The 70915-nt window shown below is 37.3% G+C and overlaps 1 protein-coding gene across 2 annotated transcripts; it reads left to right on the forward strand.

The window, feature by feature from the left end:
• The first annotated feature begins 7530 nt into the window (after positions 1–7530).
• On the forward strand, positions 7531–35662 carry LOC131431762 (alpha-tocopherol transfer protein-like). 2 transcript variants are annotated; one of them, XM_058597638.1, is made up of 5 exons: positions 7531–7785; positions 25043–25220; positions 34340–34614; positions 34681–35041; positions 35112–35662. In XM_058597638.1, exons 3-5 carry the CDS (start codon positions 34340–34342, stop codon positions 35349–35351), a joined length of 876 nt encoding a protein of 291 aa, XP_058453621.1. In that variant the 5' UTR covers positions 7531–7785; positions 25043–25220; the 3' UTR covers positions 35352–35662. The 2 variants fall into 2 exon arrangements, with proteins under 2 accessions (XP_058453621.1, XP_058453620.1); XM_058597637.1 differs by lacking the exon at positions 25043–25220.
• The last annotated feature ends 35253 nt before the right edge of the window (positions 35663–70915 follow it).

The following is a 70915-nucleotide window of genomic DNA, read 5'->3' on the forward strand; positions in this document are numbered from 1 at the left end:
CTTTTGAGCGAAGGCAATTTGGATGTCAGACGAAAGTAATGCAAGGCAATCATTCGTCCCTTTATTTCTACGGAAGCCAAACTGAGTATCTGACAACAAACCGTTCGTCTCGACCCAAGTGTCGAGACGTCGTAGAATAATTTTTTCGAACAATTTTCTGATGCAGGACAACATCGCAATGGGTCTATATGAGTTGTGATTGGAAGCTGGAAGCTATTTTGCTCAAGAAACTTGTTGAACAATTCCAACAAACGTCTTTTTGCGAGGTTGGGCAGATTCTTCACCAAGTTGAATTTAATTCTGTCCAACCCTGGAGCGTTATTGTTACAAGACAAGAGTGCTATAGAAAATTCCATCATTGAAAATGGGTTATTAATAAAACCATTATTTGGAGGAGATTCCCGTATAATGCTCTGCATAGGAACAGAATCTGGGCAAACTTTCCTAGCAAAGTCAAATATCCATCGGTTCGAGTATTCATCACTCTCATTGCCCACGTTACGATTCCTCATTCGTCTGGCCGTGTTCCAAAGAGTGCTCATTGAGGTATCTCTTGACAAACCTTCGACAAAATGTCTCCAATAGCTACATTTTTTGGCTCGAAGTATGCTCTTGTACTTGGTTTCTAAAACCATAAGTTTTTCAAAATTCTGAGGAGTTCCTCCTCCCCGTTTTAGAAACGTCTTGCAAGCATTTTGTTTTGCGAGTTTAGCCTCTGAGCACTCTTTGTCCCACCAGGGGTTGGGAGGCCTTCTGTTAGTCGTTGGCCCGGGAAAGCGTTTAGTTTGGGATTGTTCTACTGCCTCCAGAATCGAACAAATGAGGAAGTCATATTCTTCAAGTGGAGGGAGCTCTTCCATTGAATTCAAAATACTAGAGATACTACTTTGGTATTTAATCCAGTCGATATTTTTTGTCAAATCATATGGAATACTAGCGGAAGTAGCAATGCAATTGCTACTGCTAATTGAGATGATGATTGGTAAATGATCGCTACCGTGTAAATCAGGCAGTATTTTCCAGGTGCAATCTAGTCGAATTGATGTTGAGCAAAGAGATAGATCTAATGCACTTGGGCGTGCCGGAGGTCTTGGGATCCGTATCATGCTACCCATATTTAATACCGTCATGCTAAAATTGTCACAAATGTTTTGTATTAAAGATGATCTGCTATCATTGTAAACGGAACCCCACATAATACCGTGCGAATTTAAATCCCCCAGAATCAATCGTGGTGCAGGAAGGGCTTCAACCATTTCATTAAGCTGTTGCTGTCCAACTTGTGCTTTTGGAGGAATATAAACCGAAGCTATGCAAATATCTTTGCCTTTAATGTTTATTTGGCAAGCAACAACTTCTATACTAGAAGTTGAAGGGATGTTTAATCTATAAAAGGAATAGCATTTCTTAATTCCCAAAAGCACTCCACCATACGGAGAGTCTCTATCGAGACGTATAATGTTAAAATCATTAAAATTTAAAGCTATGTTTGAACTAAGCCATGTTTCGCATAAAGCAAATACATCACATTTTTGACTATGCAATAATATTTTAAATGAATCAAGTTTTGGCATGATGCTTCGACAATTCCACTGCAGGACAGTGATTGTATCATTTGCGACGGGTGATAAATTATTCATCAAAAGATACAAAACCTGAGACAATTGGCCATTGAGCTGATAACTGCTTCAAAAAGGTTCTGGCTATTGGAAGGAATGCCATTATGAGGGTCTTTAAGGGTTCAGATATATTGAATGCTGAGAAAATCCATTCAACAATTTCCGAAAACTTCAGTAATCCTGTTGGTGGCTGTGAAATGGAGCCCACTGGATTATTATCTTTTTCTGTACTAGATCCTGGATTGGTTTGTGAATTTGACAAACCAGGAGGCACAGTCTTTGGTTTTGACTTTTTTTGTTTAACACGGGGATCTTTTTTTGAAGATGAAATTTTAGGTGTCTTTTTTGGTAATTTGGAGGAAGACTTCTTTCTCTTAACTGACCCTTGGGTAGTGATAAACGAATTACCTTCACTATTTTCGTCAGAGTCAGAGTCCTCTGGTTCCTCTAGATTTGAAAACCCGTTTTCGGTTTCCAAAGGGGGGACATCAATGACCGTTTTAAGCATTTCTGCATATGTGCGCTTAGACCGTGCTTTTAAAGAAAGCTTAATTTTGTCTTTGTGCACTTTAAATGCAGTGCATACTGAAATATCATCATGAGGACTATTCCCACAATAAATACATTTTTCAATTTCCTTGTTGCAATCATTATCTTTATGAGGCCCTTCACACTTAATACATTTTGGTTTATTACTACAGTAAGTAGCTGTGTGGCCGAATTTTTTGCAGTTCGTACAATTCATTACATTTGGAACAAAAAGCCGAACAGGGAGGCGAATTTTATCGACATAGACATGGGACGGCAACGCAGACCCGGCAAATGTCACTCGAAACGAGTCTGATGGGCGATAAACTTTTTTTTCCTCTTCATGAACTACTGAGTACAGTTGTTTGCACTCCAGTATTTTCACACCCTCAAGCATAGAGTTCTTGAAACGACCAACACCATGCTTGAGTAAATCATCTACCGAAAGACTCGCTTCGGTAACAACACCGTCAATTTCGACATCTTTGGAGGGTATGTAAACTTTATACTCTTTATTGAAATGTTCCGAAGAGACAATATCATTCGCGTGTTTCAAATTATTTACCACAACACGAATTTTATCATTATTTACTTTTATGATCTCTTTGATTGAAGAGTATCGTGATGTCAAACCTTTATTAATTTGAAAAATGTTTAATGGCTTTGATATACGTCTAAAAAAGACTATCCAAGGCCCAGAAGAGCTCTCCTGATATTTTTTCGTTCGTGGGGGTATCGGATTCATGCTAGGATTTACGTCCATGGATTCATCCATTACATTAAAATTTTTAACTAAACTTTAAAATAAAATTTGAAACCAACACTACACAGTACTCAATCAAAAGGAAAAGAAAAAACTTCTACCTTGAAATTGTTGTCTATCTCCGTTGCACTGCCGTGTAGATCCTCGTTGCTCTAGATGTTCTTGTTGGAGGCTGATTGTTGGATGTGATGCTACTGCTACCTGACATCCAGCACCACTCGAATTCCGATTTGCTTTCGTCTTCGCCAGCTGTAACCAGCGCAGGTCACCGGTGTATACCTGCGTGTTGTATGGCAGTGGAAAGACCGAGTTGTCTTGTCTCCTTCTTCCTAATGCTCCGCACCGATATGCTTCTGCACCGAAGTGCCTTCGCACCGGTGTGCCTTTGCACTCTCCTGCTTCTATGTGCCTTTGCACTCTTCCTCTTCGATGTGCCTTTGCACTCTCCTGCTCAGCACTTGTGGCTGTATATTGCGGCCTGGGTAGAGTTTGGGAAACGCCCTTTGTTGTTTCCTTCACCAGCTTGGCCCAGCACTAGGGCTCTCTTATGCAGCACGACTATACGTTTTAACGGCTTCTGCCAACAGGTCTCTACCTGTAGTTCAACCGTTGTCGTATTTAACGCGTGTAAACCAACCAGCGTTATTAAACTGTACGCTTCTATACACAACCTTCTCGGTTGAACGGCATTACAGACATTTTGCGTACTCGGTTCGTCGAGTACGCAAAATGTCTGTATTTTTTGTACTTACTTTTCTCGGAAATGACTGAACCGATTTTCATAAACTCAGATTAAAATGAAAGGTCTTGTAACCCCATACAATGTTACTGAACTTTATTCGAATCCTACTTCCGGTTCCAGAATTACAGTAAAAAATGAAAATTAGTGTACACTCAGGTCTTTTTTTATGCGAATTTACGTACCGCATAAAAAAACCGCATAAAAAAACCGCATAACTCTGAAAATTCACATAAAAAAACCGCCTAACTCTGAAACTTCGCATAAAAAAAACCGCATAACTCTGAAACTTCGCATAAAAAAAACCGCATAACTCTGAAAATTCGCATAAAAAAAGTCGCGTAAAAAAAACCGCATAAAAAAAGACCGCATAAAAAAAGACCTCAGTGTACTAACTTAGAACTTGGTATAACTGCCCCATACAAAGTTCCTGAATTTCATCCGGATTCGACTTCCGATTCCGACATTACAGGGTGATTATTGAAAAAATGTCCATTTCAAATTACTTCCTCATTTTTCTCAGAGATGGCGTGATCGATTTTAACGATCTTAAACTCAAATGAATGGTCTAATAGTCCCAAACATACCCTTCAAATTTCATCAGAATCTGACTTCCGGTTCCGGAATTATAGGGTAAAATGTGTTAAAATGTTGATACCGTCACTTAAAGCGGCGGAACAGAAAACGTAAATCTATTTCTAATCAGGTCTCGAAACTACTCCAATTGGTAGCTATTATCAGTAGATAACCAAATAAATCGACTTCGGCTTTCCTAGTTCCAGTTTTCCGATTCCGGTACCACCGGAAATAGTGGCCATATATTCCCTAAATTGATCTCACTCACTTTCTCAGCGATGGCTTGACCGATTTGCACAAAAAAAATGAAAGGTCTTATAGTTCCACATTGAATTATTGAATTTCATCCGGATCCGACTTCCGGTTCCGAAATTACCTAGTGAAGATTGTTAAAACATTTATACCGCCACTAAAAGCGGCGTAGTAAAATATTTAAAAAAAATTTAAGCTCGTCTAAAAACTATTTCAATCGGTAGTCATTGTCAGTAGACGGTCAAACAAACTAATTTCGACCTTCCTGGTTCCCGGTTTTCGAATACCGACCGAAAATTGAAACCATAGACTCCAAAATGGATCCCAGCCCCTTTTCTCGATCCGACTTATATGATTATACCGGTTCCCGGATTCCGGTATCGGAAGTACATGCCACTTCGTTTTCTTAGATATGGCCAAACCGACCTGAGTACTGATTTACTCTGTATACTAATTTATCGACAGTTTATATATGAGAAAGACATCATTACAACACTAGGTAGATTAAAATAGGTTTTGCCTTTCTCTATAGAAAGGTATTCGAATTGCTGGAAAAACCGACTTTCGAACGGAACCTCGGAGACCCATAGTGTTATATACCATTCGACTCAGTTCGACGAGATCGGAAAATGTCTGTGTGTGTATGTGTGTGTGTGTGTGTGTGTGTGTGTGTGTGTGTGTGTGTGTGTGTGTATGTGTGTGTGCACTTTTAGAAGATATTTGAACGCGCTCAATTTTCTCAGAGATGGCTGAACCGATTTTAACAAACTTGGGCTCGTTTGAAAGCTACTATCGGGCCATTGATCAAGTTCGAAGATCAAATGGCTGTGACTTTTGGTTTCGGAGATATGATTGTATAAGTGACGTAACCGACAAAAGGCGTTGAATTTGAACGCGTTCAATTTTCTCAGAGATGGCTGAACCGATTTTAACAAACTTGGGCTCGTTTGAAAGGTACTATCGGGCCATTGATCAAGTTCGAAGATCAAATGGCTGTGACTTTTGGTTCCGGAGATATGATTGTATAAGTGACGTAACCGACAAAAAGCGTTGTATTTGAACGCGCTCAATTTTCTCAGAGATAACTGAACCGATTTTAACAAACTTGGGCTCGTTTGAAAGATACTATCGGGCTATTGATCAAGTTCGAAGATCAAATGGCTGAGACTTTTGGTTCCGGAGATATGATTGTATAAGTGACGTAACCGACAAAACACATTGATTTTTACTGCTCATATATATAAGGGTTCCGAAATTTTGGGATCACCTCTATTTTCGTTAAGCTCTAGTGCTCAAAAGTTTAAGCACCTCGAAAAAAGCCTTCATGCAAAATTTGAGCTAAATCGGACATGCGTAAGGGGTGCTGCCCGGTGGTAAAGGTTTAACAATTTTCGATTTTGAAAAAGCACCATAGGGGAGCGTACATGAAATTTCCAAAATCGAAAATTTTTTTGATGCCGAAACTCTTAAAACTGCATGAAACATCGAAATTTAGTGTCATCTCAAAAAAAACTTTTTTGAAAAAATCAACTTTATGGGATTTTCATATTTTTTCTAAGTCCCAAAAAGTCATGCAATTCTAAGCCTTTTGGCATCAAAATTTTTTTTTCGATTTCGAAAATTTCATGTACTCCCCCCTATGGTGATTTTGCAAGATATATGAAAATTCCTCTAAGTGGACTGAGAAGACTTTTTTTAGATCAGCATCACTGATTACAAATAGGCAACGCAAATGTCCAGCACTAGTTTGGAAAAATGATGCTGACTGTGTGACATAAACACTGAAGCATGCTTTTGTGAACTACTCGAATCAATCTGAATCAATTGGTGACAAAATTAGTATCCAAAATTATTTAATAAAAGTATGGAACATATTTTCATGAGACTGTTATGAAAGAAGAGAAAGGCATTAACACACCACTAGGTGGATTAAGAAGGGTTTTTTTCTTCTTAAAACGCATGATGTTACAATGTATCTTATTATAACGATAGCTAGATAATCTCTACAACTGCGCAAACAAACGTCACGAAATTCTTCGTCTTCTACGCAACACATGAATACCTCAGTAAAATACATTATGGAAATGGCAAAAAGATGTCGTAATATGTGCCTAACGTTCGGTAGTTGTACCGGTTTTCTATCACGACATGCGGCAACGACACGGCAAGCAATTGGAGCGTTTCTTGTGCTACGAAGGTCGGAAAACCAAAAGGTTGGTGCACTCGAGTAAATATCTGCCAATTCCAACAGCATTGCCGTTGTGGGCAAACGGAAACATGTTCGTTCGAGACACAATTTGAAGATGGAAGTCGCATTTTGTTTCATGTTACCGACGGTTGTTTAGCATATATCGAGATGATTTTGTTCGTTTTAACCATCGCTAAACAGACGCGCAATAAGCTTACCAATGCTCACATCGCCACTGATGCCGATTGATACCTTTCTCAAACCGTAACCGTAACCGTAACCATGTTCATCTCAGCATCGTGAATTATATTTCGCCCGTTTCATTGGATTAGCCGAAACGAGAACAAGTTGTTTATGGTAAAATCAATAATTGGATAAACGATACGAATTCTAATTAGTTGCTTTTCATCAGACTTTGAATTGACAATTACTACCAATCACTTGTATTTTATTTCTCTGTGTGTGTGAAATTTCTAATTACACTTAAGTTAATAGATACTAATATTAATGACTGACATATTTAAATTTAAATATTCAGTGTGAATTGAAATAGGTCCGGAATGAGGTCTAACACCTTCGAAACATGTGTGTGCATAATGCAGTGTACGAATGCGCTTGCAGTCGGAAAAACAGATCCACTACCCTTCGCTACAATCATCAGGTCATTCATTTGGCTAGCACAAACCAAAGCAAAACAAGGAAAACCAAAAGTGATTGGAATGAACTCGGATAGGCGTCTCTAAACGATCATGCAGACGACATACACGGCTAACCAACACTACTAAATACCTAATGTTGATAGCGTCGAACATGATACCGGTGAAGCACAATAGATCTAGCCGAGAAGTCTACCCGTAACACGGTTTACCATTAGTTAGTCTGAATGTGGCTTGCACGAAGCACGGTTCGCGTTTGAAGGCGTCGGTGTCGTTGCGTTGCGTTGCGCCGTTGACTAACCCGTTTACTACTAGATCGATTGCCGAAACCTTCGCCGTACATCAGAAATTGAGTTAGATAATCTCGGTGTTAGTGTGAATCAGAGTGAAACCACATTTCACAGACGGAAAACATAAAGTTTCGCATATCAGCTGCCAAAAAGTGGGAAATCCCGGGAAAAAAGGTAAACGCGATAAAGCAAACCTGAATATTTCTGTCATGTGGTATATTATCTAAGTGGGGATGAATGAATGGGTTCTACAGAGTGTTTAAATGCGCCGTTCTAATGGTTACAAACAAACCGGAAAAGTGAAAGTATTCCGTTGTGTAACATAATTTTGGGAGCACTCAGTGGCAGAAACACTTCGACGAAACGTGTTTGGATAAGGACGAGGAAAAACAAACAAAAGTGTGTCTATCGCGAGGAATGTCGTTACGTTCAAAACATCTCTGGTTTATCGACAAATATGACGCTGAAAAGTCGAAAACAATACTCTTTGCAATGCCACAAGAAAACAAAGGGAAGATTGTTTAGTTTCTCAAACTTGTTAAATGATCATAATAAAAAATTACAAAAACAGCCAAAATATTACGAAACGAAGAATGTCGTGATTGTAGAATTCCACATAATGATTGTCTTCCAGTCGTGATACACAAACTACTTACATGAGCCAAATGTAAAGAAAATTCCATCGTCTTACAAACATGAGCCTATAACAGGTTCAACAGCGAGGCATACATCAAACTTCTTGTTATTGGTAGACATCACGCTCTGTTCTGATGTAGGCTTTCATGCCATGACACAACGCAACTTCCAGATCAAGGTCTATGAGACCAACGCACTGTATAGGGTAATTAGCCCGAATCATTGACCAGCATCATTCAGCACTTCTTGGCCATTGGTATGTGCGCATGAAAACTGGGCAAACCGGACACGAAAGGATCGTAGGAGTGTTTTAAATTCACACAGCAATCGATGCCGCGAATCCTACACGTTAAATGAGTAAACAGTAATTTGTTTTAGTTCGATTACTTAAAATTTGACGAATGTTATTTACACAATAAATCATATTTACAGATGTCGGTAAAATTTGACTGACTTTCAAACAGCTGTACATTCAGTAATCAGTTCAGCAAAAAAATTTATTTGCTGGACGATCGGTAAATTGCACTAAACATGTCATAATTATACTGACTGGTAAATATATAATCGTAGTGAACGTAGTTAACTGTAATGTATTTATGTTTTTCGGTAAATTTTATTAAGAACCCGAAAAAATAAGAAATCACACAAATTAAATAAAAAATAAATCCTTCAATATTTTTTATCAACGAATGAATTTAATTCTGATTGATAAATTAATTACTTACTTACTGCCTAATTTTGATTATCCTATATATAGTAATCACCATTCATATCATCGTTATGTATCGTTGACGATCCGGATTCAGAAAAATGTGTTATCACCAGAAGAAGAACTGAAATATAAACTGTAAGCTGCATTGAAAGAATATATAATAAAAAACATGCCAACTATTAGGAAATATAACGAATTGAGCGTTCTCGTACAGTTTGTTTTATCGAAGTTTTGACTCCCGAAAATAAAACTGTTTGACAAATATCATTCGAACCGATGGAATCAGTAATATTAACTGAAATTCTTCATTATTATCAATTGATTCGATGAAAACTGGTAAAACTTTTACTGAATTGGGAAAAAGTTATGACACTTAGAAGTTTACAGATCATGTCAGTAGTATGAAAACGAATATTTTTATACGATTCGCCGAAATCCGTAACTTCATTGACTGTAAATTGGATAAATTTTACAGATCGTTCAAAGGAAATAATATTTTACAATTCGTTACCGTCAAAACAAATACTGAACACCCAAGAGGAAATTTTGTGTGTAAATGGCTTTGAGCAAATTTTTTTTAATGATTTCTTAACGTTCTAGATTTCAGAACTTTTTGGAGAAATTCAGGGAAAAATATTAAAAAGATGAAGCCTCGTTCTAGCAAAGCGAAGACTTGGTTTTCCATTCCTTCTATGGATTTCCGATCATCATATACTAACAAACAGAACTATATCTAACCATTTTCAATTTTTGATACTTGTTAGAAAATGTTGTTGTTTCAACGATTAACTGTATCATTATATCAGTATTCGTTGCGATACTGTCGTTCTGTTATAAACTTGTTACTGCTTGCAGAACGGGATTTAACCATTCTGTTTCTCGCCGTACCGAACAAGTCCGTGGCTGGCGCTACAGTGCTATTAAAGCTTGTTCGTGACAAAATCTGGACAGATTAATTTTGAAATAAAACAAATTTGCTGTTAGTTCAATTCAAAATGCATTTTTCATTCATTTAATTGTGCATTATTAGTCATTTTGAAATTAATTACAGATACTTAGTAAGGCTGCATTAAAAGAACTACGAACTTTTGAGTTTACTCCCGCCGTGAGAGTCTGTGCAGGCTTGTCTGAAACCGATTTAGCTGTTTTTATCCAAGATTTTCGAATTTTTGCCTTTCTCATATAGAAAGGTTATGCAATCACTATGAATACCGACTTTTGAACCGAGGCCCGGAGGGCCGAGTGTCATAAACCATTCGACTCAGTTCGTCGAGTACGCAAAATGTCTGTGTGTGTATGTGTCTATGTGTGTGTGTATGTGTGTATGTGTGTATGTAACGTTTTTTTGCACTAACTTTTCTCGGAGATGGCTGAACCGATTTTCACAAACTTTGATTCAAATGAAAGGTCTTGTGGTCCCATACAAAATTCCTGAATATTATTTGGATCCGACTTCCGCTTCCGGAATTATGGGGTAAAATGTGCAAAAAAAATGAAAATATGTTTTCTAGCTTTTCCCATAGATGGCGCGACCGATTTTCATAAACTTAGGTTCAAATGAAAGGTCCTGTGGTCCCATACGTAATTCCTGAATTTCATCTGGATCCGACTTCTGAATCCGGAAATATAAGTTAAAGTGTGTTAAAAATTGTATACCATCACAGAAAAGGGCGAAAATCCGTAAAAAGTTTTCTAAATCGACCTCAAATTTTCTCCAATCAATAGTTTTTATCAGTAGCTGGTCAAACAAACCGATTTCGGTTATTATTTTTAGGGATCGAGGAAACTTATTTTTAAGAATATCACAGTATTATATATGATGGTATGATTGATACGAGAAAGGCATCATTACACCACTAGGTGGATTAAAACAGGTTTTTTTATAGTTGTTAGTTGTAGCTTGTTGGAAGAATTCGTAGTGTCAGTAGAATCGTAGCACCAGTCATGCACTGGTTCTGTACACTCAGAATCGGCTGCGAAGTCTGTTGAAACAGAAGGTCAAAATCTACTACAGGAATGTAATACCAAGGCTTTGCTTTGTAGCTTGTTGTTTATGTTGCGGGAGTTCTCTCTCCTTCACGGTATATTTCCTTGTTTACCGTTCCGGTAATGGCGAAGCTTTGGCTTGCTCGACCACAGCTGCACATTGCCTGCCAAACCAAATATTTTTTAGAAAATTTGACCTTTTTCTTCGTCCTGAAATGCTCCTTCACGCCGTTCCGTTGCATGACAGTATAAACAGACGTTCCGGGAAGCTGCTCAAAGTCTTCCAGCACATAAGTTTCATCGTCCATTATCACGCAAGAAAACATCGTCAAGTATTCGCGCGGTACAACTTGTGAGCACGAGTCTCATTCTATTTATCTTTACGTTTCGGTATAGTTTTCACAGTGAACGACTTCATACATTGCCACAGTATGCATCGAAAGATCTGGTCTGTTCTGCGATATTTGCTTCACCATTGCGTCCTTCTGGTGTTTCCTGAGATCCGTTTTTGTTTCGCTCCCATCGTTTCTGACTGTTGTCAAACGTGTGTCAGAAGATTTAAAAAACGTTATGGACACTGCGTGCAGAAGAACCAAACATTTTTTGCAAGTTTCCTTACTGACAGATCCGAAGTTTCATTGCGAACGCACAAAATTACTTTTCTCACTTGCTCTTCTTTCGACGTCATCTTCGATCTAAAAGCTCGTAGTATCATTCATCAACAAAAATTGATATTTCAAGGGTTGATGAAGTATTCCTAGAGACATTCGTATTTAGGAGTATCCAGATTTGGTCGTCGAGATTAGAAATTAAATGAAACTCTGCTTATTTTTGTGGAAAACCGCATGTCGCATGTAGCTCCTTACCCCATTGGGTGAGAAACGATATAATATCCTTTGATTTTAGATCCCCATGCACAGATTCAACCATGTTTGGAGAACCAAAAACCTGGATACGTAGTTGCGTCAATGCGGGACATTTACCTATCAGATGATATGAAGTACCGTGATCGCCTTCAAAAATCACACGAATAATATTCAGCGAAGCTCGGAATACTGCAATGATGTTTCGGAAAATATAGTGGACATTTTGACATTTTTAGAATCAAATCTGATAAAAATGCTTTTGTCTGAGCACAAGTTTACAAGTTTCGCCAGTAAATGGCATGTTTGGATACAGCCCAAGAATGTGTTCTATCCAGCAAAGTGGTAAAGTGGCAACACCATTCGTACACGGAACCGCAAAACAACCTAATTTTAAATACATTTCACCCAATTTGGGGGTTCCGTTCAATAACCTATTTTTTGGTAAAGTGGCTATAGGTAGTTTCCGTAAGGCACGTGGAAAAAAATACTTAAAGATTAGTTATATCTACTCAATGGTAAGTTATATTTACTCTACAGTTGAGTCGTATTGACTTAATTTCAAGTTGGTGCGGTTTACTTAATTTTGCCTTATTGAATGAAACTCTCGCTGGTGTGGTGAGTGGTTTTGCTCTTTTTTATTTTAACAACAATGAAAGGAGCGAACGGAAGAAAAGATTCAAAAGAACTCAAAATTAAGTAAAAAGAACTCAAATAACAGGTAGTTTTTATTTTCCGTGTAGCACTAGCTCTAGTCAACTCATCAGCCCATTCATTTTCAGTAATACCAGAAAGGCCCATAAGAAGTAAACAGCAATTGAAATGGTGAGATCTTCGAGTGAAGTTAGACATGCAACCACTATCATTCGAACTGAGTACCTTTGAAGCTGCCTGACTATCGGAACAAAAATAAATTTGTTTACCGTAGATTCCGATGACGATTATGGTTCCATACATCCTGGAAAAAGAGTTTAAAAAACCCTTCTTAATCCACCTAGTGGTGTGATAATGCCTTTCTCTTCTTTGATAACAGTCTCATGAAAATATGTTTCATACTTTTATTAAATAATTTTGGATACTAATTTTGACACCAATTGATTCAGATTGATTCGAGTAGTTCACAAAAGCATGCTTCAGTGTTTATGTCACTCAGTCAGCATCATTTTTTTAAACTAGTGCTTGACATTTGCGAGGCTATTGGTATGAGAACAGTGATGCTAATCTAAAAAAGCCTTCTTAGTCCACTTAGTGGAATTTTCATATATCTTGAAAAATCACCATAGGGGGGAGTACATGAAATTTTCGAAATCGAAAAAAAAATTTTGATGCCAAAAGACTTAGAATTGCATGAAACGTCGAGATTTAGTGTCATCTCGAAAAAAAATTTTTTTTGAAAAAATTGACTTTTTGGGACTTGAAAATTTTTCTAAGTCCCAGAAAGTTGATATTTTCAAAAAAAATTTTTTTTTAGATGACACTAAATTTCGATGTTTTATGCAGTTTTAAGAGTTTCGGCATCAAAAAAAATTTTCGATTTTGGAAATTTCATGTACTCCCCCCTATGGTGCTTTTTCAAGATCGAAAATTGTCAAACCTTTACCACCGGGCAGCACCCCTTAAGCATGTCCGATTTAGGTTAAATTTTTCATTAAGGCTTCTTTCGAGGTGCTTAAACTTGTGAGCACTAGAACTTAACGAAAATAGAGGTGATCCCAAAATTTTGGCACCCTTATATATAAGAGCAGTAAAAATCAACGTTTTTTGTCGGTTACGTCACTTATACCATCATATATCTGGAACCAAAAGTCACAACCATTTGATCTTCGAACTTGATCAATTGCCCGACAGTATCTTTCAAACGAGCCCAAATTTCTTAAAATCGGATCAGCCATCTCTGAGAAAATTGAGCGCGTTCAAATACAACGCTTTTTGTCGGTTACGTCACTTATACAATCATATCTCCGGAACCAAAAGCCACAGCCATTTGATCTTCGAACTTGATCAACGGCCCGGCAGTAGCTCTCAAACGAGCCCAAGTTTGTTAAAATCGGTTCAGCCATCTCTGAGAAAATTGAGCGCGTTCAAATATAACGCTTTTTGTCGGTTACGTCACTTATACAATCATATCTCCGGAACTAAAAGTCACAGCCATTTGATCTTCGAACTTGATCAATGACCCGACAGTAGCTTTCAAACGAGCCCAAGTTTGTTAAAATCGGTTCAGCCATCTCTGAGAAAATTGAGCGCGTTAAAATAGCACGATTTTTGTCGGTTACGTCACTTATACAATCATATCTCTGGAACCGAAAGTCTCAGCCATTTGATCTTCGAACTTGATCAATGCCCCGACAGTAGCTTTCAAACGAGCCCAAATTTCTTAAAATCGGATCAGCCATCTCTGAGAAAATTGAGCGCGTTTAAATACAACGCTTTTTGTCGGTTACGACACTTATACAATCATATCTCCGGAACCAAAAGGCACAGCTATTTGATATTCGAACTTGATCAATGGCCCGATAGTAGCTTTCAAACGAGCCCAAGTTTGTTAAAATCGGATCAGCCATCTCTGAGAAAATTGAGCGCGTTCAAATACAACGCTTTTTGTCGGATACGTCACTTATACAATCATATCTCCGGAACCAAAAGTCACAGCCATTTGATCTTCGAACTTGATCAATGGCCTGATAGTAGCTTTCAAACGAGCCCAAGTTTGTTAAAATCGGATCAGCCATCTCTGAGAAAATTGAGCGCGTTCAAATACAACGCTTTTTGTCGGATACGTCACTTATACAATCATATCTCCGGAACCAAAAGTCACAGCCATTTGATCTTTGAACTTGATCAATGGCCCGATAGTAGCTTTCAAACGAGCCCAAGTTTGTTAAAATCGGTTCAGCCATCTCTGAGAAAATAGAGCGCGTTCAAATACAACGCTTTTTGTCGGTTACGTCACTTATACAATCATATCTCCGGAACTAAAAGTCACAGCCATTTGATCTTCGAACTTGATCAATGGCCCGACAGTAGCTTTCAAACGAGCCTAAGTTTGTTAAAATCGGTTCAGCCATCTCTGAGAAAATTGAGCGCGTTCAAATATCTTCGAAAAGTGCGCACACACACACACATACACACACACAGACATTTTCCGATCTCGCCGAGCTGAGTCGAATGGTATATAACACTATGGGTCTCCGAGGCTCCGTTCGAAAGTCGGTTTTTCCAGCAATTCTAATACCTTTCTATAGAGAAAGGCAAAAATAGTTAAGGGAGAGTGTTCGGTTACCGGCACCCTTTTATTTTTAGCTCATAACTTCTAACTTAGTGCACATTATGCGGACATCTGTACATCAATGGAAAGCTAAAGTCCCTGGCTAACAACTGATTAAGAGACTAAGTTGATTCATTTGATTGAAAAAAAAAATTGCTATCAATTTAGTAAAGCGATAAATTTTGGCCATTTTAAAAAAGGTGTTCGGTTACCGGCACCCCAAGAAAATTCGCTAAAAATGGAAAAATATAAGTAAAGAGTGCAGCTATTCAAAGAAAAAAACAGAATTTATTCTTCTTGGAAGCGTTTTTGACAAAAGTCTTCATTGTCTGATTGTGACTTCACCTTGGCTCTCTTGGTCGAATATTAGGATGGTGGCACCTTTGGTATTAATTTGGCCGGTCTTCCACGCTTTTTTTTGACGGAGCATCTGCTGCTAGATGTTTGTCTCGACAGCAGCCTGCATATCAGTGACAATTTTTCACGATTTGTCGAAAAAAATGGGGTGCAGGTAACCGAAATTTGTAGACATTTTGAAAATGACAAAAAAAAATCTTTGGTTGCGAAAACTTTGATAGCATGCGGTATTAAACCACGAAATAGATCTATTTCACCTCATAAATATTCAATCCACCCACCTTTCCGATTGATGCTCTTCAATTCATGATACTCCAAAAAAAGTAAAAAAAAAATTTTGAGTTGATATTCACGTAATTAAAAGTTATTTTGAACGCAGCAAAAAGTACAAGTGACTGTTTGCTTCGCAATTCAGCATAGAAAGATCGTGCTGCTATTACACACACATGACATTTGTCAGATTGACGCTATCTGCTTTCTGTCAAAAGTTACGGTGGGATGCCGGCAACCGAACACCTTCCCCTACGTACATCACCTTCATCAGACAAATACATCTGAAGTTCTGAAGAAACTGACATGAAAGTCCTTCGAATTCGAAAGTAACTTAATCTACTAGCTTTGTTGAGTGATGAAACGACGAAGTCTACAAAACTATTCCAATTCGTAGTTGAACGGTGGCTTCGCAATTTTGGAAATACCACAATTTGTGGTCAACAGGATTATATCAATTTCCCGTATAAATAAGGCATCTTTACTTCTAGATAGATTATAAGTAATTTATATTCATCAAAACTCGAATTTATGTTGATCAAAAACCATATATAATCGCCGTAAACATTTTGGTTTTTTGTTGCCGTGTTCATTACGAATTGTAAGAAAATTAAATATCTGAAAACTTAGACTTGCCTAAACTGTCAGTCTGTATTTTTTCTAAATTCCTGCGTAATTCTTATCCAAACGAAAACTCTTAGAAAAATGAAACTTACACTTGACGTAAATTCAATCATGCCGTAATTGACTGAGAGATCATGGAATATTACATCTATGAACATGTAAAATAAATTGCGCGTCTTTTTCCATGTCAATTTCAGCTAAATTAGCTGTGAAGTTGAGGGCATGACTCGTTTTTACATGCTTTGAATTGTAAATTTAGGTGAATGGAGACAATCGTTTTATGTGCGTCTATGGAGACATAACTTTTCATGATTTTTTTGAAGTGTGTATCACTTGAATTTGACACGAACGCTAAAAATTGAAATAAATGTTCGAAGGTTTAACCAATACGACAGAGTGCGTTCAAATTTTAATTGTCATGAACATGATACCAAACCTCAAAGAGAGAAAACACAACGCCACCAATTTTTGCGCCATTTTTTTCGGCACTCTAAAAAAACACAAAAAAATTAGGCATCAACTGCTTTCTACGTTTCCTGCATCGTAGGTTCAAACCCTTTAGTTCCATATCCGAAAGTCGGATTCTAATAAATTATTGGGACTAAGTTTGTGAAAATTGGATCAGCCATCTCCGAGATATGTACATTTTGCGGTCACGAAGAACTAATTCGAATGGAATATGGCTTCAAAGATCAATTTCCCCAGTAAACTACAGCCTTTCTACAATAGAGAGAGACAAAAATAGATTGCAATACACAGAAAGAAATAATGAAATTTACACGAGATGTAAATCAATAGTAACATGGAATAAACATGGGTTGAATCGAAGTTTTGATTGAAAACCTTCTTCGATGCAAAACTAAATTGAATTGCATTGAATTTTCAATGAATATAACTGTATCTTTCAATTAACGCTTATTTTGCGATTAAATTATATTGAAACGTACAGAATTGTAAAGTAATTTTATGTTTTATTATCTGCTCCAAATATGTGCATGAAAATAGATGTAAATTCACAAAATATTTTTTTCTGTGTAGTTCTCAACGATGAACCAATAGCGACCCTTACACGAGTCATTAAAAATGTCATTACTATAAAATAATATCATTTTAATGAACGTGTAATGGTGTACTAATGACGAGATTTCTAACAAATTTGAAATACATCATTACTTAGTTACATTAAAAATGACATTTTTAATGCTCGTGTAAGGGCCGCTATCACCCTGTAAGCTCTTCTGTCAAGCATATTGCAACCAGTCATTCAAACAAAACACTGTCTATTTGTAGAATTACTACAAGTGAGCGATGGAATGTGGTTTGAATACCTAATAGATTCGGTGCGGTAGGTAAAACCACGATGTAGTAAAATTCATATGCAATTATGTGGCATTACTACGATGCTCCGATACCACAGCGCAGTGTTGCGAGGTATTAGATTTTGTTCCGTGTCAAAATATTCGAGCACTGTGCTTTGAAACAAACAAGTTTTTCTCGTTTATAAGCATGCTTCTACCTGAATAGCTCAAGTAAGCATAGATATGATCAAATATGGCGTCGGTACATTGAAAGCCATACCACGACGAGACAAGTCTAATTAACATGACATGCCGACTTCTTAATAGCGATATCTCTTCATTTAAAAGACTGATTAGGATAAACAAAATCATGGTTGCACACAACGAAACAATATTTAATTATTAGAGAATTTTTGTTCCTAAACAACACAGCAGATAATGCTTGAAATTGCTTCTTGAAGACTCGGATATTTTTCAGGATACTGGAAATTTGAACACTCGCCCTTTAAAACAATTGAATCGATTAATTTGAAACTTTAAAGAATTGTTTCTACTTATTACAGCTGGTTTGGTAATGAAGGATTATGTATAAAAAACGTTATAGAAAGTGATAGAGTGAAAATTACTATTTTTGTTAGATACATTGGCCTAAAGGGTAAGATGCAAATTGTTTTCGAATTTTCGCGTCGATTTCATTATTCAGAGTCGACATCGTAACACTACAGTTGATATTTAAAAAATATTTGTTTCAACAATAGTTTTGACTCATCTAGACACAAATTGCAACACAACAATGCATATCTTGATTGTTTTCTATCATAAAATTGCCATTTTTGACAGTTTTCAGTTTTTGTTATTTTTCACTGCTTGTTTCGGTTGATTTCGATGCGTTTCTCGTTTTGTTCGAAACCATTTAAGAAGAAATTTACTCTTTTTTGCATCGTCGCTTTAAATGACGGTGTGCAATTTTAAAAACACTTTACCCTATAAAAGCACTATGAAATCCAATAGCAACCTATGGGACTATGAGATTTTTTATTTTATGACCTTATTTGACACAGACTCACCCACAAACATCGCTAAGCTCGATGAACTGTATCGAATGATACATAACAGTTATCCTTTCGGGCCATTTTTCACCATTATGAGAAAGGCAACGAGTTTACTTTTTTAGAAAAGCATCGTTATCATGATTTTGTAATAACACTAACAAGTAGGTACAAATTTAATATAAGACTTACAATTTTACATATTTTTCGCCTGAAAAATATAGATTTAAATGTGACCACCCTGCACGCTATACGAAATTCAACAAAGCACGCTGCGAACGAAGCAAAGCCGCACGTACCGACACGTACCAGTTTCGCATCGTCATTTTGAATGACGATTTGAATGTTTTGACACTCATCGCTCTATAATTTCGGAACCGGATGTCGGATCTGGATGAAATTGCACAGTATATTTTGAAAGAATGAGAACTTTAATTTGAATCATGATTCATGAAAATCGGTTTAATCGTTGCTGAAACAGTGAAGTGAGTTCCGTTTTTAGAGCTTTTCTTCACTATTCTCGGTGTTTCGGAAGCGGAAACCGGGGACTAGTAATCCCAAAGTAGTTTTATATATTCACTAACTAATATGATCTACAAACTAGATGAATTTAACAATAAGTTTTATAAAAATGTGCACATCGTTTCGCCATTGCTTGTGGAAAAATACTCATGATCAAATTTTCACTAATCGCACTGTAATACCGAAAGTCGGATCTGGATCAACTTTGCGGGGACTTTTTTAAAGAATTTCAAGTCCTTTTATTTACTTCTTAGGTTGTGAAAATCGCTCCAGAAATTTCCGAGAAAATTGAGTGGGCATTTATTCATCAATTTGCACATATTTTTTTGTAATTTCCTTAGAACCGGAAGTTAGATCCAAATGAAATTAAGGAAAATTGTATGAGGCCATAAGACCTTTTATTTGAATCTAAGTTTGTGGAAATCGGTTCAGCCATCTCTAAGAAAATTGAGTGACATTATTTTCACATACACACATACATACATAAACACACATATACACACAGACATTCTGTGATCTCGACGAACTAAGTCGAATGGTATATGACATTCGGCTCTCCGGGCCTTGGCTGTAAAGTCGGTTTTCACAGTAATTGCATAACCTTTCTATATGAGAAAGGCAAAAATAACAGAATATTGCTTGTGTATGTTTCTAAGTAACATCATTGCTTTGAAGTTGACGAAAGACTACGGCTTTGTTTTCTATGTAGGGGTGCCAAATTAAAATTCCGCTAAATTAAACTGTACAAAATGTCATTTTTTAGCATTTACAGTTCGACCAACCATATCTTGGATATCATTATACCATTATTATAATGAATAATGTCTAATTTTCCCTGTTTTTAAAGCTATGACTTCCCCTAACAGAGATGATAATTTTGTATAAATAAATTCACTCTGGAATTCGCATAGCTCATAGCTACTAATTAAATACCAAAGTGATAGTTTTCATTACTACGGCAACTTATTTGTGACTAGTTTGCAACAAGAAATTTGAGTGATCATCTAACCAATAGTTGTTCTAACGGTGAAATGTTATGCTGAAATAACTAATCTTTTCAAAACATGAAAACAACTTGTTTTCAAGCAAACTTCACACTTAGAAAAAAATCGTGTAAACTTACATCTCTTTAGATGGCACATAAAAGAAGCGTCACAATTCTCTTATATTTATATCTCAAAGCAAGTGAAAATGAGTAATATCATTAACTGAACAGCTAGTTTAGCTGAAGTTGACATCGAAACAGACTCAATATTAATAATTCTCTATCATCATCCAAGAAATTACGACATGTATGAGTTTACGTCAAATGTAGGTTTCATTTTTTCTAACAGTACAGTTCAACTTTAGTCAACAACTTTTTTCGGTTTTTAACGATAACAAACTAACTAAAGATTATAAGACGAGAAAGAATATGAAATTATAGAGCCATAGTACTCAAGGAAGAGCAAGGATGTGAAGAATAAAGTGCGGAAAAGTGAGACGTGACAAGGGTCATTTAAGTAAGCTGAAGGCTTCTCGTATCTAAACTTTTACCTTCTACCAGAGGAGTCGAACTTACGTAGTCAACAACGACATTGTAAAATCTGAATAATCCCAAAATGCTTTTCTATAAATAATAAAAAAGCAGAATATTATTTGAAATAACAACCTACGATACGATGTGCATAAATTGTAAGTTATAATCTTGTGATATATATGTTACTGCTATATCAATTCACAGTAACGATTTGCACATACGGCTACATGTTCATAATGGTTTCGCAACGTCAAATAAACTTATTTTCAACTAGTAGCTAAAAGCGTTGCAGTAATTAAATATATAGGGGAGATCGAGGCTAGACCGAACACAGGGTTAAACCGGGCAACTTAAATATCTTATAAAGCAGCAATTGTTTCGATCGAAGGATTGACTTTGTAATCGCGTTTTCATGTGACAGATAGGCGTAAGTTACTTGGATGACGCTGAGCCAACTCAGTTTGGCGCCAATCATGTTTGTGTCAAAACGTGTACGTTTTTTATTGGATTTTGTTTTTTTTTATTGTTTAATTTCTGTGTGTTGCTTTTAAATGTTTATTTTATGCTCTGGTTATTGTTTTTAATGTTTATTTTGTGCTGTATCCAGTGATTATTCAGTGCTTTCGATTACGTGGAAAATAAAATTATTATTGTGCCTCGAAAATGAGTTGTCTGTGCAGGGCTAAATCGGAAAAAAAATGTGGGGCTCTACCGGGCACACAATTTTCGACTTGAAATTCTTTACGGATTCCTGAAACTTACCTAAATATTGATATTTATATTTCCATTCTATTTCTTATCGCTTATTAACTAGACTTACTATAAATGTAGCAAAACAATTTTCAATAAAGACCCTAACGCCAGTTTCAACATAAATTATGTGGTACTGCAGAGCGTCAAGTTTCGAGACAATACCTAGATTCCTACCGAGCAGGGTTATGTCTCACGCAAGGTTGAAACCAGCAGACAAATCATTCTAACATGGTTTCATTACTTTTGAGCCCATAAAGTCATCTTAAGATTTGACGCCCTAATGTTTTCGTTCTTCATATTTGTGTAAAACTTTATAACCCGGTTTAGCCCCGCGGTTCCTAATTATTGTATTTTGGGTTGGTCACTTCATTGTAATTTGGTACAAAATTTAATGCATGTTTTTACAAGTTACAAAATGGGAATGGTAGCTGAAAGTTGAAACTACACAACGGTATAGATAAATTGGGTGAAAACCAAAGTCTAATGGGTGTTTTTTTCAATTTCCACAAAGTGTCCGATTTCACCCCAGAGGATGTCTAGTTTAGCCTTGCAGTTTCTGAAGTTTTGGAGTTTTGGGTTGGTCACTTCATCACGACTTTTTTATGGATATTAATACACATTTTTCCAAACAACAAATTGGGAATCGCAGCTGAAGGTTGAAGCCTAGCCCCGTTCTTCCGTATGACCAAAAGATATACCCTGAAAATAGAATAACTATATGTTAACAAATAATATTATGAAGAAACATTGCTGTCACCTTTTTTCAACCAGTGTAACATACAAAAAACACATGAAACTGTTTTGATTTCGCACTTATCAACGGGGGTTTGAGCAAACCTGATATAAAAACCAGGTTCGAAACTGACTCGATTTTCTGTAAGGGTAACTGGATAAGGTTTGGCATCAAGCGAAAACGACATAAGTGAACAAAAACGGGTAACATATTGCGCACACATGCTTAACTAATGCCATTTTCGTTTATTGATCAGAGTAACTAAGAAAAAAGTAAGAAAGTAATAAATCGGTTGCTACTATAGGAACAAGATATTCAAACACTGTAACCTGTTCTTGTTTGGCGAAGACAACTTTTATCTAAAAGTATACAACGCCTTACACATCTACAACTTATTTACATTTAAAAGCGATTCTTTCAGTTATGCACTTTCCTTTGTAGCTGGTCTATATCATAGTATTAATTATGCCATTCCAGTCACATATTGGTTGGCAGATTGTCAAAAATGTCATACATGAATGCATTTGACACGAGCTTTGAAGTTTGGAATTCAATTAGAAAAAAAAGCTAACAATATGAGCGCATTGTGATAACGCACGTGTCACTCTAATGCAAATATTTTTTATTTACAAATAAGATTGCATTACTCAAAGAAAAAAACTAGCATACATGTGTCGATCTCGAAGAAATAACTCGAGTAACATGTGTAACTCAATAAAATTGCCATAATCTTCATTTCAATTCTGTTTTAAATGATTCAGACTATCAGTCTTGTATATTTGCTACCGCAAACGAACTGAGGCCCCATTCCTTCAGTTCGTCGTTAAGAAGCTACGTCTCACCACTTGACCGAGTTCAATTCTTTCTTAGGCCCTTAATCCACAAATTAACCTGGGCCTCCTTCGACGTAGTTACACCACAGGGAAACGTCATTATTTATGGTATAATAATAACCTATCAATTATGAAAGTAAAATATTTTGCCTTGGCGAAAATCTGAGATTCAAAATTTCCCATGTTTTGAATTCGTCGGACAAAACGAACTGCATATTGAACCGGATATAATTTCAAAGATCTTCTGCACAATCTTCCAGAACCTAACCGGTTTGGGAATCAGAATCTATCGTGAAATGTATTCGAAACAGGTAAATCGCCGAATTAACATTTGCATCGATAGGAGCATCGGTTCTGTATAATCAGCTAAAACTGTCTCACACGGTATACATGTGAGACACACGTAGATCCAGATTTGTTTCCATTATAATTTCCGAATATTTTTTTTAATTATATCTCAAAAGCTTGAAGTGTGAGTGACGTTCCAACAGAATTAACTAATAACTAAGATCCTGTAAGTTAGGTAATGATGAAACGCTGTTTTTCATTCGCACAATTTGTAACAAATCCTAGGACCTTGTTCGAAAAATTAATGCTCCACTCTATTAAAAACTATTCGAATTCTAAATCATTTGCTGCTGTTTTCATAAATCTAATTTCCAATTGTAATAGATTCCACTGGAAATAATATTTTCACTTGATTACTTTCCAAGAAAAAATCTCTTTCAAAATGAATGATAATAACAAAACAATAATGTTCATTACCATAAAATTATAGATTTATAGTAATTGAAGTCAATCACTAAATGATGAGTTGAGAATTATTGAACTGAGCATTCGCATCTCAGAGCACTCGGTAGGTTGAAGTAAGGGGGTTTACACAAATCAATTCCAGTCAGCTAGTTGTCACTTAATAGTGCCTGCTGATAGTGATTAACGAGTTTTTAGTAGGTAAAATGCTTTAAAGAAACACTGATAATTCAACAGATTTAAAAATATACTCAATTTATTCTTACCCAACCTCAAACAACGAGTACGTTTTCTGAGAGTTTGATTCCATCTAAACAACATTCGCCTAGGTAAAGCAAAAATCGACACGAAATCTAGGTATTAATGATGAACAGTCGTAAGTAATGGTAAATAAATTAGACATGCTAATTTCATCGGTACCTAAAGGTTGCGAATGTAAAGTAATCATTGACCCAACGGTGACGCGTAGCACGGTAGCAGGCGTAAATATTGTAAATCACATTGATTGTTGATAACACTAGCACAACACCATTTTGGTCACGACATTTTTTCTGAATTGCCTCTTTTTTAGGGAAATCAATATGAGTATGAGTTTACCGTTACAAATTTGGATTTGTCGTGAGTGAGAGACTGAAATTAGAACATCTATACATTGGGGTTTGTTTTTACACAGCGAATACGCACCGCGTGTGAAGCCGCGCAAAAACAACCGCTTAACTTCGGAAATCCGCGTAAAAACGACTGCGTAACTTCTAAAATCTGCGCAAAAAAAGCCGCAAAACTGAAGAATTTATTTTTTGATGTCAAATATCTTAGGTATGCATGAAACGTCCATATCTGGTGTAATATAAAAAATTTTTTTAGAAAAATCGATTTTTTGGGTTAAGAAAAATTTTAGATTTCCGATATCAAATTTTTTTTGATGCCAAATGTCATAGAAATGCATGAAACGTTGATTTCCGAAATTGAATTTTTATCTTAGAAATGCATGAAACGAACGACCAGATCTGTTGGAATCTCAAAAAAAAATTCCCAAAAATTATATCGCTTACTCCTTCAAAACCGTCGTCTATGGCAGAAAAATTCGATATGCCGGAGATTTTTGCAGACAAAATAAGGCACTTCTAGCTATTAATCAACATTTTAAAGATATATAATTGAATATACATGGCTATGAACATTCAAATCAATCCGTAGAAATATTTCCAATCAATGGGTGATATAATATTACTGATTCAAACTAATTTTTACAAATCAGTTGTCGTATGTTCGAGCCTCGACCTGGAAGGATTCGTAGTGTCAGTAGAATCGTAGCACCAGCTATGGACTGGTTCTGTACACTCTGAATCGGCTGCGAAGTCTGTTGAAACAGAAGGTCAAATTCCACTACAGGAATGTAATACCAAGGCTTTGATTGAAACTAAACTGACTGAGCGGTAAGTGTTCAAAAGCTGACCACATGTCTACTTATATTTACTCTTGAATTTCTAATTTGCACCCCTAAGAAAATAAAGATGTGTTCCACATAAAACAACGCAAAATTGAAGAAATTTTATTTTTGATGCCAAATGTTTTAGAGATGCTTGAAACGCTGTAGTGACGCGGTTTTTTTGCATCTTGTGTAAACCAAAAAATTCTTTTTTTTTATAGAAAACTAAGTGTCAGAAGGTTGACTTATATTTTTCGGTATAACACCAGATCTCGACGTTTCATGCGTTTCTAAGACAAAACAAAAAAACCGAAAAACTTTGAAAATTCGCGTAAAAATCGCGTATCTCCGGAAATCCGCGTGAAAAAAGACCTCAGCGTATTTTTGTTGGAAAACTCTTAACGCAGGTTAATTTAGGAAAATCTATCGGTTAGTTTGAGAATTTAAGAACTTCCACTGGTTCTTTTTTGCAGAGAGTATAAACTCTCATTTTAAGAGCTTGAAAACTATTATTGAAGAAGAGGTAATGAAAACGGATGCATGCTTTTATTAGTAACACATGGGCTGAAAAGTCCCGGGCTCAACAAAGAGAACACGATTTTTTTGGTTCAAAATTAACTTTATTCATCAACATAATCTCCATCAAGAGCAACGCAATCATTCCAGCGCCGCTCTAATATTTCAACATAACTTTTGTAGAACGATTTAACTTTTGCCTCAAAATAAGCTTCAGTTTCAGCGATAACCTCTTCATCCGTGCGAAATTTTTTACCGTTGAACATGTTTTTCAGGTCTGTGAACAGTCAGTATTCGCTGGGAGTCAAATCTGGCGAACACGGTGGGTGTGGAAGCAATTCGAAGTACAGGGTGATTTTTTAAGAGCTTGAGAACTTTTTTAAACAATAAAACGCAAAAAATTTGCAAAATCTCATCGGTTCTTTATTTTAAACGTTAGATTGGTACATGACATTTACTTTTTGAAGATAATTTCATTTAAATGTTGACCGCGGCTGCGTCTTAGGATGTCCATTCGGAAAGTCCAATTTTGGGCAACTTTTTCGAGCATTTCGGCCGGAATAGCCCGAATTTCTTCGGAAATGTTGTCTTCCAAAGCTGGAATAGTTACTGGCTTATTTCTGTAGACTTTAGACTTGACGTAGCCCCACAAAAAATAGTCTAAAGGCGTCAAATCGCATGATCTTGGTGGCCAACTTACCGGTCCATTTCTTGAGATGAATTGTTCTCCGAAGTTTTCCAACTTTTCTAGGGCCCATTCACTGAAAATTCGACGTTGTGGCAGATCGTTCGGCTTCAGTTCTTGCAGGAGCTGTATTTTATACGGTTTTACACCAAGATCTTTGCGTAAAATCTTCCATGTGGTCGAATAACACAAACCCAATTGCTGCGAACGGCGACGAATAGACATTTCACGGTCTTCAGCAACACTCTCAGAAACAGACGCAATATTCTCTTCTGTACGCACTGTACGCATTCGTGTGGTTGGTTTAATGTCCAATAAAGTAAACTGAGTGCGAAACTTGGTCACAATCGCATTAATTGTTTGCTCACTTGGTCGATTATGTAGACCATAAATCGGGCGTAAAGCGCGAAACACATTTCGAACCGAACACTGATTTTGGTAATAAAATTCAATGATTTGCAAGCGTTGCTCGTTAGTAAGTCTATTCATGATGAAATGTCAGAGCATACTGAGCAAATAATAATGCATGAAAATCATAACCTCAAAAAATCTGAGCAAATACTAATGCATGAAAATCCTAACCTCAAAAAAATCACCTTTTACAATTCATGTAGCTTTGTCATTGTTTTGATTGACTTGTGATACGGTGCCATATGCACTCGTTTCTTTGCAATTTCAGCCTTCAAACACTGCGATAACGCTATATAATATTCTCTGTTAATGGTATTTCCTTTCTCAAGACAGTCGATTAATATTACACCACGCACATTCCAAAATACCGAGGCCATAACCTTTCCAGCCGATTGTTGTGCTTACGGGCGCCTTGGACGAGGTTCACCAGTTGCTGTCCACTCAGATGACGGTCGGTTTGATTCCAGAGTGATAAATCCATGTTCCATCCATTGTCACACAGAAAAAACCTGTTTTAATCCTCCTAGTGGTGTAATGATGCCTTTCTCATATTACTCATTACATCATATATATTACCGTGAAATTCGCAAAAACAACTGTTCATTGAATAGAGATAGGAAAATTTGTTCGGACCTAATCTCACAAACTCTACAAAATCTGTTTACCCTGTAGTTCCGGAAATAGTATCCACAACAAACTGTAAGATTATTCCTTTGAACATTGAAGTTTGTGAAAATCGATGTGTAATTTTCCATCTTGGAGAAAGTTTGATGATTTGCAGTTTTCAATCACCATTTCGAATTCTTTCGAAACAGGCTTCATATGACCGGATTAGCCAAAGTTGATTAGTTTGCCAGCAACCAATATGACCTACAAATTGGAACAGTTTTCAACCCAGTTAAACCTAGACTCATCTCATGCTCTATTTTGATTGAACCATTTAAACGAAATTTAACAAATGAAACGAACCTATTTTTGTTACTTCTGAATATGTAAGTCAAGCTAAACAGCATGAATCAGCCCTACCGGCTGTGAAAATTGCATATTTTTTTCAAATAAAGTCAATTCATTGACATGGTTTTATTTATTTTTATATAATTTATTTTACCCCGGCTTTACATTATTTTATTCCTTCGGTCGCACTTATAAAATAGAAAACAAAATTGAAAACCGCAGCACCGTCTTTTACCAATATCACACACTAGTAGTAGACATCCGTAACCGTTTCGTTTTCTTTATAGCGTGTACGAAATAGAACAAAGCACGCATCCTTCGTTTTGTGTTTTCTTCTTCCACGTGACACAGTATTGTATTGTCATTCTATATGCCAATTTGAAAGCTTCGACACTCATTGCCCTGTAACTGCGGAACCGGAAGTTGGATCCGGATGAAATTTCACAGTAGCTTCAAAGATAATATGAGCTTTAATTTAAACCACGATTTGTGAAAATCGGTTCAAGCATCGCAGAGAAATCGAAGTGAATTTTTTTTGGAGTTTTTCATCATCACTTTCGGTGCTTCCGGAACTGGAAAAGGGGGAACCAGTAGCGCCGGATTAAGTTTTTATGCCCACAAACTAACAAGCTCTGCCAACTAGAACAATTTATCACGCTTTAGTTCCGGAACCGAAAGTTGGGTCCAGATAAAATTTTACTTATCTTGTAAACTTTTTCTCAATTTTTCACATATTACCATATAACTCCGGAACCGGAAGTTGGATTCAAATGAAATTCAATAGCAGGTTATGGGACCATAATACCTTTAATTTGAAATTTGGTTTGTGAAAATCGATTCAGCCAGTTCTGAAAAAAGTGAGTGCATATTTTTTCCATTTTTATTTTGGACATATCAACCTATATCTCCGGAACCGGAAGTCGGATCGGAATGAAATTCAATAGCAGCCTATGGGAACATGAGACCTTTAATGAATCATATTTAGTGAAAATCACACACACGCGCGCGCACACACACACGCACACACACACAGAGAGAGAGAGAGAGAGAGAGAGAGAGAGAGAGAGAGAGAGAGAGATTTGCTTAGTTCGTCGAGCTGAGTCGAATGATATATGGTTTCAGAGTGATTGTACAGCCTTTCTACATGAGAAATTTTGAATTTTTCAATTTTACAGGTGACTGATAAATATGATACAATTCACTGCTCAGAATCATCAACACGTTCTCGTTTTTGGTCAACAGTGAGCAAACGCGGCACCCACTTTGAACAGAGCTTTCTCATAGTGGAATGTTAATGCAATATAATGCCAACAATTACATTTGATATCTTTAGCTAACTCACGCAACTTCACTTTTCGATTATTCAAAACGATTTTGTGGTTTTTTATGGTTTCTGGTTCTACCGTTTAATTTGGACGTCCACACTGAGTTCTGCATCATCGGTGTCTCTACAACCACGTTTTAAATTATCCAACCAACGTTTTATTGTTGTTTCTGATGGAGCAGAGTCTTCATGACACTTTTCAAGCCATTGCTTCGCTTGAACGGTATTTTTTCCATAAAAAAGCAGCGTAAATTTTAAACACGAAATTGTTTTTGATCCATTGACAATAACAAAAATAGCGTCACTCTCAGCACAATAACTCACAAACTGATGAATAGAATATCAAGGAATTTAACAGCTGTCTTTCAAAGGTTAGTATTAACTGAAAAAAGATGACTGCATTAACCGTAGCGCCATCTACAGGGTCCGCCATGCTACTTTTTTTTTTAAACATGCAATAAAACACAAACGATTCATCCGATTTCAAAATTTATTTTTTCATTATCAAGTACAATCCTTCCGTTTAATTATGGAATATAATTTCATTCAAATGGCTGCCTCGGCTGGCCTTGCAGTACGCCATACGGTCGGTCCAGTTTTTTAGTACATTTTCGATTGTATGCAGCTTTATTTCAGCAATGGCTGCACGAATGTTGTCCTTAAAGACTTGAATTGTCTCTGGCTTGTCCACATAACATTTATCTATGACAGTCCCCCAAAGATAATAGTCTAACGGCGTCAAATCACAGCTCCGAGGCGGCCAAACGACATCCGAATTTCGACTGATAATTCGATCTTCGAAGACTGTGCGCAGAAGATCGATCGTAGCGTTGGCTGTGTGGCACGGAGCGCCGTCTTGTTGGAACCAAATGGTGTCCAAGTCTTCCTCTTCAAGTAACGGGAAGAACCAATCGCTCATCATGACTCGCCATTGACCATGGCGGCAGCTCCTGCCTCATTTTCGAAGAATGCCGACACCAAAATCCGTACCAAACCGTCACTCTCTGAGGATGCATCGGCTTCTCCATAATAACGTGCGGGTTTTCCGTCCCCCAGATGTGACAATTTTGCTTATTAACATACCCGCCGAGATGAAAATGTGCCTCATCCGAGAAGATGATTTTTGGACCAAAATCAGCGTCTTCTTTAAGCTGATCGTAAGCCCAGCTTCAAAGTAAAACTGCACTATTTTCACGCGTTCCTAAAGCGTATACACAACCATTTTCGTTCAGCGAAAGGATAAAACTAAATTTCTGTCAAATCAGAAGTGACATTAAGGTTACCAATGTCGAAATAACCGCTAGTTCAAAAAAAATGTTAGATGGCGGACCCTGTATGTGCTAAACCTGGGACTTTTCAGAACGTGTGTTATAAGGTCTCCAGATTTGATTCATTATTAACTTTTTCCTGTTAGAGTTTTTTGCTTAATTCTTTTCAAGCAAAGGATTAGTTCTTTTTCCTCACAATGTAAACATTCGGTTTCATAAACCGATTTTTATTTAGAACAAGCGTCGTCACTAATACATCCAACGCTTTGTATTCGTATGGGCTCCATTAGAATATTCGCCGTGCCAAGAAAAAATTTTTGCATAAAATTTTTCGGTAGTAGTTCATGTAAACCAAAATCATACATCCGTTGAAAAAGTCGTCTATTGTCGTTTTTCATTAATTCCACTCGCTCGGTGCCCGTGTTTTGCCCTGGCAGCCGATCAATAAAACGGTTTTGTAAGGTTTGATTTGCACGCTTGCTGCTCGGAAAAGAAAACGAGTTGCCCGCGAATTGCCCCGAAAGTGCATTGTTTCATGCGGTGCAAATCAATGAGACACAGTGCGCCTGTTTCGATTGCCCGACAGCACGAAAAGTGCACGAATCGAGCAAAACGCTCCCCTCGTGTTCTCAATGAAAAACGGCATATGCTCGATAGGTGTTTGGCGCATAACGAGTTGCATAATGGCGTTTTCGTTTTTAATTTGCACTACACCAGTGCAGTGCTACACTGAGGCATGAATAAACAAACAAAAATGACGAAAACATAAACAGTAACCATTGACTACAATAAACGATTGCATTGCACAGAGCTACACCAAACTTTTGATGAGTGCTACACCAGTGGTATCGGTGCAGAAAAAGTGTAGCACTGGTGCAGTGCAATTGGTAAAAACTAACGGTTTAAGTGCAGCTTTCGCTACACCAGTGTAGTGCAATTTTAAACACGAAAACGACATATGTGTTTGGCCGTCGAAGAAAAGAATACTAGATCGTTGAAAAAATCGTTTGGCGCGCTACGAGTTGTATTGTGTGGAGATTTCAAATGCATACTTGATCAATGTGCTTCTTCATTTAGAACCACGTGCTTAATCGGTATCAAAATTACTGCATACTATATGACTGGCGGAGTGCATATGACTATTCTAGAAATACCGCTTTAAGCAGGGGAAAAAGTTCTGAAATCGTTCACCAGTTGATGGATTGTGTGTAATGGAGTCAGATGAATAATATTGGTTATTGTGAGCGTGAGTTTACCAAATCAGAAATTTTTTTAATAATCAATGAAAACATATACGCTAAGGTCAAACTAAGAGATTTTCCTTGCATTCTGCTTTCGAATGATTTAGATTACACTAAGCGCATATAATAAGTGGCAATTAGATCGATACTCAAGATGATTACCATAATGAATTGAGACTAACATCTTATATTTCATATTATAAAAAGAACGTTCAAATTGGTAAGATTAATATCAAATTAAAATTTAAGCGTCCTTTCTCCAAGCAACCAAAAGTTCCACAGTACCTGAAAAATATCCACTTTATTAGAACTCTGAAGTACGCGTGACGCTTTTTCGTAGCTTTAACGTACAGAAAAAGTTATGAGAAAACTTTCTCGTTGCTTAAAAGCTGTACAATGAACTGCTTCAAAGTTTGATCTGTTGCGTCGGGTGAACATTCAAGTATTAGTAGTTCCTCAAAAATGGACTGTTCACAATACTTTGTGTGCTGCTCAAATCAAGTCAAATCGGAATGTGATAACCGGAAGCAAGAATCACATCTGGAAGAGAAAACGTCTATGATGTCGAAGCCATTAGAGGGATGTTTAGTGGATTGATTCAAAGGATGGGATGACAATCTGTGAATTTGCTCAATTTTTGCTTAACGGAAGTATTTCACATCTTCATATTAATTTTTGGTGATTATTTTATTTTTGGTGATTTCTCTTTGGGCTAAAGCAATTGTGTGTCGAACTCTTAATCAACTTAATCGTTTGATCGTTTAATCAACTTAATCGTTTGACAATTCTGCTGTCCGAAAGCATAAATTCGAAATTTAATAATTTTTGGGCGAGACGAAGTTCGAAAATTTTCGTGTGGCGATTTTTATAATGGATGGTTTCGGCTCGCCTTCGAAGCGCCATTCGGTCGATTGTTGTGCGGTTTCGACGTCATATTCATAGATCCACACTATCTCACTATCTGCGTTGGAAATCATCTCTTTGGCCACATCAACACGACGCTGTTATTGAATGAAATTCAGCTTTTTTGGCACCAGCCGAGAAGCGACGTGTTTCAAAACCAAAACATCCGTTAAAATGTGTTCGGCTGATCCATAAGAGATGCCCAACAACACAGCAATCTCTCTAATCGGTACAGAACGATTTTGCAACACGATTTGCTTCGCCGATTCAATGTTTTCTTCAGTAACAGATGTTGTTGGGCGGCCAGGGATCTCATCATGATCCAAGCTTATACGACCACCTTGGAAGCGTTTATACCACTCGTATGCCTGTGTTTTCCCTAGACACGATTCACCAAAGGCCTTTTCTAACATTTTCAACGTTTCGGAACACTTAAATCCATTTGCAACACAAAATTTGATGCACGCACGTTGTTCTAAATTTTCATCCATTATAAAAATCGTCACACGAAAATTTTTCAACTTCTTTGTATAGACGCCAAACAAAAACTAATCGTACGATATGCGTCAAAATTTGATAGAATGTGTATAAAAGAGTTGCCAACGTTGAGAGAATAAAAGTTTACCGATTGGACAAGCGCGGGAATTTTAAAATGATAATTCCGGTTCTTTTTTGATCATGGTATCTTTAACTGTTTGAAGGTGCTTTGTTGAGTTGTTGCATTTAAATTTATTTGTTTGCATATCTAGGTTCTGTTCTGTACACGAGCACTAAAAATTAACGGTTGCTTGCTAAGTTATTAGTGACGTCACTTATGCATACCATAATATGTTGTTCTACAAAACAAATCAATATAACGATTGAAAATTGATGTCATAAGCTTCCCTAATAAAGATTTTCCCAGCTACTACGATTTAGTTTGGTAAAATAAACATTTCCCTCTGCTATGAAATTACAGTGAAATAGATAAAAGGCGGGTGGATGATGTCAGAGATATAACCGGATTGACGTGAATACAAATTACATTAGCTCGCTGAAACGGAAACTTTGCCCTTATAAAATGCATTATTATCCTGCAATCGATAAATACAGGTTAAAATTTGGACTAAATAAAAGACCTATAATAATAATTATAATAATAATAATAATAATAATAATAATAATAATAATAATAATAATAATAATAATAATAATAATAATAAAAATAATAATAATAAAAATAATATTTTAGTAAGACTATTGTCACCCAACGAAAATATAGCAAACAATAGAAATAGACCTTTGTAACACCGCATGTGCTATCTAAAATAATGAACATTTAAACCAGAGTTGTTTTACAAATCAGTGAAAATATCGCTATCGGTCGTGTCTTGTTATTTGCCTGTAATTTGGTTTACACAAAGAAAGGCGAAAACTCAATCATAAATTTGGAAATATAAACAAACGATCGTAGAAATCGATTAATTTTTCATTGACCATTAAAATGCAATAAATTAGTTAATCAGTATGCTGATTTCACCATACTGGTTTTTATTGCTAGTCGCTTTATGTATTCTTAATTTTGATGTAGAAAATATTTGAATGCCGCTGGTAAAATTATTTGAATTGATAGATTCTTAGACATCGCTTGGCTGGTTGAAGTAGGTTTGATTGATCAATTTAAATCATGTTTTTGTGATATAGGAACATTAGGGAATCGATTATTTAGTTTGTTTACGATGTCAGCTTATTATACCAAAAGAATATTGATGATGTGTTTTTTGATAAAATATCAGACACCGAACGTACTACATCAATACAACCTAATAGTGGACTTATTTCCAGATGGCATTCGACCTAGGATATGACCTTGATGAAGCGCTGAAGCGAGAAGACCTGTGCGTAGATGATCTGCAGTTACTGCGAACGCCACCCATCGAGGGTGTTCCGTTGAATATGACTGATAAGCAGCTGGCCTGTTTTCTGGATGCGTGCAAAAAAAACGTTGAACAAGCGCGAAAAGTTATCAAAATTTACTACGATGCCCGACGGGACGCACCGGAGTTGTTTGATGAACGAGATCCTCTAAGTCCTAAGATTCAGCAGTGTTTTGAAAACCAGTAAGTTAAACTTTGTTCAATACCCAAGAGTTGTTTTAATCTTTGTGTACTATTCAATCATTTTAGAGATTACTTCCCACTTCCGCCAACACCCTCGGGCTATTCCATAGTTTACCACCGATTGAATAATCCAAAGGCTTCAAATTATAATTTTGACAATGCAGTTAAGACATACTTCATGCTGTTAGATTCGTGTTTGTACACACAAGGACCAAGGCCTGGCTTGATATGTCTTTTCGACATGAGCAATGTAGGATTGACACATTTGCTACGAGCTAAAATCAGTACGGTACGAAAGTTTTTCCACTACTTGCAAGAAGGGTTACCCGCGAAGCTGAAAGCTATCCATGTGTTGAATGCTGTTTCCTTCTTCGACAAAGTTCTGTACATTATCAAACCATTTATCCATGCCGAAATACTGAAAATGGTAAGTGCTGCTAACAACACACCAGAGCAATGACATAGACAACGGTTCTTTTGTATTTCTTTCATTTCAGCTTTTTCTACATCCTTCTAACGCCAATTTAACACAGTTTTACGATGAGTGGATTCCTCGCAGCTGTCTGCCCTCGGACTACGGTGGAGAGCTGAAATCTGTTGCAGAATTGCACCAAGAGCACGTCGAAAAGTTCCGATCGCTTCGTCCCTACTATCTTGCTGAAGAGAACCAGCGGAACGGAAGCTCGGAGTTGATAGAAGAAACGAAAGCCAAAATGAAATCACTGGAAATAGATTAGCATTTTATGTCGCTCACGGCTAATTCAGATTTCGATCTGATAGCTGTTGCAATTAAAGCATCCCGTTTATCAGATGACTTTGCGAGACAAAATCAAATCTGTTTGCTCTAAAATTGAACAATTTTTGTGATATTAAATGGTAGCCATTTTTCTATACTGAGAGAATTTGGGTATGAAATTTACTTCATACATGTATATTGTACAATAATTTACATAAAATCGATGGCTAGTTCGCTAGTAGGTTGGAAATATGGTAGCGAATAAGTATTGGGTTCCGGGATAGAAACGAAAATAAAATCGAAATAACCATATTTTTTAAAATCTTTTTCGTCTCTTCTTTTATCGTCCTTCTGTGTTTCAATATGGCAGTAATCTACTTCCGAAATTCAGAAAAAAAATGCACTAAACTCGGTCTTCTACTCTCAAAGCACGGCAATTGAATGATTTTATGGGAATAAAATACCGATACTAGTTTCGAAACAATTGTGCATGATCCATATTTTGGTGTTTTAATTTTACTCAAAAAAAAGTGATTGGGTAATGTCGGAGACATAACTGGATGACGTGAACACAAATTAAACTAACCAGTTTCTTCACACTTCTGAATATCTAAAATCGTTCTCATAAGTTGATATATTGTGTGAATTGTGCATGGTTTCATTTCTGCACCTATACTAAAGTACGATGAATTCATGACACACTTATTTTAGCACACAAATCAAAAGACAGGACAAGACAGAGTAAAAAAAAATTTACGCTTGCAGAAGTACACACGGTACGAATGGAAGAATTCGGTGAATATATCAATGGAAGAAAATATCAAAAAGTTCTTAAGTAATTTATTCTACTGGCAAGAATTACTGAAATGTGTTTTATACCCAGTTGGTAAAGCGAGAATACAATCAAAACCGTCGTTCGAGCACAAGAAAAACAAATCAGCGCTGAGTTATTTGTGGCTATTTCATACTCCTGAAAATATCAAGGAGAAAACATTATGTTATTTTTTTAGTACAATTTACTACAAAACAAGCATATTTTATTTGAATCAGCGAAATCTTGGCTTGAAAAACAACTTTTGTTTTGGTTTGATTTTTAACTAATCGTTTTGTTGTTTCAAACACCGGGATTTTTCTGCGTGTATTCAAAATCCTTCAAAAAGGTTAATTATTTCGGCTTAACGTCCTATTACTGAAGTATATTTTAACCCTTTAGTGTGTACATTGGTTTGTTCGTACATATTTAATTTCGATTTATTCTCGTTTCCCCTTCGACTCACCAGTGCTTGAAGGAAACTCAAATTGCTTTAAGCACTGATAAGTCTAAGGCAACGTTAATTTATTCAGACTTTTTGTCAACTTGTTTTCATAAAAACCATTTAACATTCTTTGTAAAAATTTATAGATTAGCATTTTTCATCTCATCTATGAAGAATTCTACAGTTAAATTCGTCTTATAAGTAAGAGTAACTTTTTTATGGGGCATATCTTCAAAATTCGCTCTGTGGAAGAATGGGTAGAACCAGACCCTGTCAGCTTGAAACTAAATCAATCTTCAATTCAGCAACGCCATCACACGGCAACACATTCAACATATCATGTCAGTTGTATGGGTGCGCAGAGCTGCTATTTTTGCGCACACGAATTTGACATTTCTCAGATTCGACGTGGACTCGCCTGAGGGCGCCTTGCTCGCAAAATAAGGATGTTGCCAATGAATTTTTCGTGAAATGCGAGAGCTGGATATCTTGTTAATAGGAAGTGTATACCCGCGGTTCCTAAATATTGGGATTTGGGTTGGTTATTTTATGGTGACTTGGTAAAAATAATTGTTTTTTCAAGTCAAAAATCAGGAATTGTCTGGTTTAGCCCCGAAAAAGCGTCTGAAACTTTTAATTTTAGGTTGGTCACATCATAGCGACTCTTTTTGGAAACTAATGCATCTTTTTGCGTACCACAAGTTTGGAATTGTAGCCGAAGATTGAAGCTGCACAATGGTATAGATAACTTGGGTAAAAGCATAGTTGTAATGTTCTTCTCAATTTTCCCTTTCAATTTCTCTCCTACTGAGTTTTACTTCGTTCCTAGGTTCAAAGCTTTTGAAATTCTAAGCGCTTTTTCCTCAGATTAAGCTTTTGAAACTTTTAAATGGATTTTTCTTAGTGTAAAATTGAACCCGCAGTCAAGTTGACTACGGCAGAATATATTCGCACACATTGTAAACATATGTGCACAGAAATGTCAAATTGCTCCATACACTAAGATTTTATTTCGCTATTCGGTAATTTCATTGATGAAAACTTTCGATAAACATCACAAATAAATGAATTTCCGGTATACGAATTTTAGTTTACAAAAATTATGCAAATTTTTACAGTACGAACAGTTCCACGCAAATTTTGTACAGCATTTTGTTAAAACAAGCACAATTGATACAATAAATATGAATAGTCACCGATTACGGTAAAAAAACGTACCGTCCACACTGTAAAAATATTTTCGATTACCGGTAAATATACAAACCAACGAAAGTTAACTGTCAAACAGTAACTATTTTAAGAATTTTAAACGCGTAGAATTGAAATCATTCTAAAATAAGGCGGGTGGGTAATGTCAGAGACATAACTGGATGTCGTGAATACGAAAACAACTGACATGTTCCTTAACACTTCCGAATATCAATTGTATGAATTATGCACGCATTCCCCTTTTCCACATTTTTCTCAAAAACAAAGAAAGCTTCACTTGATCTCGTTTACTGTGAGTTTCACACAGCGAAAAGTGCACAAATCTAAGCAAATTGTTCTTGATTTGCAGTAAACTGAGGATATTTCCCTACGATTTGCAAACAACAAATCCTAATAGTTCTTTAGAAAACTTTTAGAGCCATTAGAACGGCTGATCTTGTGCAATGCTCTCCACCGTTGTTTTTTTCCCAATGCTAATGACTGGCAGCTGTGACGTAATCGCTCTTGTCGAAAGCGAAACTAGTTGTGCAGACGACACAAAACACATCTGCTCGCAGTGGCGATAGAATCCAAACTGATTGAATTTTTGTTAAGAGATTTCCTTTTATGTGATTTCGTTTAGAGATGGGCAAAACAGTTCATTTCAAAGAACCGCTCAGAACTTGGTAGTTCTACCGGAAGAACTAGTTCTCCTGAACTGTTCATTCGTTCTTCTGAAATTTGGAATGTTTCTACTAAAACCTCACGAGAACAAATAATTATATTTCATCGGTAACTAACTCTTTAATAGGATTGCAGTAAGTTTTTTGCTTGTATCTCTTGTAGCAATCGTTCACTTTTGTGCGTTTTTCTGAGATTGCCAACTCGTATATTCAATTTCGAATAGAATTCAATCACTTTCATTTGTTTTTAAAAGATTAGAGAACTATCGTTCTTCAGCAAAGAACTGTTGTTCACTCATTCATCTAGAAGAACTAGTTCTTTTGAACCGTTCGCGAACGTATTACCCATCTCTAATTTCGTTTGTAGCTTTTTCACTAATGGGCGGTCCTAACGGCTATAAAAATAGCCGCATTCAGAATTTTAATGTTGATTATTTCATTTCAGATTTGCATAATTTATTGAAACAAACTATCAATATGCTGAAGGGACTCGTTTCTAGCATTCAGAAAGGTCAAATTGCGTAATTCTCTATGACATTAAACTCTGGAACATTTTTCGCAAAAACAAAGAAGGCTTCACTTGATCTCGTTTACTGTGAGTTTCACACAGCGAAAAGTGCACAAATCTAATGTCGTTTTCGTTTTTAAATTGCACTACACCGGTGTAGCGAAAGCTGCACCTAAACCGTTCGTTTTTGCCAATTGCACTACACCAGTGCTACACTTTTTCTGTACCGATACCACTGGTGTAGCACTCATCAAAAGTTTGGTGTAGCTCTGTGCAATGGAATCGTTTATTGTAGTCAATGGTTACTGTTTATGTTTTCGTCAGTTTTGTTCGTTTATGCATGCCTCAGTGTAGCACTGCACCGGTGTAGTGCAAATTAAAAACGAAAACGCCATAAGCAAACTGTTCTTGATTTGCAGTAAACTGAGGATATTTCCCTACGATTTGCAAACAACAAATCCTAATAGTTCTTTAGAAAACTTTTAGAGCCATTAGAACGGCTGATCTTGTGCAATGCTCTCCACCGTTGTTTTAATGTGGAACACATTTTTGTTTTCTATATAGAGGTGCAAATTAAAAACTCAAGAAAAATATACGTAGAAATGTGGTCAGGTTTTGAACAATTACAACTCAGTCAATTTTGTATCAATTATTAATATTATGTCATCATTTGATTGGAAATATTTCAACGTATTGATTTGAATGTTCATAGCCATGTATTTTTAATTTTATATCATTGAAATGTTGATTAATAGCTAGCAGTGTCCTATTTTGTCTGCAAAAAATCTCCGGCATACCGGATTTCCCTGCCATAGTCGACGGTTTTGAAGGAGTAAGCGATATATCAAAGGGAAAGCATCGTTCTGATTGGTCAATCGATGCAAAAGCGAAGCTGTTGGAAGCACGCGAATCTATAAATATAAGCAAAATTATAGCTAACGTTTCAGTCCTGCATGAAGCATGCTAGAGCTAGGTTGCTGCTAGACAGTAAGACAGAAAGTGCCATAAAACGATTTGAAGCTTTAATTGGTATGCTGTGATCTTGTGTCATGCAAGATTGGATGAAATCCCATGTTTTGTCGTTTCGCCTGAGAAATTAACAACTACCACAGGGTAAATTTGGAGTGCATAAGATAAATTTCTAATTTATATAAGATGAACTCGATTGGTAATGAGAAATAAAATATCGCTTCAACCGAAATGGCAGAATGATAGTAACGGTACAGAAACGCTATAAAAATAGCTACTTGCATACAAAACTTGAACACAAGCTTGGCGAAGAGAAGTTTAAATATCGATATCCGTATCGCAAGCGTATACAAACATATAATTGCATACATTTGGGCTATTGATGTAATTTCGTTGGCTACAAAACAAATACAAATCGCGACAAATTCGGTTTTCGGTGTTGGTTCCTAATAAAGATCAACCCAAGCAGATTATCGTTCATTTGCGGATTCAAAAGTGGGACGATTAATTGAAAATGTCGATCATTAGAAATTTTGGTTGCCTTGTTCCACATCAATGGCTCGAACAACCCCATGGGGCTGATCCTTGTAGTTTTTTCCCAATGCTAATGACTGGCAGCTGTGACGTAATCGCTCTTGTCGAAAGCGAAACTAGTTGTGCAGACGACACAAAACACATCTGCTCGCAGTGGCGATACAATCCAAACTGATTCAAGTTTTGTTGAGAGGCTTGTTTCTACCTGATTTCGTTTGTAGCTTTTTCACTAATGGGCGGTCCTAACGGCTATAAAAATAGCCGCATATAGAATTTTAATGTCGATTATTTCATTTCGGATTTGCATAATTTATTGAAAGAAACTATCAATATGCTGTAGGGATTCGCTTCTAGCATTCAGAAGGACCAAATTGAGGAACTCACTGCGATATTCACCACTTTTCGGAACATTTTTCTCGGACGATTTGTTGTACAGCAGCAGATATTTTGTTCTCTTCCTCAGAACGCGTTCTGATTGGCTGGTGTTGACATGGGTCAAATGAGATAGGTTTTTCAATAGTGTACTATTGAAATACTTCAATGCTTTTGCTATACACGTTTAAGTTGAAAAATTTCGATTCTATTGGTAGTTAGATTATATAAATCCTTCCACAGATCACTGAGCTATGAGCTTTCAAAATACGAGAAAGGCAAACGCGCCATATAAATTATCCTCTTTGATACTCGTTTATACCAAACATTTCAGAAAAGTTAAATTTTGAACTATTTGAGATTATGCCACACAACTGAAAATTTTATCATCAAATTGTGATCATATTTCCGATGGCATGTAGCAAAAATTATGTTGATTCGTTAGATACAACAAGAGATATTCACGATCAAAAACTTATCACTCTCTCAGAGGGTAAATTTTGAAAAGGCACCCCATAGTAAAGTAAGTCGTATTCACGACAAAAATTATATATCGAGTGAAGATGGAACAGATAATCCAGCGGTTACAGGAGGAAGACGGACGCCTTATTGAAATGTTTGGTTAGTATTCTTTAATTTACCAATATTTGAAGGTAATAATATGTAATAATATAATCAGCCCCATAGGGTTGTTCGAGCCATTGATGTGGAACAAGACAACAAAATTTCTAATGATCGGCATTTTCAATTAATCGTCATTTGAATCAGCAAATGCACGAGAGTCTGCTTAGATTGATCTTTATTAGAAAGAAACACCGAACACGCGAGCCCAGAATATACCCAGTAAATCCGAGCATCGGACGCATCGTGCACAAAAGCTTTTGATTGCGTTTCGAACTTACGTAGTGTATCGGTAGAACAAAAGAGTGAAGATGTACTAAAGCAGAGAGCGGATGTCTGATACTCAGGAGAGATGGGATATATCGGGGTTTGGATTTCCAACCCCGAACATAAGGCAAGAGTTTTTCTGGCCCTAAGAGGCGAATGACCTTAACGGTAAAGCCTCTATGATCAAAACAAAACAGCGTTTAACACTCCTTCACACACAATCGGGGAGACGGCGGCCCGAATATGCCTAGTTTGATTTTCCTTCGCTCTGTTTCTCTAGCGATACATTATGTAAAAATAAAGCTTTCTTAAGTCGACGCGGTTGATGCAAATGGTGCAGAATTGTCCGATGACGGGCCGATCGAAGCGCTACGATCGGCCCCATATCGTGCTCAATCGGTCCGATAATTGGGCCGATGATCGGACCGATACGGGTCTACAAATTTCACTGGGTAGACTGAATTTGTTTTGTGGCCGACGAAATTACATCAATAACCCAAATGTATGCAATTATATGTTTGTACATACTTGCGATACGAATATCGATATTGAAGTTTTTCTTCACCAAGTGTTCAAGTTTTGTATGCAAGCAGTTATTTTTATAGCGTTTCTCTACCATTTCTACCATTCTGTGTTTTCGGTTGAAGCGATAAACTTTTTCTCATCAATTGTCAATTTCTCAGACGAAACGACATAACATGGGATTTCATCCAATCTTTCATGACACAAGATCAGAGCATACCAATTAAAGCTTCAAATCGTTTTATGGCACTCTTTGTCTTGCTGTCTAGCAACAACCTACACACTAAGATTTAATTCCTTTGTTCGGTAATATTTTTGACGAGAAATTTCGGTAATCTATAGAAATGACCGATATTTCGGTACATTTCGGAGTTTTATTTTACAATAATTATGCAAATTTTCCCCGGACGATCAGTTTTACGTAAATATTCATTACAGAATTTTGTAAATAAACATACAATTCATAGGTAAATCTGAATAGTCGCCGAGTACGGTGAAAATCATACTGTCCGTATGGTAAATTTAACTTGGAATAACCGAACTTCTGTGAAAACTGATTGTCGTGAAACTAACTGTCAAACAGCTTTTTGTTTACTTATAGGGAGAAAAAAAATTGTATCGCTTGTCCACTTGCTGCCTACATAAATCGTTCGAGGGTAATTTCTGGTGGACTCGACGGATTGTGCTGTGTGCAGTGTTTTGGAAGGCGCTCATAATTCCGATCAGCCGGAACATTTGACCCTTTTTTCGTGGAATAAAACCATAACCACAAGAGGTTGGATTTTTCTTCATTCGTTTTTAATATGGAACACATTTTCGTCTTCTATATAAGGGTGCAAATTAGAAACTCAAGGATATTATATATACGAATATACGTAGAAATGTGGTCAGGTTTTAAACAATTACAGCTCAGTCAATATTGTATCAATTATTAATATCATGTCACCATTTGATTGGAAATATTTCTACGTATTGATTTGAATGTTCATGGCCGTGTATTTTTAATTGTATATCATTGAAATGTTGATTAATAGCTAGCAGTTTCCTATTTTGTCTGCTAAAAATCTCCGGCATACCGGATTTCCCTGCCATAGTCGACAGTTTTGAAGGAGTAAGCGATATATAAAAGGGAAAGCATCGCTCTGATTGGTCAATCGATGCAAAAGCGAAGCTGTTGGAAGCACGCGAAGCTATAAATATAAGCAAAATTATAGCTAACGTTTCAGTCTTTCGCGTAGCGTGCTAGAGGTATCTTGTAGCTAGACAGCAAGACAAAAGGTGCCATAAAACGTGCTTTAATTGCTATGCTCTGATCTTGTGTCATGAAAGATTGGATGAAATCCCATGTTATGTCGTTTCGCCTGAGAAATTGACAACTACCCCAGGGTAAATTTTGAGTGCATAAGACTAATTTCTAATTTATATAAGATGAACTCGATTGATAATGAGAAAAAGTTTATCGCTTCATCCGAAATCGCAGAATGGTAGTAAAGGTAGAGAAACGCTATAAAAATAACTGCTTGCATAACTGCTTGAACACAAGCTTGACGAAGAGAAGCTTAAATATCGATATCTGTAACGCAAGTATGTACAAACATATAATTGCATACATTTGGGCTATTGATGTTATTTCGTCGGCTACAAAACAAATACAAATCACGACAAATATAGTCTATATTCTGAGTTCGCGTGTTCGGTATTGGTTCCTAATAAAGATCAATCTAAGCAGGCTCTCGTACATTTGTGAATTCAAAAGTGTGACGATTAATTCAAAATATCGATTTTGATTTGAAATTTTGGTTGCGTGGTTCCACATCAATGGCTCGAACAACCCCATAGGGCTGATCCTTGAAGTTTTGTGAATTTGTGTTCTTTTAAAATCCGAAAATCCCGAATTTTAACCAAAGGAATACAAACAAACAAAAAATCTACCGAACCATCAGTTAAATACATTTGGTTTACTGTTTACGGTAGTTGTTTGACAATTCAGCAATTACCGAACGATAATCAATTTAAATACCGAACTGATTACCGAACGTTCAGCTGTTGAAAATTCGGTAAAAAATTACCGAAAAAAATTTTCTAAGTGTGTACCTCTGGAATGCTACGCGTAGGACTGAAACGTTAGCTATAATTTCTTTTCTATTTATAGATTCGCGTGCTTCCAACAGCTTCGCTTTTGCATCGATTGACCAATCAGAGCGATGCTCTCTCTTTGATTCATCGCTTACTCCTTCAAAACCGTCGTCTATGGCAGGGAAATCCGGTATGCCGGAGATTTTTAGCAGACAAAATAGGACATTGCTCGCTACTAATCAATATTTCAATCATTCACATTCAAATCGAAACTTACAAATTTTCACATTCAAATCGAAACTTACAAATATTTCCAATCAAATGATGAAATAGTAATAATTGATAAAAAATAGAGTGAGCTGTAAGTGTTTGAAACCTAACCACATTTCTACATGTGTGAATAATCAATTCTTTTAAATCGATATTAAAACCATTACCGGATATCATTAAACGTGCAACCACTGATCGACAAGGTATATGAGCTAAATTTTTTTTTATAATTTGAATTTTCTGTTTCTCTTCTAGATGCAGATACATCTTCATGAGTGCCGTGGCCCACGCCGCAGAGCACATTTCCGTAGTGAAAGATATCAACGATATAACAATAACACCATCGTACGTGGATAATATGCAACCATGGGTGGGCATACCACAACGTGGCAAGAACTTGCCATGGAGCGAAATGCAGATGGCCACATCTAGAACTTGGTGGACTAAATCTACCGCCTCGGGGCAGATTGTCAACGCGTGGTGGCCGATCAGCGTATGGAGATTGACAGCTGACACCTATACATCCAGGGTAGTGCCCACCGCAGCAAGAATGGTGCCCACCGCAGCAAGGATGGTGCCCACCGCATCAAGAATGGTGCCCACCGCAGCAAAGATTGTGCCCACCGCAGCAAAGATGGTGCCCACTACAGTCAGTACTCGTACTCAACTATGAACAATCGGGGAGCTGTTATGCCCTGCAGTCGGGTGCTGGTGCACCATCGCCGCCGCCAGAACACGCGCCAGGAACTAAAAACATTCTAGAGCCGTGCGCAGGTTATGTTATTTATACACAATATCATGCAAGAACATGATCAATTTCCAGCCGAAACATGCTTACGTTAATAAGTTGGGTTATAATTTTATCTTAGGATGCACATGTTATGTCGAATGTACGTGAAAATGATGGTGTTGTAAGGAAACACACCAAGTAGGGATGTTTCCAGTAATATGCAGTGGGATAACAAGTTAATTATTTTAACGTTTCGTCTTTGACTCATCAGTGCAGATCAGTTCAAATTGAACTGCTTAGTGCTAAACTTGGCAGTTCAATTTGAACCGCTAAGCAGACGTAAAGTTTCTGCTACTTACATTACACTTTTTGGTTTGCAGCGGAGTGCAATGTCTTTTCTGACGTGCCGAACGAAAACGTGTTTTCGACTATTTCTGGCCGAGTTTAGCACTAAGCAGTTCAATTTGAACTACTCTGCACTGACGAGTCAATGACGAAACGTGAAAATAATAAAAACGGGTTTGTGCCCTAGCACAAAATTTGGCTACCCCTACATGAACGAGTTTAATTTCTTTGATGAGTCAAGTATGAAAGTGTTTTAAGTTGCGATGAATTTAAAGTATTAAAACGCAATTTCGTATTGAACAATTTATTTTTAAATGTAGAGGAATGTACAAGGAAATCACATTCCGATTCATGCTCAGGCAATCACATTCAGATTCATACTCTAGATGTAAGTTTAGAATATATTTTCACTGCGTAAATTCTTATAATTGTTCTTATAATTTCTAACGTAATTCCTCATAATTCAATCAGTCCGTCAGTAGATATGGATTTCGGGTGTTCAATTGGCAGTCGTACAACAAGATTCAAAACCAGTTCCTAACGCACGGGATTTTTCCGGCAACATTTGCGGTTTCTTATTGCATCAGCAAACCAGAATGAGCATCTACGTTAAGCCATGAGTTCTTAACCCAGCTCAGGTCGCTCAGAAGTATTTGCATAATCTTGTAGAAACAATTTCTGGTGTTTCAAGGCAAACTGATGTTGGGTAGTATAGCGAGACATTACGCATAACAGCGTGATCATAATCGGCTACAATCTGCGTAAACATAAAGTGTTTAAATATTTCGCAACATTTGAAAGTAAACTTATTTGCCTGTCCTTATTTTTTCATTTACATTCCATTGGATGACTACCAACTTACCTATATCAGTCCGTCAGGAGACATGGATTTCGGGTGTTGCCACCCATAACTAGTTCTGATTACCGGTGATGAAATCGAAATGTTCGACGAGTTCGTGTACTTGGGCTCACTGGTGACTGCCGATAATGACACCAGCAGAGAAATTCAGATGCACATCTTATCGTGCTTACTTTGGACTGCGCAGGACGTTTTGTTAAAAAAGGCGGGTGGGTAATGTCAGAGACATAACTGGATGTCGTGAATACGAAAACAACTGACATGTTCCTTAACACTTCCGAATATCAATTTGTTGATCAATTGTATGAATTATGCAAGCATTCCCCTTTTTCACATTTTTCGCAAAAACAAAGAAGGCATCACTTGATCTCGATTACTGTGAATTTCACACAGCGAAAAGTGCACAAATCGAACCAAACTGTTCTAGATTTGCACTAAACTGAATATCTTTACCTTCGATTTGCGAACAACAAATCCTAATAGTTCTTTAGAAAACTTTTAGAGCCATTAGAACGGTTGATTTTGTGCAATGCTCTCTACCGTTATTTTTTCACCAATGCAAATGACTGGCAGCTATGACGTAATCGCTCTTGCCGAAAGCGAAACTAGCTTTGCAAACGACACAAAATACATCTGCTCGCAGTGGCGATAGAATCCAAACGGTTCCAATTTTTGTTGACAGGTTTCTTTTACATAATTTCGTTTGTAGCTTTTTCACTAATGGGCGGTCCTAACAGCTATAAAAATAGCCGCATACAGAATATGAATGTCGATTATTTTATTTCGGATTTGCATAATTTATTGAAAGAAACTATCAATATGCTGTAGGGATTCGTTTCTAGCATTCAGAAGGACCAAATTGAGGAACTCACTGCGATATTCACCACTTTTCGGAACATTTTTCTCGAACGATTTGTTGTACAGCAGCAGATATTTTGTTCTCTTTCTCTAGAACGCGTTCTAATTGGCTGGTGTTGACATGGGTCAAATGAGACAGGTTTTTCAATAGTGTACTATTGAAATACACCAATGTTGTTCTTAGGTTGAAAAATTTCGATTCTATTGGTAGTTAGATTATATAAATCCTTTCACAGATCACTGAGCTATGAGCTTTAAAAATACGAGAAAGGCAAACGCGCCTTATGAACTATCCTCTTTGATACTCGTTTATACCAAACATTTCAGAAAAGTTTAATTTTGAATTATTAGAGATTATGTCACACCAGGCCCGTGCGCAGGGGGGGGTTTTGGGGGTTTTAAGCCCCCCCCCCCCCCCATGAAGAATTTTTTTAAAATTAAGTTTCATGAACAATGGAGTACTTATTATATTAAAGTGCAAATAACTTGACAATTCATATTTTTTGTCAATTTATTATCAATTTATAAACTGACATAACTTAAACCCACCGCCCCCCCCCCCCCCCTCACTTTAATGATTTCTGCGCACGAGCCTGTCAGAATTCCTTTTACATTGTCAATATAGTGGAAGAGGCGCCTTTTCGCATTTTGGACACCCCCCTCTCTCCTTGAAACCCCCCCCCCATGGATGACACCTAGACAATGCTTGCGGAAGACCAACGAGCACTGGGTGTTTTCGAACGGAAAGTGTTGCGAACCATTAGATTAGACGAATGAACCATGAACAGCATAAGATGCTGGGAGGACCTCGTCTAAACGGCTAAGGTCGAGCGGTTACGGTGGGCTGGACATGTTACTAGAATGTCGGAGAACAGCCGATGATCCGATTGGTATAAGAAGAGGCGACTGTTAAGAACAGACAACTCATAAACAAAAAGCATATCATAAATGCAAAAAAAAAATATGGTGCAAGCATCGATTTAAAAAAAGGCGGGTGGGTAATATCAGAGACATAACTGGATGTCGTGAATACGAAAAACAACTGACATGTTCCTTAACACTTCCGAATATCAATTAGTTGATCAGTTGTATGAATTATGCAGGCATTCCCCTTTTTCACATTTTTCGCAAAAACAAAGAAGGCTCAATTTGATCTCGATTACTGTGAATTTCACACAGCGAAAAGTGCACAAATCTAATCAAATTGTTCTAGATTGGCACTAAACTGAGGGTATTTACCTTCGATTTGCAAAGAAGAAATCCTAATATTTCTTTAGAAAACTTTTAGAGCCATTAGAACGGTTAATTTTGTGTGATGCTCTCCACCGTTGTCCCCTTTTCGTTGTTTTTTCACCAATGCAAACGACTGGCAGCTGTGACATAATCGCTCTTGTCGGAAGCGAAACTAGCTTTGCAAACGACACACAATACATCTGCTCGCAGGTGCGATAGAATTCAAACTGATCCAATTTTTGTGAGAAGGGTTTCTTTTTACGTGATTTCGTTTGTAGCCTTTTCACTAATGGGCAGTGAGTGCTCATCTTCCGAGCTGAACAGACGTCTTTGTCAACGCGGAAGTTACAAACGAGGCGAGCTATACAGCGTAAACTGTTAAAATTTTTCTTATGCTCATCGTCGAGCCGTTTAGTGTCGCTGCGCGTCCAAACGAATCCACGATGGTGCGTCGGGAAAACACTTTTAGAATTGACTTCTCTAATGTTCCGAAGAAACCGGACATCACGCGCGTGCACGGCTTTTGTGCAACCATCCTGGGTCTGAAGAAAGGTGAAGTACTTCGGATACAGAACAGCAGAGCTCTCGGTGTTTCGTTCGTGAAGGTCACTGACCTAGCCATCGCACAACGAATTTGCGAGGAACACGATAACAAACATGAGATTGCAGTAGACGGTAAAAAATACCCGTTGCGAATAACTCTAGAGGAGGGAGCAGTTGAAGTGCGGCTCTTCGATTTGTCGGAGGACGTTTCTGATCTAAAAATTTGCGAATTCCTTGAGAGATACGGAGAGGTCATCGACATACGAGAGCAGAAAACCGGAGCCGACTGCGATTTTCCTGGCATCTCGACCGGTATTCGCATCGTGAAAATGTTAGTGAAACGAAACATTGATTCGTTGGTCACGATCGATGGCGAAGTGACACAAGTGTCGTATTTTGGACAACTTCAAACGTGCCGGCACTGCCGTGAACACATACACATCGGAGCTACTTGTGTGCAAAACAAAAAACTGCTTGTCCAGAAGTCGTACGCCGATGCCGCCAAGCAGACAAATTCTCCCCACGCTATCACGAACACGAGCCCCCCGGCCGCCAGTGTGAGACAGGCAGCCTCAAACTCGGCTAAGTCGGGAAGCATGCCGCCGCCGAAACAAATTCTCCCACGTCAGCAAAAGCAGATTTTGCCTCCACCGGCTAAGACCGAACAAAACTTCCCTGCGCTATCGCCCGGCCCATCTGAAACTCATTACCCCGACGGTGAAGCGTCAGCCGAAATCATCGAACCCGATCATAACCTATCAGCCACCAACACAGTGGCTCGCAAAAACACGCTTAGCAAGTCTGACGGAAACGAGACAGACTCGTCGGTTGGTTCGTCTAACTCGAGAAGGCAACTTCGTCATCGCCCAACGGGGAAAAAACCTCGGGTGGACAACGAGAATGACAAGCGAGAAGAAGGCGATCTACCGTTGTAATGGCTGAATACTTCAGTTACAACCTCGGTACTATAAATATAAACAATATCACGAACGCCACGAAGCTAGAGTCACTTCGGACATTTGTCCGAATGCTGCAGCTTGATATCGTATTTCTCCAAGAAGTAGAGAATGAGCAGCTCTCGCTTCCTGGTTTCAACATCATTTGTAACGTGGACCATGCGAGAAGGGGAACGGCAATCGCGCTCAGACACCACATACAGTTCTCTCACGTAGAGAAGAGTCTGGATGGTCGTCTAATTACAGTAAGGGTGCAGGATACAACCCTCTGCAACATTTATGCGCCCTCAGGATCATCGGTTCGAGTGGAAAGAGAACGTTTCTTCAACGAAACATTGGCCTACTACTTGCGTCACAACACCCAGCATGTCATCCTCGCTGGTGACTTTAATTGTGTCATACGTCCTAGCGACGCCACAGGAGCCAATTCGAGTCCGGCACTCCAGACTACTGTTCAACAGTTACAGCTGCATGACCTGTGGTTAAAACTCCATCCGTCAACACCTGCACCCACATACATTACACACAATTCGGCATCTAGACTCGATCGTATCTATGTAAGCAGGGGTTTATGCGAGCACTTGCGAAGCGCCGCTACGCACGTTTGCTCTTTTACCGACCATAAAGCGCTGACTGCGCGCATTTGCCTACCCCACCTAGGTCACGAACCAGGAAGAGGGTACTGGTCGCTACGACCGCATCTGCTAACCATCGATAACCTAGAGGAATTTCGGTGTCGGTGGCAGTATTGGACACGTCAACGACCAAACTTTCCTAGTTGGATGGAATGGTGGACAAAATGCGCGAAGAAAAATATTATCAAATTTTTTCGTTGGAAAACTAACGAAGCCTTACGCATTTTTAACGCCGACTACCAACGACTCTACACTCAACTACGCGCCGCGTATGATGGGTACTACCATAATCCTTCTATGTTAGCTACTATCAACCATCTCAAAGCACAAATGCTATCAATGCAAAGAGAACACGCACGAAATTTTAGTCGTATCAACCAGACTTTCGTAGGCGGAGAATGTTTATCTATCTTCCAGCTGGGAGAAAGACGGCGTAAGAAAACAATCATCACCGAGCTGCAGAGTGAGCAAGGCGATAACATGCATGACCCCCGAGAGATCGAACAGCACGTGCTTCAATACTTCCAGGACCTTTATACAGCGGAAGCCGCGGGGCAGGTTGAGGGAGAGGAATTCGTATGCGAGAGAACGATACCTCCAGGAGACGAACACAATGCTGCTCTAACTACCGAGATCACAGTAGAGGAAATCAAAAATGCCATCCGCACATCCCCGAAACGAAAGGCCTCAGGGTTTGATGGTCTACCCATCGAATTTTACCAGAGAGCGTTCGATGTGATATACCGAGAGCTGTTCTTCGTAATAAACGAAGCATTAACTGGTGATCTACCACCGACATTTACCGAAGGGGTAATAGTTTTAGTGAAAAAGAGAGGTAGCGATGAGACAGTGAGAGGCTATCGCCCGATCAGCCTACTAAATGTGGACTATAAAATATTGAGTCGTGTGATGAAAACACGATTAGAGTTCGTTCTCCGAAATCATCGGGTTTTGAGTGACGCACAAAAATGCTCAAACGGTAGCAAAACCATCTTCCAGGCAACTCTTTCGCTAAAAGATCGGTTAGCGCAGCTGATCACGAGAAAGCAAATAGGAAAACTGATTTCGTTCGATCTCGATCATGCTTTCGATCGTGTCTCTCATTCGTTTCTGTGTCGCACTCTACTCTCTATGGGAATCAATCCGAGATTCGCTAGTTGGCTCTCTCGAGTGCAAACCACGTCTACATCCCGACTTCTCGTGAATGGACGTCTATCACAACCATTCCAAATCGAACGATCTGTGCGACAAGGAGACCCGATGTCGATGCTTCTCTTCGTTATCTACCTCAACCCCCTCGTAGAACGACTGGAACGCGTCTGTGGAGAAGATATATGTGTAGGATATGCAGACGATATCACCGTGTTGGTCACAACAACAGAAACGATCGAACGATGTTTTCAACTGTTCAACTGCTTCGAAACGGTATCTGGAGCAAAATTGAATCGTCAAAAAACAGTTGGTATGGATGTCGGTTTCATTAATGGAAACGCGATGTCGGTGCCGGGACTGCAAACTGCCGAGACGGTAAAGGTACTCGGTGTTATTTTCGCTAACTCGGTGCGGGAGATGGTGAAGCGAAACTGGGATCCTTTAGTTATCAAAGTGATACAAATGATGTGGATGCACAACACGCGCACTCTAAATCTTCAACAGAAAGTGATACTATTGAATACCTTCATCACGGCGAGGGTATGGTATCTATCGTCAATTATCCCACCACAAAACATGCACTCCGCACGAATAATATCAGCAATGGGGTCGTTCCTATTTCGTGGAACACCAGGACGTATTCCAATGCACCAGTTAGTCCGAGACAAAACGCAAGGTGGACTAAAGCTACAGCTGCCGTCCTTCAAGAGCAACGCGCTTCTTATAAATCGCCATCTGAAGGAAATGGATTTCCTTCCTTTCTATCGCTTCCTTCTAAACCAAAACATCCCGATTTCCGCCGACTTTCCTTGTCTCAAAATCTTGCATCAGAAAATTCCTGTGCTTCCCCGTCAAATCGTTCAAAACTCCACCAGCGGTGAAATTCATTGTTTTTACCTGGAACAAACGGAACTTCCAAGGGTAGAACGTAACCATCCAGAATTGAACTGGAGGAATATTTGGAAAAACATTTCTACGAGACAACTATCGTCGAACCAACGCAGCGATCTGTATCTCTTGGTTAATGAGAAAACAGCGCATCGCAAACTCTTGCATGTGATCGGAAGAGCGGATAACCCAAACTGTTTGCACTGTACAGGAAGCATCGAAACGCTTACACACAAATTCTGTGAGTGTCCGCGTGTGACTGCAGCTTGGTCATATCTGCAGCAAAGAATAACTACAATCCTGGGTGGCTGGCGAAGGTTAACTTTCACTGATCTGCTGCGGCCTACACTAAATAACACGCAAACCACAATGAAATACGAAATATTCAAATTAGTTACAAAATACGTCAACTTCATTCTAAACCAAATGAATGATATCGACCTAACAGAGCTAGAGTTCGTTTTGAATCTAGAAGAATGAAAATTATGAGTTTGATCAAAGATGAGTTGTAAATAGTTATCCTAAGCAAAATAAACGATATTTTACAAAAAAAAAAAAAAAAAAAAAAAATGGGCGGTCCTAACGGCTATATAAATAGCAGCATATAGAATTTTAATTTCGATTATTTCATTTCGGATTTGCATTTCATTGAAAGAAACTATCAGGATGCTGTACGGGATTCATTTCTGCCTTTCATAAGGACCAAATTGTGGAACTCGCTGAGATATTAAGCACTGTTTGGAACATTTTTCTCGAACGATTTGTTGTTCAGCAGCAGATATTTTCTTCTCTTCCTCAGAACGCGTTCTGATTGGCTGGTGTTGACATGAGTCAAATGAGACAGGTTTTTCAATAGTTTTTTTGAATTATTTGAGATTATGTCACACAACTGAAAATTTTATCATAAAATTGTGATCATATTTCCGATGGCATGTAGCAAAAATTATATTAATTCGTTAGATACAACAAGTGATATTCACGATCAAAAACTTATCACTCTCTCAGAGGGTAAATTTTGAAAAGGCGCCCCATAGTGAAGTAAGTCGTATTCACGACAAAAGGATGCACTGGATCAAATAGAAACTAAACGCACGTCACGGTGGCACTAACAACCTGTGGGAAGTTAACTGAGGCGTCTGATAAGGCATATATAAATATCAGCAACGAAAAAAGGCGGGTGGGTAATGTCAGAGACATAACTGGATGCCGTGAATACGAAAACAACTGACATGTTCCTTAACACTTCCGAATATCAATTGTATGAATTATGCACGCATTCCCCTTTTTCACATTTTTCTCAAAAACAAAGAAAGCTTCACTTGATCTCGTTTACTGTGAGTTTCACACAGCGAAAAGTGCACAAATCTAAGCAAACTGTTCTTGATTTGCAGTAAACTGAGGATATTTCCCTACGATTTGCAAACAACAAATCCTAATAGCTCTTTAGAAAACTTTTAGAGCCATTAGAACGGCTGATCTTGTACAATGCTCTCCACCGTTGTTTTTTTCCCAATGCTAATGACTGGCAGCTGTGACGTAATCGCTCTTGTCGAAAGCGAAACTAGTTGTGCAGACGACACAAAACACATCTGCTCGCAGTGGCGATAGAATCCAAACTGATTGAATTTTTGTTAAGAGATTTCCTTTTATGTGATTTCGTTTAGAGATGGGCAAAACAGTTCATTTCAAAGAACCGCTCAGAACTTGGTAGTTCTACCGGAAGAACTAGTTCTCCTGAACTGTTCATTCGTTCTTCTGAAATTTGGAATGTTTCTACTAAAACCTCACGAGAACAAATAATTATATTTCATCGGTAACTAACTCTTTAATAGGATTGCAGTAAGTTTTTTGCTTGTATCTCTTGTAGCAATCGTTCACTTTTGTGCGTTTTTCTGAGATTGCCAACTCGTATATTCAATTTCGAATAGAATTCAATCACTTTCATTTGTTTTTAAAAGATTAGAGAACTATCGTTCTTCAGCAAAGAACTGTTGTTCACTCATTCATCTAGAAGAACTAGTTCTTTTGAACCGTTCGCGAACGTATTACCCATCTCTAATTTCGTTTGTAGCTTTTTCACTAATGGGCGGTCCTAACGGCTATAAAAATAGCCGCATTCAGAATTTTAATGTTGATTATTTCATTTCAGATTTGCATAATTTATTGAAACAAACTATCAATATGCTGAAGGGACTCGTTTCTAGCATTCAGAAAGGTCAAATTGCGTAATTCTCTATGACATTAAACTCTGGAACATTTTTCGCAAAAACAAAGAAGGCTTCACTTGATCTCGTTTACTGTGAGTTTCACACAGCGAAAAGTGCACAAATCTAAGCAAACTGTTCTGGATTTGCAGTAAACTGAGGATATTTCCCTACGATTTGCAAACAACAAATCCTAATAGTTCTTTAGAAAACTTTTAGAGCCATTAGAACGGCTGATCTTGTGCAATGCTCTCCACCGTTGTTTTTTCCCAATGCTAATGACTGGCAGCTGTGACGTAATCGCTCTTGTCGAAAGCGAAACTAGTTGTGCAGACGACACAAAACACATCTGCTCGCAGTGGCGATACAATCCAAACTGATTCAAGTTTTGTTGAGAGGCTTGTTTCTACCTGATTTCGTTTGTAGCTTTTTCACTAATGGGCGGTCCTAACGGCTATAAAAATAGCCGCATATAGAATTTTAATGTCGATTATTTCATTTCGGATTTGCATAATTTATTGAAAGAAACTATCAATATGCTGTAGGGATTCGCTTCTAGCATTCAGAAGGACCAAATTGAGGAACTCACTGCGATATTCACCACTTTTCGGAACATTTTTCTCGGACGATTTGTTGTACAGCAGCAGATATTTTGTTCTCTTCCTCAGAACGCGTTCTGATTGGCTGGTGTTGACATGGGTCAAATGAGATAGGTTTTTCAATAGTGTACTATTGAAATACTTCAATGCTTTTGCTATACACGTTTAAGTTGAAAAATTTCGATTCTATTGGTAGTTAGATTATATAAATCCTTCCAAAGATCACTGAGCTATGAGCTTTCAAAATACGAGAAAGGCAAACGCGTCATATAAATTATCCTCTTTGATACTCGTTTATACCAAACATTTCAGAAAAGTTAAATTTTGAACTATTTGAGATTATGCCACACAACTGAAAATTTTATCATCAAATTGTGATCATATTTCCGATGGCATGTAGCAAAAATTATGTTGATTCGTTAGATACAACAAGAGATATTCACGATCAAAAACTTATCACTCTCTCAGAGGGTAAATTTTGAAAAGGCACCCCATAGTAAAGTAAGTCGTATTCACGACAAAAAGGCGGGTGGGTAATGTCAGAGACATAACTGGATGTCGTGAATACGAAAACAACTGACATGTTCCTTAACACTTCCGAATATCAATTAGTTGATCAATTGTATGAAATTGTATGTAGATTTTGAAACGATGCACCTAAACTAAAGTACATGTTAGTTACATTTAACATTCTGAAACACAAATATTATAAAATAACCAGTATAGTTCTTTATAATAAAATCATGGTGGCTCTGAAAAGAACCTTATTTGAAAGCGTTTGTGATGGAGAGTGATGAGTTGAATTCGAATTCCGATGGATGCCGCTGACCTCCGTCATCTAATTCCAGGCTGAACTGTTGTACGTGGGTGCGATACTAATATGGTTGGTGTAGGTGTAGCGTTTACAACCGATTATAATCTTCCAATAAAGAAAACATTAATTCGCTGGGTTGATCAATGATACAATAGGCCTAATTTATTGAACGAAACTATAAATATGCTATAGGGATTCGTTTCTAGCATTCAGAAGGGTCAAATTGCGTAATTCTCTACGACATTAAACTCTGGAACATTTTTCGCAAAAACAAAGAAGACTTCACTTGATCTCGATTAATGTGAATTTCACATAGCGAAAAGTGCACAAATCTAACAAAGCTGTTCTAGATTTGCACTAAACTGAGGATATTTACATTCGATTTGCGAACAACAAATTCTAATAGTTCTTTAGAAAACTTTTGAGCCATTAAAACGACTGATTTTGTGTAATGCTCTCCACCGTTGTTTTTTCATCAATGCAAATGACTGGCAGCTGTGACGTAATCGTAATCTTGTCGGAGACGAATCTAGCTTTGCAAACGACACAAAATACATCTGCTCGCAGTGACGATAGAATCCAAACTGATCCAATTTTTTTTAAGAGCTTTCTTTTTACTTGATTTCGTTTGTAGCTTTTTCACTAATGGGCGGCTATAAAAATAGCAGCATACAGAATTTTAATGTCGATTATTTCATTGCGGATTTGCATAATTTATTGAAAGAAAATATCAATATACTGTAGGGATTCGTTTCTAGCATTTAGAAGGACCAAATTGAGGAACTGACTACGATATTCAACACTTTTCGGAACATTTTTCTCGAACGATTTGTTGTACAGCAGCAGATATTTTGTTCTCTTCCTCAGAATGCATTCTGATTGGATGGTGTTAACATGGGTCAAATGAGACAGGTTTTTCAATAGTGTACTATTGAAATACTTCAATGCTTTTGCTATACATGTTTAAGTTGAAAATTTTCGATTCTATTGGTAGTTAGATTATATAAATCCTTTCACAGATCACTGAGCTATGAGCTTTAAAAATACGAGAAAGGCAAACGCGCCTTATGGATTATCCCCTTTGATACTCGTTTATACCAAACATTTCAGAAAAGTTTGATTTTGAATTATTTGAGATTATGTCACACAACTGATAATATTATCATGAAATTGTGATCATATTTCCGATGGCATGTAGCAAAAATTATGTTGATTCGTTAGATACAACAAGAGATATACACGATCAAAAGCTTATCACTCTCTCAGAGGGTAAATTTTGAGAAGGCACCCCATAGTAAAGTAAGTCGTATTCGCGACAAAAAAACGTCCCGGATAGTGCCGGATGATCCCGTCCCGGTCGTACCGGTATAGTGTAAACAGGCTTTGAGACAGTAAAATATTGAAAATGACGCTGTTGGACTGGTTTCTTTCATTGAGAATGCGTGACAATTTTAAGCTCTGGTTGGAAGCACGCGAATCTATAAATAGAAGCGAAATTATAGCTAACGTTTCAACCAGAAACAAAACAAAATTCTTGTTGATAATCAAACTTACTGCAAATAGCAAAACAATACAAACAGATTAAAACTGTTTAGCAAGACAGAAAGATGAAGATTGAAAAGCAATAAGCTGTATCACTTACTCTGAAAAAACGATTGTAAACCAAAAACCAATGCAAATAAATTCGAAATTAAGGTAAAAAACCCTTCTTAATCCACCTAGTGGTGTGATAATGCCTTTCTCTTCTTTCATAACAGTCTCATGAAAATATATTTCTTTTATTAATTTTTATTACTATTTTTATTACTTTTATTATATTTTATTACTTTTACTATATTACTATATTTTATTACTTTTAATAAACATGTTCGGATACTAATTTTGACACCAATTGATTCAGATTGATTCTAGTAGTTCACAAAAGCATGCTTCAGTGTTTATGTCACACAGTCAGCATCATTTTTTCAAACTAGTGCTTGACATTTGCGTTGCCTTGTAATCAGTGATGCTAATCTAAAAAAAAGCCTTCTTAGTCCACTTAGTGGAATTTTCATATATCTTGAAAAATCACCATATGGGGGAGTACATGAAATTTTCGAAATTGAAAAAAAATTTTGATGCCAAAAGGTTTAGAATTGCATGAAACGTCGAGATTTAGTGTCATCTCGAAAAAAAATTTTTTTTAAAAGTCGACTTTTTGGGACTATGACTTAGAAAAAAATATGACTTAGAAAAAAAAAATATGACTTAGAAAAAAAAGTCCCAGAAAGTTGATTTTTTCAAAAAAAAAAAAAATTAGAGGGTTGTATTCAAGACACGACCGAGCACAATAACATTAAAAATGAAACGTTTCTAGGGTCTTCATAATTAATACAAAAATAAAGATGATAATGATGATGATACACTAGACTAAAAACATATTCAATTGACTAATTACAAACTTGCTCTAGTTTAAGCGCTGAGATTGTTAGCGAATGATAAAATTGACAATTAGAATCTTTCTTGATTATTGATTCTATTCAATTTTGATCCCTTTCCACAAATTTTTACACTGTTAAGTTTTTGAATAACGTCCTTTAACTAGAAGTCAATTATGATTAATTCAAAGTTACTCGAAAGCTCAATTTTAGATACAAACAACCTAAACATTTAAACCTGAACAAATAAAACTTTTATTTTATGATAATAATTTTCGAGAAACGTACAAACTTATTAATTTTATAAACAGTTAATCGATCCAAGAAAAGATTTTATTTATTTTAACGAAAGATGTTGTACCGGTACACTCAGTAATAGCGTAATTTTATTAATCCTTCTTCAAAATCGTCAATAATCTTCGGAAAATGTCGGTAAATAATATGGCAACAATACGAGGAAGAAAGCATGTGAAACAGTCCGCATAAAATATTTAGTTACTTACATTGATTTTCGCTTTGGCATATTAGGAATATACGGAATGGATACGCAACAAAATTCCGAAATTTTGTTAATATTGTAACTTGATGTTATTAACATATTAATGAACATTGTTATAGTTACAACGCGTGTAGTCATCAGACGTTTATTGTTTTGCAGCAAATAATAATTAAACTGAAACTGGCGGTTTACCAAATTCTACGAGGGTTCCTATTCAAAGGATACATGTAAAACCGCAGGTAAACTTACTTTGAGTTTATCTTTGATAGTATATGATATTGCATCTAATTGAACTGTATATGTGAGCCTGTGGAACTCATTTATACTACTAAACCGAGGAGGCCGCTTTTAGATAAGTTTCAGAATTTAATTTTGAATCTTTTGAAGCGTTCAATTCCTGGTGGGACAACAACTTCTGCAGTAACATTGTCACGTTTTGTTCGTATGGGAATTGAAAACACCGATCCATCAACAAATTAAAACATTTTTAGACAAATTAAAATATTTTTAAGCTTACAATATTGAAGCTTTGGAATAATTTAAATTAGGAAAATCCATTAACAAATCATCGAGCAACAAGCGCTGCAAATTAGATCCGCAAAAAATCTATCGCCGATAATTCTAAATTGGCCTGATAGTTACCAGAGAATTAAAATGAAATACTCAATTCAAACCAATTTTTCAATGGTATGCAATTGAAATATTCAAATAACGTCATCTCATAAGTTTAAGTTAAATGTTTCCGAATCGATTGGTTGTTGAATTATATAAACCCATCAACAAATGACTGAGTTATAAGCGTTCAAAATTATGACAGAAAAATGTTACGCGATTAGTTTTGCATGTTTTAAATTGACACCCAGCCTCGGGAAGCGAAGTGTAAGGCATTTTTAATGGCAAAATCGACCAAAAATTTGCTAAATACAAGGGATATTTCAAAAGAATCGGTAATCACGCTGATTCGGTTCTTCAATAGCTAGATGATATATAAGATATTCAAGCGAACACGGTGTTGCGCAGACAACAGGAAATTTCACCAACACATAATGCAAAAGCGACAATTCAGCGAGCGAACGCATGTACAATCCAGTCATCAGCTCACTGGACGAGCTACTTGTTTCATTCGCAGTCAAGCATCGACTAGGCAAAGAAATATTGTGCAGCCTATATTTATAGATTTCTCTTCATACTACGCATAACGTTGCGGTGTTTTTTTATGCATGACGCAAAGCCTCCTATGCCGAACAAGAAGTTGACGTCATTTTGCACAACGGGGATTGGTGGATGAAAACATAGGTCGATTCTAACCATTTTTTCAATAGTATGCTATTGAAATACTGAAACGACGTCGTCATACATGTTTAAGTTAAAAGTTTCCGAATCGATTGGTTGTTAAATTATAACAATCCATCAACAAATGACCGAGTTATTAACGTTCAAAATTATGACACAAAAAGGTTACGCGACTATTTTTGAAACTTTTAATTGACACCCGGCCCCATATAGTGAAGAGTAAGGCATTTTTAATGCCAAAAAAATTTTTGAGATGACACTAAAATTCGATGTTTCATGCAGTTTTAAGAGATTCGGCATAAAAAAAAATTTTCGATTTTGGAAATTTCATGTACTCCCCCTTATGGTGCTTTTTCAAGATCGAAAATTGTCAAACCTTTACCACCGGGCAGCACCCCTTAAGCATGTCCGATTTAGGTCAAATTTTGCATGAAGGCTTTTTTCGAGGTGCCTAAACTTTTGAGCACTAGAACTTAACGAAAATAGAGGTGATCCAAAAATTTTGGCACCCATATATATATATATATATAAGAGCGGTAAAAATCAACGTGTTTTGTCGGTTACGTTACTTATACCATCATATATCTGGAACCAAAAGTCACAACCATTTGATCTTCGAACTTGATCAATGGCCGGACAGTAGCTTTCAAACGAGCCAAAGTTTGTTAAAATCGGTTCAGCCATCTCTGAGAAAATTGAGCGCGTTCAAATATCTTCGAAAAGTACACACACACACACACACACACACACACACACACACACACACACACACACACACCCACACACACACACACACACACACACACACACACACACACACACACACACACACACACACACACACACACACACACACACACACACACACACACACACACACACACACACACACACACACACACACACACACACACACACACACACACACACACACACACACACACACACACACACACACACACACACACACACACACACACACACACACACACACACACACACACACACACACACACACACACACACACACACACACAGACAGACATTTTACGATCTCGACGAACTGAGTCGAATGGTATATAACACTATGGGTCTCCGAGGCTGCGTTCGAAAGTCGGTTTTTCCAGCAATTCTAATACCTTTCTATAGAGAAAGGCAAAGAGCTAAGGTTTCAGTCCTACGCGTGGTATGTTGTTGTTGTTGTTGTAGCAAGACAAAAAGTGCCATAAAACGATTAGAAGCTTTAATTGGTATGCTCTGATCTTGTGTCATGCAAGCTCGGATGAAATTCCATTTTATGACGTTTCACCTGAGAAATTGACAACTACCCCAGGGTAAATTTTGAATGCTTAAGATTAATTTCTAATTTATATAAGATGAACTCGATTGATAATGAGAAAAAGTTTATCGCTTCAACCAAAATCGCAGAATGGTAGTAATGGACGGTAGAGAAACGCTATAAAAATAACTACTTGAACACAAGCTTGGCGAAGAGAAGCTTAAATATTGAAATCCGTATCGCAAGTATGTACAAAGATATGATTGCATACATTTGGTATATTGGTGTAATTTCGACGGCTATAAAACAAATACAAATCAAGATAAACGATGTTGAGTGTTGGTTCCCAATCAAAATAATCTAATGGCGTTTTTAATTTGCACTACACCGGTGCAGTGCTACACGGAGGCAACCATTGACCATTGACTACCACAAACGATTCCATTGCACAGAGCTACACCAAACTTTTGATGAGTGCTACACCAGTGGTATCGGTGCAGAAAAAGTGTAGCACTGGTGTAGTGCAATTGGCAAAACCGAACGGTTTCAGGGCGACCTTACCTACACCGGTGTAGTGCAATTTAAAAACGAAAACGACATAAACAGACTCTCGTGCAATTACGGATTCAAAAGTGTGACGATTGATTGAACTGTTTGATTGTAGATCATTAGAAATTTTAGTTGCCTTGTTCCACATCAATGGCCCGAACAACCCCATGGGGCTGATCCTTGTAGTTTTTATAAAGTAGCAATAAAAGTACACTCGAAGTAGAAGAAAATCGATTTCAAAGTGATTACTACTATTTTTTACCTTTTTTTATATATATAAAAAATAGGTATAGAATTCGCTCAAACTTTCGAAAAATTTTCCGAGGCCCGGAGGGCCGAATGTCATATACCAATCGATTCAGCTCGACGAACTGAGCAAATGTCTGTGTGTGTGTGTGTATGTGTGTGTGTGTGTGTCTGTATGTGTGTCGTCAACTAAGAGGTCGAGATCTCAGAGATGGCTGGACCGATTTCGATCAAACTAGTCGCAAATGAAAGGTCTCCCCGTCACCCAGAACGCTATTGAATGGTTTTGAGATCGGATGTTTACTTTTTGAGTTATACGAAGTTTTATGTCAAAATTTTCAGTTTTTTGACAGTATCTGTCACATTTGACCTTGAAAACAGAATATGTTTCCAGACTTAGATTTTGCTCGGTAATACCTATCCAACAAGCCATAGATTGTTAAAATCCGTCCATTTTTAACGGAGATATCGATATTTTTGTGTAAACGTTTTTCCCCCTACTCCAGCAGTAGGAGTTTTGAGCGCTGTATGAGAAAGAAATGCTTGGGAGCAACGGAAAACACGATTTTTTATACTGTTACATACAATTGTTTCTAAGTACCAAAAAGACTGTGTACAGCATCCTTTTTTATGACAATTTGCCTCGGACCAATTTTAGCACGGTTCATTTTTGGCAACATAATCTTTCAAATATGGCATATGTAAACCAGATGATACCAGCATTATCGAGTTGGAAGTAATTCCATAATTATATTGATTTAAACTATGTACAGCAATAAATGCTGGAAGAACATGACTTCCATATACCATAGACCAGAGATGGCATTTCACCAGAGTGATAAACGCTAGAGTCAGATTTTTGCCACACCGAGGATGCAAAAAACGAAGCATCGCACAAAGAGGAAAGCGCACTTCTTCTCAGTGTCGAATAGACAGCATTTGAGTGTGTGCTTGTGGTTAAAGCAGCTGGCGCGAGTGAAACACATTCTCTTCGCATGAATCGCTCACACGCGCTCTCGTCTAAATACACCCAAGTGACCACTGGCGCGTGATGGTGAGCGAACACTTCTGTGAACTTCAATTAATAGAGAGTAGGTCTGGCCTTGCTATGAAAAATTTGCAAGGAAAACCGAAAATTTTACGATAAATTGTTTTATTTTGCTGATTTTGCGTGTCCACGCTTCATCTACGAAAACCATACAGCAGAGTGCTCACCGGCGTGTACACCTCTGTGAAAGTATCTGCATCCACCTCAGAGAATTTATTAGCTAATGCTCTAGCACTTTGGTGCGATTCAGTGGAAGAGGTAAAAGGAAATAAACAAACGCACTCATGATGCGTGCACACTTTACACAACAGTTGTGTATAAATGTGAAAGAGAAGAGCTCTCGTTGAAGTTGTCAGTGCGAGGGGAGAAATTTTGCTTGCTCTTCGTCACACAGAGGAGATAGACATCTCTGCATACGACTCAGATCGTCGAGATCAGCAAATGCGTGTGTGACAAATAATTTCACTACATGTTCTCGGAAATGGCTAAACCGTTTTCTACAAACTCAGATTCATATGAAAAGTAGTATACTCCCAAAGAAGGTTCTGAATTACGTTTGGATCCGACTTTTGATTGCGGAACCACAGGATGATATGTGAAACGAAATTAAAAAAATGCAATTCATTTTTCTCGTAGATGGCTGAACCGATCTAAGATTCAAATGAAATCTAAGAATCATCTATGATTCAAATGAGAGGTCTTGAAATCCTAAAAAACCTCTTACTTTTTAGTCAGATCCGACTTCTGGTTTAGAAAATGCAGAGTGATTAGTATAAAAATGTCCATTTCACATAAATTAATCAGGTTTATCGGGTTTGCAGATTTGGATAGTCGATTACCAAATAAATTTATTTCAGTTTGAGCGGTATTCGTTTTTGGATTCGGAATGTACCCCCAAATTTTAATTCGCACCACAATTTCTCAAAGATGTCTACACACTGCTCAGGTGAATTTAATTGATTTCGGCTACACCGATTTTAGAATTCCGGTTCCAGTATCGAATCGATTCTCAAAGCTCAATCATTTTCTCAAAAAAGACCAAATCGAACTTCAAAAACAAATATTACAGGACTTAAGGTCCCATACAAAATTGATGAATTTTATCCGATTCTGGAATTACAGATGATGAGTTTATAAATTTCATGTAAATTGTTTGGCGTAATAATTTATGGCCATTCGAATCATTTTGGGCTCTGCTAATTCCTGAATACCGGCTCTGGAAGTACCATAAATAATGACGAAAAACTCTAAAGTGGAACTTACTTCGACATCTCATGGAATGTTCAATCGATTGTCACACGCTAAGATTGAAATTCGATATGTTTTGCAGTTTCGGCATTACAGGGTAATGAGTAAATAAAATCTCAATTTGCCGTTTAAAACGACGATAATTAAAATAATGTCATGAGAACTAAAACACCTGAGAATATCCATGCAAAAACACATGCGTATTGATAAAAAAAGGTATCATCTCACTGCTAGATGGATTAATCACGTTTTTTAGTGTAAACTACGATTAAACATGAAAAATCTTCAGAAATGTGTGATATTGGATAAGGTTAGGTTTTTTCGGATCAACATTTTTTAAACAGAAACCAATGTAATGTTGATTTCTCGAGTACTAGAATGTACTTTATACCTACACTGAAAATAATTTGCACGCTAGCATCATGTGCGAAGCATTCGATTTATCACTGCTTGTAGAACACATGAAATTCATGGAAATAAACACTTAACCCATAAAATGAGTGTAAAAAGTGTTGATATTTAGTGGAAATCATGCTACGTTCATATCAAATGCACTTAAAAACGATCTGATATATCGTTACCTCTAGATTCTATATGCATTTTCAGTGAATATCACATTGTTTTCCACATAGATTTCAATTCAAACAGTGTTGACCGATTCAAGTGTTTTGCACATACATTTGTGCTGTACACATGTAGTTCTATCACATCCAAAGGAAAAACACATCAAAGCTAAGTGGAAAAAACCCTTCTTAATCCACCTAGTGGTGTGATAATGCCTTTCTCTTCTTTCATAACAGTCTCATGAAAATATGTTTCATACATTTATTAAATAATTTTAGACGCCAATTGATTCAGATTGACTCGAGTAGTTCACAAAAGCATGCTTCAGTGTTTATGTCACACAGTCAGCATCATTTTTCCAAACTAGTGCTTGACATTTGCGTTGCCTATTTGTATGAGAACAATGATGCTAATCTAAAAAAAGCCTTCTTAGTCCACTTAGTGAAATTTTCATATATCTTGAAAAATCACCATAGGGGGGAGTACATGAAATTTTCAAAATCGAAAAAAAAATTTTGATGCCAAAAGGCTTAGAATTGCATGAAACGTCGAGATTTAGTGTCATCTCGAAAAAAAATTTTTTGGAAAAAATCGACTTTTTGGGACTTAGAAAAAATATGAAAATTTTTCTAAGTCCCAGAAAGTTGATTTTTTCAAAAAAATTTTTTTTTGAGATGACACTAAATTTCGATGTTTTATGCAGTTTTAAGAGTTTTGGCATCAAAAAAAATTTTCGATTTTGGAAATTTCATGTACTCCCCCCTATGGTGCTTTTTCAAGATCGATAATTGTCAAACCTTTACCACCGGGCAGCACCCCTTAAGCATGTCCGATTTAGGTCAAATTTTGCATGAAGGCTTTTTTCGAGGTGCTTAAACTTTTGAGCACTAGAACTTTACGAAAATAGAGTTGATCCCAAAATTTTGGCACCCTTATATATACAAGAGCGGTAAAAATCAACGTGTTTTGTCGGTTACGTCACTTATACCATCATATATCTGGAACCAAAAGTCACAACCATTTGATCTTCGAACTTGATCAACGGCCCGACAGTAGCTTTCAAACGAGCCCAAGTTTGTTAAAATCGGATCAGCCATCTCTGAGAAAATTGAGCGCGTTCAAATACAACGCTTTTTGTCGATTACGTCACTTATACAATCATATCTCCGGAACCAAAAGTCACAGCCATTTGATCTTCGAACTTGATCAATGGCCCGCCAGTAGCTTTCAAACGAGTCCAAGTTTGTTCAAATCGGTTCAGCCATCTCTGAGAAAATTGAGCGCGTTCAAATACAACGCTTTTTGTCGGTTACGTCACTTATACAATCATATCTCCGGAACCAAAAGTCACAGCCATTTTATCTTCGAACTTGATCAATGCCCCGATAGTAGCTTTCAAACGAGCCTAAGTTTGTTAAAATCGGTTGAGCCATCTCTGAGAAAATTGAGCGCGTTCAAATATCTTCGAAAAGTGCACACACATACACACACACACACATACACACACACACACATACACACACACACACACACACAGACATTTTCCGATCTCGTCGAGCTGAGTCGAATGGTATATAACACTATGGGTCTCCGAGGCTCCGTTCGAAAGTCGGTTTTTCCAGCAATTCTAATACCTTTCTATAGAGAAAGGCAAAAAGCCTTCTTAGTCCACTTAGTGAAATTTTCATATATCTTGAAAAATCACCATAGGGGGGAGTACATGAAATTTTCAAAATCGAAAAAAAAATTTTGATGCCAAAAGGCTTAGAATTGCATGAAACGTCGAGATTTAGTGTCATCTCGAAAAAAAATTTTTTGGAAAAAATCGACTTTTTGGGACTTAGAAAAAATATGAAAATTTTTCCCAGTCCCAGAAAGTTGATTTTTTCAAAAAAAATTTTTTTTGAGATGACACTAAATTTCGATGTTTTATGCAGTTTTAAGAGTTTTGGCATCAAAAAAAATTTTCGATTTTGGAAATTTCATGTACTCCCCCCTATGGTGCTTTTTCAAGATCGATAATTGTCAAACCTTTACCACCGGGCAGCACCCCTTAAGCATGTCCGATTTAGGTCAAATTTTGCATGAAGGCTTTTTTCGAGGTGCTTAAACTTTTGAGCACTAGAACTTTACGAAAATAGAGTTGATCCCAAAATTTTGGCACCCTTATATATACAAGAGCGGTAAAAATCAACGTGTTTTGTCGGTTACGTCACTTATACCATCATATATCTGGAACCAAAAGTCACAACCATTTGATCTTCGAACTTGATCAACGGCCCGACAGTAGCTTTCAAACGAGCCCAAGTTTGTTAAAATCGGATCAGCCATCTCTGAGAAAATTGAGCGCGTTCAAATACAACGCTTTTTGTCGATTACGTCACTTATACAATCATATCTCCGGAACCAAAAGTCACAGCCATTTGATCTTCGAACTTGATCAATGGCCCGCCAGTAGCTTTCAAACGAGTCCAAGTTTGTTCAAATCGGTTCAGCCATCTCTGAGAAAATTGAGCGCGTTCAAATACAACGCTTTTTGTCGGTTACGTCACTTATACAATCATATCTCCGGAACCAAAAGTCACAGCCCGTTTATCTTCGAACTCGATCAATGCCCCGATAGTAGCTTTCAAACGAGCCTAAGTTTGTTAAAATCGGTTGAGCCATCTCTGAGAAAATTGAGCGCGTTCAAATATCTTCGAAAAGTGCACACACATACACACACACACATACACACACACACATACACACACACACACACAGACATTTTCCGATCTCGTCGAGCTGAGTCGAATGGTATATAACACTATGGGTCTCCGAGGCTCCGTTCGAAAGTCGGTTTTTCCAGCAATTCTAATACCTTTCTATAGAGAAAGGCAAAAAGCCTTCTTAGTCCACTTAGTGAAATTTTCATATATCTTGAAAAATCACCATAGGGGGGAGTACATGAAATTTTCAAAATCGAAAAAAAAATTTTGATGCCAAAAGGCTTAGAATTGCATGAAACGTCGAGATTTAGTGTCATCTCGAAAAAAAATTTTTTGGAAAAAATCGACTTTTTGGGACTTAGAAAAAATATGAAAATTTTTCTAAGTCCCAGAAAGTTGATTTTTTCAAAAAATTTTTTTTTTTAGATGACACTAAATTTCGATGTTTTATGCAGTTTTAAGAGTTTTGGCATCAAAAAAAATTTTCGATTTTGGAAATTTCATGTACTCCCCCCTATGGTGCTTTTTCAAGATCGATAATTGTCAAACCTTTACCACCGGGCAGCACCCCTTAAGCATGTCCGATTTAGGTCAAATTTTGCATGAAGGCTTTTTTCGAGGTGCTTAAACTTTTGAGCACTAGAACTTTACGAAAATAGAGTTGATCCCAAAATTTTGGCACCCTTATATATACAAGAGCGGTAAAAATCAACGTGTTTTGTCGGTTACGTCACTTATACCATCATATATCTGGAACCAAAAGTCACAACCATTTGATCTTCGAACTTGATCAACGGCCCGACAGTAGCTTTCAAACGAGCCCAAGTTTGTTAAAATCGGATCAGCCATCTCTGAGAAAATTGAGCGCGTTCAAATACAACGCTTTTTGTCGATTACGTCACTTATACAATCATATCTCCGGAACCAAAAGTCACAGCCATTTGATCTTCGAACTTGATCAATGGCCCGCCAGTAGCTTTCAAACGAGTCCAAGTTTGTTCAAATCGGTTCAGCCATCTCTGAGAAAATTGAGCGCGTTCAAATACAACGCTTTTTGTCGGTTACGTCACTTATACAATCATATCTCCGGAACCAAAAGTCACAGCCATTTTATCTTCGAACTTGATCAATGCCCCGATAGTAGCTTTCAAACGAGCCTAAGTTTGTTAAAATCGGTTGAGCCATCTCTGAGAAAATTGAGCGCGTTCAAATATCTTCGAAAAGTGCACACACATACACACACACACACATACACACACACACATACACACACACACACACACAGACATTTTCCGATCTCGTCGAGCTGAGTCGAATGGTATATAACACTATGGGTCTCCGAGGCTCCGTTCGAAAGTCGGTTTTTCCAGCAATTCTAATACCTTTCTATAGAGAAAGGCAAAAAGCCTTCTTAGTCCACTTAGTGAAATTTTCATATATCTTGAAAAATCACCATAGGGGGGAGTACATGAAATTTTCGAAATCGAAAAAAAATTTTTGATGCCAAAAGGCTTAGAATTGCATGAAACGTCAAGATTTAGTGTCATCTCGAAAAAAAATTTTTTTGAAAAAATCGACTTTTTGGGACTTATACAATATGAAAATTTTTCTATGTCCCAGAAAGTTGATTTTTTCAAAAAAAATTTTTTTTGAGATGACACTAAATTTCGATGTTTTATGCAGTTTTAAGAGTTTTGGAATCAAAAAAAATTTTCGATTTTGGAAATTTCATGTACTCCCCCCTATGGTGCTTTTTCAAGATCGAAAATTATCAAACCTTTACCACCGGGCAGCACCCCTTAAGCATGTCCGATTTAGGTCAAATTTTGCATGAAGGCTTTTTTCGAGGTGCTTAAACTTTTGAGCACTAGAACTTAACGAAAATAGAGGTGATCCCAAAATTTTGGCCCCCGCTATATATAAGAGCGGTAAAAATCAACGTGTTTTGTCGGTTACGTCACTTATACAATCATATCTCCGGAACCAAAAGTCACAGCCATTTGGTCTTCGAACTCGATCAATGGACCGACAGTAGCTTTCAAACGAGCCCAAGTTTGTTAAAATCGGTTCAGCCATCTCTGAGAAAATTGAGCGCGTTCAAATACAACGCTTTTTGTCGGTTACGTCACTTATACAATCATATCTCCGGAACCAAAACTCACAGCCATTTGATCTTCGAACTTGATTAATGGCCCGACAGTAGCTTTCAAACGAGCCCAAGTTTGTTAAAATCGGTTCAGCCATTTCTGAGAAAATTGAGCGCGTTCAAATACAACGCTTTTTGTCGGTTACGTCACTTATACAACCATATCTCCGGAACCAAAAGTCACAGCCATTTGATCTTCGAACTTGATCAATGGCCCGACAGTAGCTTTCAAACGAGCCCAAGTTTGCTCAAATCGGTTCAGCCATCTCTGAGAAAATTGAGCGCGTTCAAATATCTTCTAAAAGTGCACACATACACATACACACACACACACATACATACACACAGACATTTTCCGATCTCGTCGAACTGAGTCGAATGGTATATAACACTATGGGTCTCCGAGGCTCCGTTCGAAAGTCGGTTTTTCCAGCAATTCTAATACCTTTCTATAGAGAAAGGCAAAAAGCCTTCTTAGTCCACTTA

This window comes from Malaya genurostris, chromosome 2 (genome assembly GCF_030247185.1).
Source record: "Malaya genurostris strain Urasoe2022 chromosome 2, Malgen_1.1, whole genome shotgun sequence".
Classification (NCBI taxonomy): Eukaryota; Metazoa; Arthropoda; class Insecta; order Diptera; family Culicidae; genus Malaya; species Malaya genurostris.

Coding starts and splice junctions, on each gene's coding strand:
- LOC131431762 (XM_058597638.1), top strand. CDS start 34,340: ATGGCATTCGACCTAGGATATGACCTTGATGAAGCGCTGAAGCGAGAA. Junction 34,615..34,680: donor CAGCAGTGTTTTGAAAACCA/GTAAGTTAAACT, acceptor CAATCATTTTAG/AGATTACTTCCCACTTCCGC. Junction 35,042..35,111: donor ATGCCGAAATACTGAAAATG/GTAAGTGCTGCT, acceptor CTTTCATTTCAG/CTTTTTCTACATCCTTCTAA.